Below are 71,672 nucleotides of genomic sequence, written 5' to 3'. Positions count from 1 at the left end.
TAACTATCTAGGTGGCAACCAACTTGTTAAATATATTGAACTGGATTATGTGTAATGAATGAACATGTTTCAACATGAATTCAAACATTATTTGACTCCTTTCTTCCCTCCCATCAGAAACTGCAGGACACCATCGTCAGCGTGGAGACCCAGCTGAAGGATCTCATGCAGGTATGTTGCACTAGTGTCCCGTGTGTCCTCGCGTTGCTAATGTTGTCACTGAGCTCTGGTGGTGTTCTCAGCAAGACTCCCAGCTGCCGCAGTTCAACGAGACCTTCCTGGCCAACCTGAAGAGCCTGAAGCAGCACGTGAATGAGACCGAGTGGAAGGTAACAACATCACACACACACTTACACTAAGACAAAGATTGCCCTGAATACATTGATGTGCATGAATTTATACATGTTGCACTCTGCAGAGCTTTGAGTCCTGGATGCGTTACTGGCTGATCTTTCAGATGGCCCAGCAGAAACCTGCAACCCCAACACCTGAGTCAGGTTACTGCAACTTTCTCTCTTTACGTTTGATTGTTTAGTTGATGTTCCTATCCAGACACATGCTGTGACAGTGGATGATGGGGTTTTCCCCATTCAAGGCCTGTGGCTGTAATCTATCAGTGTGGCAATATTAATGTATGTTTGTGTAAGGGACAAGTACAGAAAAAACGTTGCCGATGTACTCTACATGTGTATGTAGCTGAAGCTAATTTCCAACACCAGTCCCTTGATGGGCATTGGAAGTTTAAGTAATCATTCAAATTCTATGTTATAGTTTAAAATCTTAAAATCTGTTAATATAATCAATAACACAAACAGCCATCCATGAGAACATTCAAACAAACATTAATAACAAACACGCAGAACATTTCATTGACACAAGTATACATAATGACTAGTTTCGACATAATGATATCAGTGGCTTGCTTAAGATCAAATGTACTGTAATGTTAATTATTTGGGTGCAAAAAGGTTACAATTGCATGCCTGATATTCATTTTGCTACTGTCACTGATTTTCTAGGTGGAGAGGTTGTTACATTGTGCAATAGGAAGTCATAATAATAATGTTATTTCCTGCACTGCTCATGGTGAAACTTGAAGCAAAGATTTAGCCTTGCCTTCAAGGAATAGTTTGATAAAATGCTTATTTTCTCTCGGAAAGAGAGTAACATGAGAAGGTCAATCCCACTCTCGCGTGCGTCTGTTGCAACCAGTTAGCATAAAACACTGGAAACAGCTAGCCTGGCTGAGTCCAAAAAAAGCAAGATCCTCGTACCAGCACAACTACTACTCGCTTTATTAACACACGTTTGTCCGGATTAAACTTCCGTATTTTGTTACCTTTGGAAACAGCCAGTCTAGTCGTATCAACTATTTAGTGTCCTCTACTAATTCCATCACTCAGCCGCTGTGATCAAGACCAAATGCCAGACGGAGGCAGACCATGGAGTCACCAAGGTCGGTTTCTACAAGCCCCAGTGTGACGAGCAGGGCCGCTACAAGCCCATGCAGTGCTGGTCTCCCACCGGCTACTGCTGGTGTGTGGACCAGACTGGCGCACCCATCGAGGGCACCAGCATGCGCGGTCGCCCCGACTGTCATAGAGGTAGAAAACACAGATGAAATAGACTTTTGATTTCATCCGAGGCTGTTGTGAATGATGAACTTAATTACCCCGTTTGCTTTGCCTCAGCTCCTAGGCACAGGATGCGTGCACCCATGCTGATGCAGAAGACCATCAGCGCTGATGGTGAGTGCCTCATATTAGTTTTCTTTTGTGGATTACAGTTGTTATTTGCAATTGCAAAGACGTAAAAACTGGTACAATTATTGACACCACTAACTCAATGACTCTATTGACCTGGTATGCGAGCCAATTGTCTGCTTTACACTAAGTCTTCAAATTATACTTTTTTGATATAACTACAGACCGCTATCTACATCAGGCACATCATTTTCAAACTAAAAGTTTGTGTGTGCAAAATACAACCATTGAAATACCGCACTTTATCATCAATTACCTGCACCCAGAATACACCTGAAACCAATTAGATCACTTAGGAACCAGAGCTTGAACTCTTTAAATAGGACTCTGGGGGGCAATTTTGGAGAGAGTTGGAGGACTGTAACTGCAATATACTGTATTTGGTTTACAGTACCAGACATATCTTCAGTTAAACTTTTCAATTAAACACATTGTATTTGTTTTGCATGACATATTTTGGGTTAATGTTTTGGGGTTTAATATATTGACAAATGGGGACCAGTTAGAGAAATTATTTTAGCAATTGCAAAAAGCTGTGTAGATGTTCACTCACAAGCTTTTGTTACTACACCTCATCACATATTGTTCTCTTTTTCCCCAGATTAGTGAAACAAATGAAGCAGAAGATTTGCAGTTTCTTTTCATCAAGCTCCAAGGACATAAGAAAAAGTATGTTTAAGCGGGATGCAGACCTGCCTACAGTTATTATCAGCTAATCAGTTAGTGCACTTGCATGTCATTTTTAATTTGAACTATTTTGCTAACTGCTTGAAATCAAATCAATATAGGCCTGTTACAGTGTATTGCTTTTAAGGTTTAATGTTTTTGTCTTTTATAACAGACACATTTTGGAATTGTCCTTGGCATTTTAATCTTGATATTCATATAATCACATATTTCTCCCTGACCTCTACCATGTAGACATCGAGGTAGTTCAGTTTGGAAGATGTCTGCCTGCACCTGACAACAATGGAGTCAAATCACAGTTTGTTTATGGAGCATACAGCATTGAAATTGTAAAAAAAATTTGAACAGCCCGAATCTTTGTTCCATTGCTACTTTGATAATCTACAAACCATACTAAACAGTCCTTTCATTCATACCATTTCTTTGATAGAAAGTAGTTTCAATAAAAACAGTTCACAGTGAAGTCTGTATCTAATGGTAATGGGGACCCCAATTCTCAACATAAATGTTTTTCAATGCTGTGAGCACCACTAATTAAGCCCAAATAAATATAACCAAAACTATCTGCATGGCTATGAGTTTAGTGAGAATATGTTCTTTGTAATTTGGGTGAGCCTTTATCAAAATTGTGAACGTATACGATGGCGACTTATAAGCATGTGTGTCATGAGAAGTTTCAATAAAGTTGTCCTGACCACAATATTTGCATTGTTATCTTTTACCTGATAAGATTCACTCACACTGTTCACTTACTTCTTCCACTTTTCACTTTATTTTTTATTTTTTATACTTGATATTTTATTTAGGCATTTTTACAGTTTAACAAACAAACAACCTTCAAAAGTAAGAAGGAATATAAGGAATTAACTATGGATCTGGCCAAGTGGGCCATAAAGAAGAAAAAAAATAAAGCAGGTAAATGAGTAAAAATAAGAAAACAAAGCAATCAAACACTTCAAAAGCATCGTCAGTCAATCATGAAAACTATAAATTCAATCCAACATACAGATATATTACACAAATGTATATTCAAAGAGTTATATTCACAGGGTTTCATTAACTTATATATATGGGTTGCATCATGATGAAACATAGTTCTTGTCTTTTTAAGAGATACTGAGCTTCTCGAGCCAACAAAATCCAGAAACCTGTGAGGTTAGGGAGGGCGAGTCATTGCCCATTTCCTTCTTTTGACATATTTGGTCCATTTTGTCCATCTGGCCATGTACTGTATATGTCCCTTCTCAGTCTCAGAAGGAAGGTCATTCTTTCCATCTCGTGGATTTCTTTAATTATTTCAGTCCAGTTTTCTATTGAGGGTGGGTCGGTTTGTAACCAGTTGCGAGTGATTGCTTTTTTTGCTGCTACTGTTAATATTTTTAGGAGGTACCTGTCATTTCCTGTTATTTATTCTGGTAGATCACCCAAATGAAGTGATTAGCATGTCAATTGTATCTGTTGCCCCAGAATATGTTACATCATTGTCCAAGTGCTCTCCCAGAATATTTGTATTTTAGGGCTCCAGAAGATATGATGGTGGTTCACTGTTCCTTCCCCACAATTTCTCCAGCATGTATGGTTTGTTGTAGTTAAGTAACATTTCATTTTGGGGGTAATAAAGAAATGAACAAGGTTCTTCCAGCTGAATTCACGCCAATACATAGAACAGGAAGTCGAGAATACGGTTTCACACATATTCTCCCATTGCTGACTGTTTTTTTCATTTTCTAGTTCTTTCTCCCATCTCTCCTTGATATATGTTGTGGTAGCTCCTCTGCTCTTTGTAATTCCCTGGTAAACTTTTGAAATTACTGATTTAGAGCTACTCGTGTATGCCTGTACTGCTAATTGTATTATTTCATTATGTTCTGTAGTTACTTCATGTTTCCGAATTTCTTCTCTAAATTCTGTATCATATTCAAGCCATCTGAGTTTCCTTAAATGGTTCCACAATTTGAATTGCTTTATAACTTCAAACCAGGTATGGAGGGTAAATGAGACAATGGGGTTCAGTTGGTCACAATACGTTAGCATAAGTTTGCGGTCTGCGATCATTGCTTGTACTGGGATACCTTTGCATTCATATTCCAGCTCCTTCCACTTCGCCTCGTAGTCATTATCACACCAAAGAACTATTGTTTTTAGTTGGACAGAATAGAAATAGTCTTTAAGGTTAGGAAGGGACATACCACCTTTCTCCTTACTGATAATTAACGTGCTATAGTTAACCCGTGGCTTCCTTCCGTTCCAAATAAATCTTGAGATCTGTCCGACCCAATCCTGGAATTGTCTGGCTGGGATTTTAATTGGTAGAGACATAAATAAATACAGTAATCTAGGTAAAATGGACATAATCTTAATAATATCAATTCTTGCACTTAAATTCAATAGGAATGTTGACCAGTTACATAGATCTTCTTTAATTTTTGTGTTTAAAATGTCATAGTTTTTTTTATACAAGTCACAAGTACTGTGGGTTAACCAAATGCCAAGGTATTTGATTGCCTTCTGAGACCAGTTAATGGGTATCATTTGCTTTATAAGGGGTAGTGGATTGTAATTAAATGGTAATGTTTGAGTTTTTTGCACATTTAGCTTGTATCCTGAATATGTACCGGATATGTCTAGGAGATCTAAGAGGTTAGGGAGGCAGTCATCTGGATCACGGATATGTAAAAGCACGTCATCGGCATATTAAAGTTTCACTTTTCATTGACAGCTCAGGTTTATCGGTCACAACACAAACTTTTCATGGCATACATCAACAGTAAAATACATTTGTGTATATAGTCATCAAATATAGTGTCACATTGGCAGCCTAACCTTATAGCATGAAGCCATTACCGCAGGCACTATGAATGAACACAATTGTATATTTGAGTGGGGAGGGCTGTGTTGAATCAGCTTTCCTATGAAAAGAACAGATATGTGAATGTCCTAGCTGACTTCACAAATGGCCCTTAAAAATCACAGCATGTCTCAACTCAATGTGTTCCTCAAACAATAAGAGGTGAAAGACAAAGGGGCCTACCACACTTCGAACAAGGCCTATTCTTTCCTAAGCACCTCCCACTGACACACCTGTTCCTACTTCCTCATCTGTCCTTCCTATAATTAACTGGATCCCCTACATTCTCCGTACTGTACAAAATAAACAAGCTGGCCAGTTTAAGTGACGCAGTGCTTATCAGCAAATCAATGCAATTAAATTAACAGGATCTGCTGGGCAAAGAACCATTGTTTTGTTGACGTGCAAAAATCACAATGGTATGTTTCATTTGGGGGCATTTATTCCTGCTCTGAGGAAGTGCTGTATGTCCTAGAACACAAGTCTTCCTTCTTCTTTTTCTTTTTTATAAAGGCACTGAACGCAGTCACCATTTACATATCAATACCTACAGATAACAGACCAGAGGGTAAGTGCTTGACTTGTTGAGTTTATGTTCTTTCAATGCATTTTGAGGTCCAGTTGTAGATTATTGGAGACATTTTTAGCAGCTTTTAACACTGCTTGAGATGGACGGCATCACTGTAACTATATAAAATAATCTCCACTCTGGATCTTTGCATTTTTAGGTGTCGCTGACAGTGATCCTGCCTACAATGACACTGAATCTGAGACTGATTCTGATCCTGCTGTTGGGACTCACTGTCTCCTCAGAAGCGACCACTTCTCTTTGTGTATTGGATATGACTCGCTGCGTGTGCAAAGTTATGGCTATCCACAACCCACAAGGTCTGAGGTGTTTCGAGGCAATGGAGCTGGAGCTGAGAGATGGCAAACTGAATGTCAGCTCTGAGATAGATACAGGAATGTATCTAACTGCTATTTCATTAATCAGGATGGATAAACTAATTTTTAATAACGTCATTATCTCCTCTTCATTCATCAGTGCAGTGATCCCTTTTCTGCCTTTCTCAAGTTTTAGCAAAATTAATATAATTTCATCTACTCTGAAAGGTGTCCAGCCTTTAAAGGATCCAGTGTCACCATCTAACATAAAAACCCTTCTACTAGAAGACATTAGAGTGGACCCCGTTCTCCTACAGCCCTCGTTCCAGCAGTGGCTGTTTGGCTCTTTGAGATCTCTTGCCTTTGTCCGTTGTGGCCTAGTTGAGATTGACTGCAGCTGGGCTCAAACAGTAGAAAACCTGGCGCAGCTCGATCTGTCAGAGAACCCCATCTCTTTCACCAGCCTGCAGAATATCTCACATTGCCCCTCTCTTCTATTCAAATATCTGCAATCTCTTCATCTGAGACGCAGCAACCTCACCTCCCTCCAGTCCCTCTGCACGCTCCTGAGTCTCACCCCGGCCCTCACCTTACTTGATGTCAGCAGGAACAATTTCTCAATCATCCACTATCCGCAATGCCTCCAGTTGAAGCTGCTCAGGATGCTCAATCTGTCCCACTCCGGGATCACAGAGATTCACTTGCTAAACTCTACTTCTCTGGAAGAACTAGATCTAAGTTATAATTCTCTGGAGGTATTCAACAACCCTCCACTGACCTTGAAAAAGCTAAATTTGTCTCATAACCGCCTCATACGTCACCCCTCTCTGGATCACCTGTCTCAGCTCCAGGACCTAAATGTGGACAGTAACCAATTTACCATCTTGATGAATGAGACGAGCGGGTCTCTGGTGGTTTTCCCTGAAGGGCTTCTCTGTGCCTCACCAGTGGACCAGCAGGGGACTCCGATAATGAATTTGTCTCTTGAAACATGTGTGAAGCCGACCAGTGGGACACAACGCAACGACTCTCCTCTCTGCCTTACACTCTTTGTGGGTTTTGTGTCATACCTCGTTTATTTGTGTTGATTGTTTGCAGACAGCATCTTTGTTTGTGGACCACTTTCTAATAAGGCATTACATGATTTAACAATAGCTTTGATATTGGCTAACAGACTATTTACTATAAACGTATTTGTCAATTATATGTCATTAATGGCAACAGCTTTTTGGTTGCCAGGTTTTGAAAATCCATTTTGCTGATTGGATAATTACCCTCCCATAGGATCTGGAGCTAAATCAATTAGTTGATAATTTATTACACGTGCAAGATATACGATTGGGTTGCAATTACATTGCCTCTCAGCGCAATAGCTTGTAGCCAACAAAGCTAATAGTGTTCACCTGAGCGGGAACCGGCGCTACGCTTCTGTGATGACGCTGCAAAACAAAGGGCCGCGAGCTAACCAGGGCTGTGCTCATGTGCGGCCGACCCGGCTGTGTCAATAAAGCAAGGACATGCATGGATAACGAACATAAAAAAGGGAGCGCGACGTCATTCTCTGCTCAGGGAGACACTGAGCAAATAGTTGTTTGCTGCTGCTCTGAATGTTATATATTGCTATTTCCAAAATGCATAACTGCATTGATTCAACAGGCAAAGGGGTTTTCACAACCTGGCAACTCAAAATGAGCTTGTATTAATAGTTCATAACTGATATTAAGCATTAAAAATGATTAAACCATTAAACACATACCATTATTAGTCAATTTCAACCGACCACATTTTAAGGGTGCCAAAGAAAGTGATAACCTTGTGAGTGATAAAATGTCAAATGAATACAGGATAAATCTTTTTTTTCAATATCATATTATTGATCATCTCATCATTGTTTGCAATATTGTGTATATTTTAAATGATTAAAAACAGATCAAGTAAATCTGATGAATTCATACCTGTCACTAATATATGAGTCTAATCTCATTCAAAAATTGCCTAAAAGAAAGTCTAATTGCTGTTTCGTAAGAGTTTGTTATGTATTGGTGTTTTTTTTTAAATTTATTTTTTCTTTCTTGTTTAGCTGTTATATCTACATTTTTAGTTACCATTGCTTAGAAATTGCCACAGAGGTTCAATCCAATATCCCTGAACAAACACAAGCCATGCTGACTTTCACGCTCACACATGCACACACAGACTTGACATGATTACATTATTTTTCTTTCTATTCTTTCTTTCTTTTGTTGTCTTTCTTATGCATATTTCAATTTATGTTTGTAATTTTGTAATTTTTTTAATATTATATAGGTGGATGCTTCAAATAAGCCCAGTTGGCTTTTTGTCTCTTCCTGCACTGTGATATTCATTTTCTTTTATATTTTTTTTGTTTCATTGTTTGAATTGTGCAAAATAAATAAATAAAGTGTTTTACGGTAATTATTTCCTAATTTTTACTTCTCATTGTTGCCGTCAGTTGTGCCGTTTGTCTGTCTGGTGACTACACCCTGGGCCCTATTTCTCGTACCTGGCTTACTGAGTTAGCGGGCTAATTGTCAGGATAAGATGACGTAGGTCTGGCGTTCTCGGTTTCTCGAAGCAAGCTTAGATTAATCACCATAGCAACACATCCAAAAATTTAAACCTGCTACCGGGCAGGCTTACTGAACTTCACTGGATATGCTGGACACTCCCACCGGACAAAAAAGGCAGCTCCCTTCCTCATTGATGAAGGAGCGATATTAGTTATATTAGTTTTATAGGGAGAGAGTTCTTTCAGATCGCCAGGATCCATCCTTTACCTCATCATGACTTCCTGTAAGCGGCGATATAGATTTTGCCGGCAAGAAATAATTTATTTACTAGAGCTTCTCGAGCCGCGGACATTGATCACCACAGGCGCAGCTGATCGCCCGTCTCAGACACAGACTATCAGCCGCTGCATGCCGCTGTTCTTAAGTTTATTTAGCTCTTAAGAAACTGATGGATGTGTTGAAAGCACTCATAATTGTATGATAGTGTTATTAGTACACCATACATATCATTATTGTAGAACATGATTAAGGTGGTCGTGATGAGAATACAGAGAATCACACATAATTTATTTTCACTGCTTCAATTGATTGAATTTCTGATTATGAATAATACATACATACTGATCCGCCCATACACATATTCAAACTCATATACACATATATAGTACATGATTCATACGTGCATACAGTACATACATCCTCATAAGTATATATTTATTCGTAAATATAATCTGATTGATTTGGGTGATGAAGCACTTCAAATTAGCCGATACATTTTCTCAACACTGACGCATTTAACTTGTCTGATATATTTGCGATGCTTATGTCTCGCAGCGGGGGCGATGTTAAAGTTGCGTTCACGGCAACAATGTTGCAAAAACGCTGGAATATTTGCAACGCGTTTTCTGTGAATGATTACGGTATTGACTTCCTCATATGCCTTGATGATCATCTCCTACTTCTCATTAGAGAAATAAAAAGAGGTTCCTCTGAGTTTATTTGCCAGTGTACTGTTAGAACATCGTGGTGTCAGTGCTCCATTATTATCCCTTCTGAAGAGGAGCGGGCGCGCGCATTTATCCAGATGACTGACGTCTGGCTAGAATTAACGAGACGTTTCAGCGCGGATCAGCCGTGAAGAAACCCAGATAGCCTGATGTCAATCATCTCGCTAATTTAAGCTGGAGATTAGGACATTTGCTTGACTTTGTTTAGCCAGGTACGAAGAATACCCCCCTGATCACCCAGACCAATGAAAGTAGATTATGGCTCCTAAATATTTCAGTGCAGTGTAATGAAATCCAGGTGACCCAGTGGCTGTACGCATACGCATGGGATGGCCACTGTGAACATGAACGCACCTGTAAGTACCTTCTTTTAGCAACAACATGTGTAAAGATGGTAAAGACAACAAAGGAATTACGACTTGTTTGTTTGATTTGATCAGTTTTGACCAATTTCCATGTTTCTCCAGTTGTGTGAGGGAGGAGAACCCGTGAAAGTAGGAGTCATTTTAAACGCACTCCCAGGTAAAGCAAAGGCAAAACATATAAAATCTGTAAATTTGCAACACTGTCGTTGGAAATGTGTGTTTACATGTTTGTTTGTTTTGTGTTTGGGTAAAGACTATGTAGTTATAGGTGAGGAAGGACGTGGTTTGTACTACAAGTCGGGAAAGAATAAGGTAAAACCTTTGGATTTGCTTGAATCAACATAGCTATTTAGCTTTCTGAAACGGCTGTGATGTCTCACTGTTGTAATGTGTGTTTCAATCAGGAAGCTAAATCCTTCCCTTTTGACAAAGTTGTGACTGTTGACAACATACAGGTACAAAAGGGCTTATGACCTCTGATTTAAGTCAAAGTGACTGTTTGAGCTTTACAGCTTTTTATTACCAAACTATTTGGAATGTCTGGAAAATAAAAGCCTGAATACATCTGCAGATTTTCCACCCTGAGTTCCTGCAGCCTCTCACTGAGTCCATATCAGGTGGTTCCAATGGAGCGCTGCTGATATGTGGAGCCTCCACAGAGAAGATTAGCGCTTTGATTGACCAAACTATCATCAAACAGGTGGAGCTCAAAACAGAACTACTCTTAATATTGGCAGATTTGATCTGCAACAATTCATCTTACCCCTGATTATGTCATAGGTCTTAGCAGATCTGTTTCGTCGTATGTTGTCACAAGGGGAAGAGGAGTTGTTCACCTCTGTGTCGTTCATTCAGGTTTGTCCTTCTATTTAGTAGCATCACCGTGAATCACCTTTGACACAATATGATGCAGGATAACTGATGTTTGTCAATATCAGTTTTACCCAGATGACAATGCTGTGGATCTCCTGAGCCCCAGTAGACAGAGTCTAAAACTGGTGGCTCACCCCGTCCTTGGGAAGTGAGTGCAGCTGATGGCCATTGATATATCAAACTACAACAAACACATACGTACACCCCACTTGTACATTTTCCTAGTATGAAGTGTAAACCAAAGGCTTAGTCTTTGTTTATTTTCTCAGTCTTGTAGGAGGTCTATGTGAGGTGTGTGTGTGCTCAGCGGAAGAAGCCTATACTCTGTATGAAACATGCAGGGAGACCCTGAAGGCCGATGGAGGATCCATCTCAAGCAGGTAAAGCACAGGTCAAATAAACTCTGGCCATGTAATCCATTAACTAAATTACAGTGCTTTGAATGGCTTAATTACTATGGGCGGTCTCAGTAGGACTAAGTGTCTTAAGCCTAGTTTATGGTTCTCCGTCACGTCGACGGCGTGACGCCGTCGTTGAGCATTCGAAGTTCTGCGTCGAGGGACCGCGTTGCTCTGCAATTAACCGCCATGCCGCCAGGGGGTGTGCCTGTGTGGCTGTGTGGTTTCAGGGGTTATAGCCGAATTCCGGTCACAGTAAACAATGGCGACCAAGTTGGAGCGGCTGCATTAAAGTTGGAGCTCATCAATATTGAAGAGCAAATGCTTATATTGCAAATGATGAAGCGCAGGCGACAGAGAAGACGTTTTCGCAGGTGGTCTGTACGACCACTAAACCGGTCGAGGCTGGGAAAAAGCAACAGCCGGAAATTACGTTCCGGCGTAGCTACGCCGTCGACCTGACGGAGAACCATAAACTAGGCTTCACTGTCGCATTAGTGATTGGATTGTCAGAGAGCAAATTTGTCTGTGTTTTGTCATTAGGACGTTCGAGTCCAGGGGGGTATTCTTCGTACCTGGCTAAACAAAGTCAAGCAAATGTCCTAAACTCCAGCTTAAATTAGCGAGATGATTGACATCAGGCTATCTGGGTTTCTTCACGGCTGATCCGCGCTGAAACGTCTCGTTAATTCTAGCCAGACGTCAGTCATCTGGATAAATGCGCGCGCCCGCTCCTCTTCAGAAGGGATAATAATGGAGCACTGACACCACGATGTTCTAACAGTACAATGGCAAATAAACTCAGAGGAACCTCTTTTTATTTCTCTAATGAGAAGCAGGAGATGATCATCAAGGCATATGAGGAAGTCAATACCTAGTAATCATTCACAGCAAACGCGTTGCGAATATTCCAACGTTTTTGCAACATTATAGCCGTGAACGCAACTTTAACATCGCCCCCGCTGCGAGACATAAGCATCGCAAATATATCAGACAAGTTAAATGCGTCAGTGTTGAGAAAATGTATCGGCTACTTTGAAGTACTTCATCACCCAAATCAATCAGATTATATTTACGAATAAATATATACTTATGAGGATGTATGTACTGTATGCACGTATGAATCATGTACTATATATGTGTATATGAGTTTGAATATGTGTATGGGCGGATCAGTATGTATGTATTATTCATAATCAGAAATTCAATCAATTGAAGCAGTGAAAATAAATTATGTGTGATTCTCTGTATTCTCATCACGATCACCTTAATCATGTTCTACAATAATGATATGTATGGTGTACTAATAACACTATCATACAATTATGAGTGCTTTCAACACATCCATAAGTTTCTGAAGCGCTAAATAAACTTAAGAACAGCGGCATGCAGCGGCTGATAGTCTGTGTCTGAGACGGGCGATCAGCTGCGCCTGTGGTGATCAATGTCCGCGGCTGGAGAAGCTCTCGTAAATAAATTATTTCTTGCCGGCAAAATCTATATCGCCGCGTACAGGAAGTCATGATGAGGTAAAGGATGGATCCTAGCGATCTGAAAGAACTCTCTCCCTATAAAACTAATATAACTAATATCGCTCCTTCATCAATGAGGACGGGAGCTGCCTTTTTTGTCCGGTGGGAGTGTCCAGCTTATCCAGTGAAGTTCAGTAAGCCTGCCCGGGAGCAGGTTTACATTTTTGGATGTGTTGCTATGGTGATTAATCTAAACTTGCTTCGAGAAACCGAGAACGCCAGACCTACGTCATATTATCCTGACAATTAGCCCGCTAACTCATTAAGCCAGGTACGAGAAATAGGGCCCTGAGCTTCATGAATGAATTGACTTGTTATTGTCTCTACATGTTCATCGTGGTGCCTCCCTCAGATGCAGTTCCCTGTTCTCAGTGGCTGTTGAGTGGAAACTTCATCCAGAGGAGGTGGAGTCGGAGGTCTGCCGCAGCAGACTGCAGCTGTTCAGACTGGCAGGAGGAGCCAGCAGGACCGACCTCAGAGGGTCAGTCATGTACTCAATTACAGCCAGCTATCTATTACATGGGCCAGAGGAACTGAAAATGATATGCTGATGTTCAGCTAAATGTTTAAGCACTATTCTGACTGACTGGAGATTTTCCTGGTGAATTAAAGATGGTTTTAAATGGAACCGAAGCATTGCTTTAAACCTATTAACCCTTTTTTTTCAATATACCCTTTAAAATGTATCTTAAAGAACAACAGACCTTTTTGAAATGTCACAGTACATACGTTTTAGGGTCCTGGTACTGTGCATGCTGCCTCACTGTCACATATGAATAGAGCCAACGTTAATTTACGACAAGTCAAAATGTCGACAGTGAAAAAGAAGTATTAATCAAGTCAAATCAACAATGAACACAGTTGTTCCCCATGTAAACAACGTTATCAAAATTGTGCAAGATCATCTGCCATGTAGACTTTATTTCAACCAGATTTCATATTCATTTTATCACATTCATATCCAGTTTACCTGTCACTTAAATGAGCCTTGCAGCTTGATGGGTGATGATGGTGGTGAAAAAAATAAGCTCAAATAACACCTCAGAAAACTAAAACGTTTGAGGTTACGGAAAAACTATTTGCTGACTGTTTTGTGAAGTTTCATTGGCAGTGGCCTTTGCACTGTGCACATATTGCAACTTTTCCTGTTTGTATAAAACGTAGACTAAAAAGTTTAGTATACTTTCTATACGTATAAATAATGATAGAACAAACTTCATGAGCCTCAGATGTTCTGACTTTAATATATGTTTATTCCAACACAAACCTGATTAAAATCTTGGTACACCTCTGTCAAACATGATCACGTTAAATCGAGACTATTTATCATGGGAATCTTAACATCTACAAGGTCTTCCTCTTTATCTCAACGCCCAGAGCCTCCTCGCATTAAGCATGCCAAGTGTGAAGTAGGCCTCTAAAAATACAAAACCATGACAACACATCTCGTAATTTTCTACCACAAACACTTTCCAGAGTCAGCCCACTGGTGAAGGTTGTGGACCAAACCCAATATGAGGCCACAACAGACAAGATCCTCCCTTTCCTCCTAAATGATGCCTTAACAGGAAACAGCAGGACGGCCCTCATTTACTGTATTAACCCTCAAGGTAAGCGTTCCTCTGATTCCGTCCACACCAATTTACCCATAATCCCTTGAGCATAAAAATGACTCGTCTTTATCCAGCAGGTCTTCTAGATGACGAGACCCCCTCCGCTTTAGCTTTGGCCCAGAAAGTGAGAGGTTTGGTCACCAAGGCCACTGTTTATCGCTGGTGTCCAAGAGCAACCGAGCAAAAGATCAGAGATAGCATTGTGGACCAAAGAAACATGATGATGTCGCAGGGGGGAAGCGAAGTTCACAGCACCTTCAGGCTAGCAGAGCTGACCCAAGACCTGCAGGCAATTCATTAAATAAACCTATAAACAAAATGGGGCTTTCTCACCGTAATTTGTAGACACTAAATGAGATCATAGTTGAAATGCATTCTGCCATCTTTCAAACAGATTGTGAAAAATCAGTCTTGGGAGAAGAGGAGGGAAGAGTCAAAGAAGATAAAAGGAAAAACACAGGTTCCTACCATCTACCCCATTTCCACAAAGTGTAAACGATAACAGACTATGCATGTTCCCAACATTATGAAAGAAATACCATGTTTTGCATTGATTTGGCAGAGTTGTCGGACTCCGAACAGCAATTTGCACATCAGTGATCACAGAGAGGATACAGACCCAATGGCATACTTACAAGCCCAACTGAAACAAGAAATGGAAGAACATATCAGAGGTAATTTGCAGTGATATAAAATAAGTTTATATAGGGACATCCATGATATTGAGTGTGTTTCTCATATATCCACAGAGGGTAAAGGGGATGTAGAGAAAGTGCAGGAGAGAGTAGCAAGAATCCAGCAGTTGAGGGATGCTCTCAGAGAGGAGACACTCAAGAGTGGCGCTGTTACTGAGCAATCTGACCTCTGCCAACAAGTAATGCTCTCTATCAATTAAATATGATGTTGTATGCCTGTATATCTGATTGGATACTGTGTTTACAAGGCTTTCTGGATACCCCATTAAACATGTTAACAAGATGTATGTGTGCGATAGTGGGTTACCCACACTCAGGCATTTATTTTGCCAATTTAAGTCTCAGTTGGAATACAGCAAAGCACAAGAACAGAGGAGGCAACATAAGGAGGACCACTGGAGATTAATTCAGGAGGAGGTGGAGAAGATGGAAGGAGACTTGGCACAGGAACAGCTACTGGTGAGATAATGAGATACAGTGTTGTTTAACATTATTCAGTTTGTGATCTATCTTAGCGGAGGATGCTGAGTCAGTTTGAATTAATTCAAGGCTGGATTTATGGTGGGCAGTGGAAACTACTGCATTTGCAATAGTTATTCCCTTGCATTTTTTATGGTTTCATCCATTCCCCTGCTAGACAGAAGGCCCCCAGAGAGAGCTGCTGGTGCTGACCGGAGAGAGGCGGGTCCTGGTGCTGCAGATAGAGGCCCTGCGCGCTGAGGCCCAGCAGGCTGAGAGAGACCTGCAGAATCAATATCATCAACACCAAAAAGAGCTGCATTGTCTGAGAGAGGAGAGCCTGCAGGTTGTGAGAGTACACAGTTTGAGAGAACATTGATTCAAATGTCACCTTTTCCATTTAGTTTGTTTATTACTAGTTTTCTAGTCTCCTTCACCAATGGGTGTATGGATACTTCATTTTCTGTTTTACTGCAGGTGTTCAGAGTGTTTCGTCAGGTAAGTGAGGAGCAGAGGAGGTTGTCAGAGAGCAGATACAGAAGTGTGTTGCTGGAAGCTGTACAGGATGCAGTCTACCTCTCTGCCCAGAACCAGGAGCTGCAGGCTGACAACAAACAACTCCGTAAAGGTCCGTGTGTGTTCCTTAACCTCAACCCGACTGGTTATGTTGGAGATAGAACTTCCCCTGACCTCTGAAGTAAAATATTGCCCAGACATGATTCTTCCTCCCAGCGTTCAAACATACTGCCTTTTTCTTTTACAGCATTGGGAGAGTTAAAGGATACTCTTGCTGTGCGGGGTGATCCTATGGCTGAACTGTTATCCCAACAACATTGAATGTATGACTGAAATATGTTTATCATACTGTGTGCTTAATGTAAATCAATAGAAATAAACTAGTTTTGACAGTTTATTGGTTATCATTAACACACTTTGACATTGTTCTCGGCAGAGAATGAAATACAAAAACAAAATTACACTAGCAGCACTCTTCAGAAATGTTTAACTGAAGATATAATAATCCTGATTTATTTTACTTGCGTCAGAGTGAATTCAATAAAAAAAAACTTTATTTGTCAAAGTAGGGTTCAGCTGACAAATGTTCACACGATATGGTTCGTTACAAATAAAATGATGCATTGGATTCTGGATTTCAGAAGGCAGATAACAAATCATATCTGAAAAACTAGAAAACAAATGCACAGACTGTAATGAGTTCAACAGGCCTCGTGGTTCAGTTATTAACTATCTGTAGTATATGAAAGCTGCCAGTCCAATCATAGAAACGGGGAGGAGGAAAAAAGGTGTGAGCTGCAGCCCCAAGATGGCCCAAGACAACAGAGCGTTAACCAACATTGAGCAGGAAATGATAAACAGTCTGGTGATCCCGCTGCCGTGCTTGAGCACCACAGACATCAGAAGTCCGTTAGCTGCCTGTCCTGCTATGATGGCCCAAACCACCCCCGAATATCCCTCCAGAAAGCTCTTTTCACCCGCTATAAAAGATAAGGAGGAGATCCCATTTATAGCCACACCAAATACATAGAGGTAGAGATTCTGCAAGCTGAGGGGCAGCTTCTGGCTCTTCAGCACCCTCTCTGTGTAAACTGCTGCAAGCCCTGAAACACAGCAGTACACCAGCACAAGGAAAAGCCCCCATGCTGTGATATGAAGCATGGAACCTTCCTCAGCCCTCTCACGGTCCCCTAGATCCAGGCTGCTGTAGCTGTGACACACCCCTGCACCCATGAGGATCCCCAGGGCCAACCACTGAGAAGGCCGGAGCCTCTTGCCCAGGCAGAGGGAGTACAACAGGGCCGTGGAGGCAATTTTCAGGTTAGAGAGGACTTGGTATGAGCTTGGGTCCATGTAGGCTTGCATGAGAACTACCAGGTTGTTGTTGAGGGCGTAGAGTATCGCAGGGACCGCATAGGGGGCCACACTGACTAGAGGTGGAGCAGCATGCAAGGCGGACGTACCCCCGGTTGACACGAGAGTCGCCAGAGAAATCAGGAGTTTGGATAACTCAATCATTAGAACACACGAGGAGGGGTTGAAAGGGACTTGGCCGTCTACCTTGGTGAGAGCGATGAGTGGTGCATGAGAGCCGTAGATAAGGACCATCAGCCCAAACAGGACACCCCACAGAATCCTTTTCCTCCACTGTCTCCTAATCCTTGCTGGGGAACTGGGCCCCACATTCTGGATCATAATCATCCTCAATGATTCAAAATAAACAATTTCTCACAATCTTAATACTAGTTATAGTGCAAAAAAAACAAGAACTCACTTTTGTAAAATAAATGAATCTCAACCATTTAAATATCTACTTAAAAATACTTATGCATTATTATCTGTATAACTTTGACTATGTATTTTGAACGGAACAATAAAAGGTATAGGAGACATTTGCATGAATTACTGCCCGTTTTACACACGACCAATTCATAATCTAACACACTGAGTTAACTGCTCCAGGCAGCAAGCACGTTATGAAATTTGATGGATCAAACATTAAAACACTGTCGGCACAAAATCTTCCACTTTGTTAACGTCACACAGACAAAAGCGGAAATTAAACAGTATTTAACTGAACCCAGAAAAAAATATGCAAATAAAAAACATCAGGCTTTTACTTTGACTTCTCAAACTTCAGTAGTATCATTATATCCATAGTCCAGTCTTGAAGGCTGATCCGTCAACAAGCCACTGACAAGACAGCAGCAACAGTATTTATTTCTCCTTTGCTTTCAGTCACTGACCAGACGAGCAGTCGGCCCGAATCATTTTGGTCCTTTTTTAACGCTGTTAATATATTCTTTCACAGTCCTTTCAATGTTGGGCACTTGGTAGTTCTGTGCCGCATAAATACCAGTGATCGTTCCCAGCAGCACTCCCAGGAAGGCAGAGGAGCGTAGCTTGGCCACCACATAGCCGGCCAGAAAGCCCTTCAGAAATGGAGATCCCAACACTGAGCTTCCCTTCAAGATTGAGAGACGGGCAGAATAATTTTAAGCACAGTCCCGTCACAGAAAAAGGACAAACAGATGGGTGAATAATACCTAACATATGTACAGCACACATAGGAGAGCATAGGTATCACAATCGAAACATATTGTCAACAATGTAACAACACAAAAACAATCATAAGGGGACAAAACTAAACAAATAAACTCCATCACCTTCAGTGTGGGGGAAATGTATTTTAATTGCAAAAGTACAAAAAGGTAACTAAAGGGCAAACGTGTTTCTGCTTATTTACATTTCTGTTTATTTACCACGAGAATGACATTCTCCATCCCAAATATATTTAAAACAATCCATGCTTTTCACAACAGCGGACAACAATGTATACCTATTTCACCACTGATTATCAGGGGCACCTTTAACAACTTACCTGAGGGATTCCCACAGAAACCTCGTTCTCCACGCGCCTCTGGATCTCCTCCAACTGTTTTTTGAGCTTCGTGAGGTCTTTTAACTGTTTCAGAGGATCCTATAATGAAAGCAATGACTCACATTTGAAATTAGCCTAAAGTTAGTCACTGAAGAGCTTCTGCAACAAAACAGTCTCTCTCGAAGTTTGCTGGTTTGCTAATTGCAGCATAACTTAACCGGCTCAGTGATCGATTCATATAGAAACGATCATCGCCGCGGTGACTTCATGTTACAGCCAATTGCTTGCAAGAGGACCCGTTGTTCGTCCTCCTCCAACAGTTGCTGCCATCTGACGAAACATGAAGTTAAAACATTTGAAAACCACAACAAAACTCACTCACCTTGTCATCCGCCATCTTTGCTCAGTGTGATGATCGACGTTCGACTCATAAGCCTGGGAGATCTATTGTTGCTTGAGATCGATTAATTCGGCCTGGGTTAAAGTGTCATGTATTCATCCCGAGGAAGGCGCTCCCTCACCTGTGACTTGTTGCCTTCATTTAGTAGTTTGAAAGACCATATAATTTAGCACCCTGACACCAATACATACGATAATATACCCCGGACATGTTGAAGTAACTTTATGGAAGAGGCTTTTGGATAAAAGCGTCAGCAAATGTAACGTTAACGTAAAACCGGTGGGGGTGAATAAACGCCTACTGGACGCACGGGACGCGTTACTTTCACGTGTCAAAAACGTCCTCCGTGATTGGCCCGTACTTGTTTATTCCGACATTTGATTGGTTGAAGGCCATGGCAACAAACCGCCATCTTTTTTTACAAATCGTCGAGAAAGGAGGCTACTTTACAGACATTTATGCATCGTAACGCATTGATTTAATATGAAGCTCAGGCGGATTCCAGCATTACTTTCCGTCGGCACGAGGCCTGACTTTGTCGGCGACTCGTAAAGGTCGTTCAGAGCAGTTTGTAGCGCGTCGGGTCATCGTAGGTAAGGCTTCAATAAGAAGGCATTTCATTGGATAACTCTGACTGTGCAGGCAGTATAAGCACACGCTATTAAACCTACGTTTGAAGCAGAGAAGGAGGTGCATTTAACATGTTTGCGCTTTATTAGTCTCCCAAGAGCAGTATGCATGCCACGTTGTAATGGTATTTTATTTTGATTAAGACACTTGAAGTTGTTGCTGTGCATGAAGTTACAGCCCGTAGTCAAAATGCCCTTCTGTGGCTTTTACTTGACATTGTATCTCTGTTTGACTCTTATCGGCTGAAATATAGCTATGATACACTTCAGAAATCCAGTTCTGTCATTAGTACAGATGATTAATGCTGCTAAAGTATGTGCCTGCTGTGCCGTCTACAAATTAGGAGGTTAAAAGCGTAGTATTCCGCAAATACTTATATATTTATATTTAATAAACCTATATTACAATAGTTAGCTAAAATGTATGCAGTCTGATACAACATCCCTGCAATGAACTCTACTTGTATTAAGAGGATGTGTTTAAGGTTGTGAAAGTAACCGACTAATCTCGTTATATTTTTCTAGTTGGCCCGAGCTCTTTGGAGGTCATCTCTTTGGAGATCATGGAGAAAGTGGAGGTGTTTGAGGTTGTGAAAGTGACTGAGGAGGTGGAAAGCTACTACAGCCAAATGGAGGTGTCTATTCCAAAAAAGAGGAAGAGCAAAGCTCAAGAAGACAGTGTTGAGAAACCTAAAAAGCCTAGGTAACATACATAGTCCAAAGGACCTTCACTCACAGCTCTTACAATATCATAATGCAAATAATAGCCCTGTTTTAAACAGGGATCAGACTTCTAGAAATAAAATGTCTCCCCCATTGTCATGTACTGATTGAAGATGTGGAATGTGTTTGTCTGTTTTAGGTCTGCCTACCTGCTATACTACTTTGATGTTCATCAGATTATGCTAAAGGAAATTCCCAATCTACCACAGTCAGAGATCAACAAGAGAATCAGTGAGAGCTGGAAAAGGCTCAGCGTAGCTGAGAAAGGCTACTATCTGGAGAAGGCCAAGTCTGAGAAAGAGGGCATAGACACTGTAAGATGCATCCTCAACTTTTTTTTTACAGAAAGAAAACCTCCTGTTAATAACATCAGAATAAACATATCTGTTTTGAAGGGAATTCAAATGTATATTGTATATTTTTCCATGGTCCGACTATCTTGTGTTGATGTGTATGATGGTTCATAGTTTCCAAGAGTGGTGTTGCCAAGTAAAGCACAACACATTCTAAACAGTTTATGGGTCATTAATAACCTAAATGATCAGAAAGTGCAAAACGATTAGCAGAAAACTCTATGATAAACTAAGCATACTATGATAAACATGTCAGAAATGAAACTACTTTTTCCTGTTTAATACTTTCTGAGACCAGCAGGGATAATAATGGGTATTCTGTTGCATCAGTACAACCTGCAGCAGTAAATTAATAATAGTGCCAAGCAAACAACCCAAGCTAATCTTTTGAAAGTGTTTTTCCCACAATGGAGTGCTTGATTTTGTATTTGCTGCTGAGGATATCAGAGTCCTTCTGTATTATTAGGCACTGCAGAGCAGTCATGGAGTCAATTGGCTTGATTTATGAGGTAATGAATACATTTGGCTCATGGAACTGCAGATGACGTCAGGAAGAAGTAACCCATTACTATCAAGAACCACAGCACAGATAAAGCAGCTTCTTCCTGCTTTGTCTTAACAATGGCCTAACTCGATGGTGTCTAGTATAATGTCAAAGGGATGGATCTATGGATAGCTATGAACAATATTCTCAATTGTGCTTTTTCCTCAGTCGTCTGTCAGCCCCTCCAAAGACCTGCCAGGCTTCCGCAAAATCCTCCCCAGAGCCAGTTACTTTCTCTTGTCCAAAGGATGCTCCTCAAATCAGCAGCTGGCAGGCGCTCCGTCAGAGGTGAGCTTGGAGGCTCTGGAGGCTCCAGTGGAGGGAGGCCTGCCTTCCATCCCTCTCCCCCAAGAGCCTCAGTTCACACCTCTTGAGTTGGACAGTGAGGTGGAGCTTTCTGAGCAGTCCATTGTTGTCGACGACATAGCAGAGGAAACGGAAGTGGCGTCTAATCCCACAGACCCCCAAGGCATCCCTCGTTGCTCATCCTCCTCTGTTTCATGCAAAGCCCAGTCCTCTATAGACGCCCACGTCTCACAGGGCTCTGGTGGCCTTACAGCAAATGGGGTCACTCTGAAAGGAAATGAGACAAGAGTGGCTGCTTGTGGTTATGGTGGGGCGATAGTGCAGCAGATACAGGGGGAAATGACACATGTGGTTTCCATCGTACCCACACAGGTGAGTCTCAAATGTCGTTCTACTACCACTTAGCAGAATGAGCTTAATTTACTCAAGAGTTATTGATCATTTTAATCACAGAAAGTGTTTTAACTAATGCAGTGAAATGATTTGTCCATCACTTTAGAACCTGCTAGAGCCCAAGTCTTTGCCAGGTGTCAGCTCTGTGGGCCCAGTAATGATGGTCTCCGTCGGAGCCAGCACGCAACAAAGTGCCAAACCTTCCTATAAAATGGTAAGCACCCACATTATTCATCCACCTTACAAATGTCAATACTGAAATTGGCAAGCATAGAGTCTAATGATGTAATTATTTAGATTTAAGACAATCATGGTGGCAATAGCAGCTAGGAGACCTGAACCCTTCATGATTTGCTCTTTTTTGCAGTCTGTTAAGACATACACCCGAAGAGGTCGAGGGAGGTGTCTAAATCCTGGATGTTCATTTGTTTACGTCACCCGCCACAAGCCACCAAAGTGTCCTGAATGTGGGAGCCACTTGGGTGGAAAATGGATCCCTACTGTAAGAATCAAACAACATCTGCACATACAGTTTGGGATGCTCAATATTATACGAAGATCTAGGAGTTGTACAAAGAGTCAGCCTCCAGTTTTTACCTGCAGCTCAAGTCAGTTCACTTTGTCTGCATGTATATGTTAGGCGAAGAAGACACAAGAGAAAGAACCGGCCTCCAAGCAATTGCCACAGAACGCTGAAAGCAAGTCTAATGAAAGCTGCCAAGCCACATCTCCCCCGGCTCAGGAGGGGAATGCAGATGTCAGTGAAACAAACATCACTGGGAGCAAAAAAGTAGGACAAGTTCAACGGCGCTCCAAAAAGCAGTGTGCAGTTCCAGCTGAAAAGCCACCTGAGGGCAGCAGCACCAAGGAGCAGGAAAAAAACAAGCAAGCAACCATGAAATTGTAATGCCAGTTTTTAAATTGTGTTCTGTTTGCCACATGGATCCCGATAGCATGTTGGCCATGTATTTGCAGATTAGTGCTAATATATACATTACTTGCTATATGTGTGATACATAGTTTTTAATTATTTTTTAACTGTATAGAACTGTGGGACTGAAACCTTCAGGTAACCCGAAAATATGGATGAAATACGATTATGAGACCTGTGTGTGTTGTTATTGCAGCTGTTTTTTTCACTCATAGTTTTTATTGAGAGTATTTCAACAAAGCCTTTTGTTTTACACCATAGATCTCTCCTTCATATATTGTTGTTGTATGACCGAAATTTGCTTTGCTGCAGCGTTAAAGAAAAGGTTAATTTCTCCATTACATAGGTTTCCTTTATAATTTAAATTAAGTCTTGTTATCGACAGTTCAGAAACATTATTTTGTGATAGTTTTCTTACTTGCAGCCAAAAGTATTTTAAACAAACATTTGTGTCTTTCTAAAGTCTCTTGCAGCTGTTTGGATGATTGTGTGTATCTCTCTTGATGTACTTTCATTCTGTCATTGAGTAGACGGATAAAAGGCAGTCTTCAGAGCATGACTGTCCAAGGGCAAGACAGAAGCAATGCTGCTGTTCAGAAGAGGCCTGTGAGACCCATACTTCCTGCCTACTACAACACAGGTACGATAAAACGTATACGGTACACAGGCAATATTGTTAAGCTGTTATATCGATTTACATATTGGCTTGTGTTTGTGTTACTAGGTCGGGCTTTGTTCCAGATCATAACTGTCCCACCTGACAAAGGAAAGTTTCAGAGTGTAAACGACAATACATCATCAACAGGTACAGTGCATCATTTTATTTATATTATACTTGATTAAATGTAATCTTTTAGTTCGTAGTTTGGATACAGTATAATTGTATGTTCAGTCAGTGCTTGTTATTGGTATAATATGCCGTATTATATAGAGAGGAAGTGATATAGGTGACTGCACTTTCTGAGGTCACAGCTCTCAGCTGATGTGGTCATTGTCTAACCGCAGTGCCTCGAGAGAGTTTCTCAGGTCTCAAACCCAGCACTTTAAAGCAGCTTGGCCAGACGGTCCCAACAACCGTAGCAAAGCAGGTTAGCTCGCACACACACTGACACTAGAAACACACAAATACAGACAGCAAACGTTCAGATTTGGTCCAAAATGGTCTTTTTCTGTACGTCTTTCATAGGACTCTTCTGTCCCGGCCGGTGAAAGCCAGCCGATGTGTTCAATGGTTGACAAGGGAGTGAATATCGTGTCATTCGTGCCTTTCAAACAACACACTGTTTCCAGCTTTGTCAGTATACCACTATTCTCGTTTCTCTATCTTTTATTAAATTACACTAAATGTTCCTCTCTAATGTATATTTGTTTCTGGATATCTCCTTTTTTCCTTTATTTGTGGGTAATTCTTGCGCTTCTTTTTTCCTTTAGGATTTGGGACTGTCTACAGCTCGAGGAAGGGGTCGATGTAAGAACACGTCCTGTGACTATATGTACAAGAACAGACACAAACCTGCAGTGTGCCCTAAATGTGGCTGTGAGCTGACCCAGAGGAACGCCAAGGGAACAAAGGTGAAAGCTTACTTCCTTCAGATTGTCCAGAAGTATAGGATTAGCGTTTAGCTGTTCCTCTTGCCCTTGAACCCCTTTATGAGTCTGAGAATAACCGTGGAGCCTTTAGCATCAATACATCTCCATTTAAGACCTTTCATGTTAAGTCGTTAATCATCACAGTAGTAGCAGGTCCCATAGACGTGGTGTACATCAACTAAAAGCTGGGAACCTGAAGATTAATTTGAGATGCATCTCAGCAGTGTGTCAAGTCGTTCTAGTCATGAATCAGAAATACAATTTGATTAATGATTTAAAATATATTGTGATTTGCAAAAGGGCTTAGAACATGATGATATGTATATGATGGTCATTGCCATGCTCACTCATGTTTCAGAAAATGTTGCAGCAAATGTGGGGTTGATACCATTTGTTATACAGATTTGGTGCACCATTTTAAAAGTGTTCACCATTTGAGAATTCATAAAAATTATAGAAATAAAATGCAAATCCCTCCAAAATACCAGATGAAGAAACCAAGACCTTGAGGAATACCATAGAAAAAATCCATGCTGTGATTTGGTCTCTAAAAGATTTGACATTTGGAGATTCCTGCAGGAATTGCATTTAGCAATTGGACAGCAGCAGTTCTGCTCTGGTCACAGCTCGGAAATGCCCTACATCTTCCAAATGCCCTAGTTTTCTTGTTTGTGGTTGTAAAGTTCCATGAAGCTGTGATCCTAGAGGTCACAACAGGTCATTTCACACAGAGACATCAAGTATCAAAAAAATGTCACACTATGTGAACTGGCTACTATGTGGACAGACATCATCGTACATGAATACAATAAAGTCCCCAGTATGTAGAAATATTCAAATACACTATTTTTAGAACAGGTGAAGTTGCTTGGTTTTTTTACTAAAACATGGGATTATCATAAAGTGAGAATCAATTTTCATTCACATGTTTCAAGATGAGAGTTCAAGGGTCCCCTGTGTTAATTTCAAGGACATTTCCCCCTTGTCAACATTTTGCCTAACTTTGGAGCGTTATTCAGTCCCCGTTCACGCAACCCAAGGAACCCAAGGAATCCATCAGTACTGTACTGATGGATTCCTTGGGTTGTCTATTTTCATATGATACCAGAATCTTATCTCTAGCTTTAAGACTGAGCCCACTACAGCCTCTTAAAGACAGTAATGTTGGCCTTCCTGCGGGTGTCAGGGTTAATGACTATTCATTTTTTCCTTTTCTCAGTCTGAGACTCTGCTCGATCCGTACCAGGCCCTTAGTCCTGCTCAGAAGGACATCCAGCGCCAAAACACCCTGCAGTTACTGCACCGTTCCCTGCAGATTCCTGAGAGCGAAACTGAGCTTCAGGAAACGTTGAGCCTCATCCAGGAACTCAACAGTCTCCAGATCGTCTTGGTTCAACCATGTGGACAGGAGCACGGGGAAAGCTTGGAGACGGAGACGCTGGTGGAGTCTGGGTGGCCTCAGTTCTATGAGTCGGCAGCAACTCACTGTGGCTTGTGTAACTATCCTCTCTTCAAAGGAGGTCAGAGGTGAGAAGATGGGTCTCTGTATTCTAACCATCATGTTGTGTTGATGTGCTCCTCCCTAATGTATCCTCATATGTGTGCTTGTGCATCCTAGTACCGTCGCAGGACAAGAGGACTGCTGGCTGCTGACTGAGACTCTGATCCAAACAGCCAATATTCAGCTCAAGGTGTGTCTCAACGTTCAGTGTCTGGCTCTGCACAGCTTCACTGACCTACATCCAGGTAAACAGCCCCACTTGCAACAACTCTTTTTCATCAAGTGGAGAGGACTGAAGCCTCATAGTTTAAACTTACTCTTGGTTCGTTGTCCTCCATCGTGTTTGAAAGCAATTTGTTTAGAATTTCTCAAATCAAAATATGCTTGTACTTCTGTGAATTATGATTATTATTATATGACTTCTGTTTCATACATTTCAGAAGTACACTGATTGTTTCATGGTTGAAGCTTCTGCATATACAAAAGTGTTGCTGAGACTTTTAATCATTTACTCTCAGTATTTTGCTGATTGGCCAAAAGGGGGCACCACAACTATAAACTATGTGTATAAAGTAAGATTTCACTACAAAAAGTACTTGACCCCTTTTTCTTTCATCACACATGTCCACTATTTTGCTCTCATTTATTAGGAACATGTTTTTGTGAGAGTGGTGATTAAAAAAAATAGCCAAATGATAATAATTTTAAGATTCAGATGCCAACATACTGTAATATTTAGCTGCTTCATGTGGCAAGTACATATTTCAGAACCAGCATTACGGCACATTTTGAGATCAAAATGCAAACATAAATGCAAAACTGCTATTAGTATCATCATTTGTCATGAGTGTTTTAACAGAAACCTTCTGTTGCTAGACTCTGTAAGTATTGGCTAAAGCTTTCCACACTGTTTTCTTTTATTTGTGCGCAAGACCACAGTATATGTTTTGCTCATGTATTAATGGTAATAGCAATGCAAGTGTCAGTGTATCAACACTGTATCAACACTTAACTGTGGTATGGCCGGATGTCATCTTTCTCTGTTGATTCTTCTTGTGACAGGTTTGTTCAACATCGGGAACAGACTGCTCGTAAGTATTGACCTGTTTCTGAAGATCAGGACCAGGATCAAACAGGGCCACGCCCCCCCTCAGGCAGCCAGGACCATACTAGACCACACCCCTAATCACCCTGGTAAACACTGGATTCAACTCTACATCAGGAATTCTGCAACTGTGTTAGTTTAATGTCTGTCTTGATTTGAAAGTGTTGCCATCTTGTACATTCTGTGTCTTCCTTTTCTCACTTAGTCCACTCTCTGAGTCCAGAGGAGATGTCTCAAATTCAGGAGCTTCTCCTGAGTGGCTACTGGGCCTTTGAGTGTCTGACGGTGCGGGATTACAACGACATGATCTGCGGCATTTGTGGGGTTGCCCCAAAACTGGAGATTGCACAGCGATACACAAGCAACGTACTGGAGCTAAAGAATGTGGAGGTGAGGGATTAATGTATGAAAATGAGGTGGAAATAAGATATTTAGAGTAACGGTATCATACAGTATGTTTTCCACAGAAAGAAAGTAAGATAGTACAGATGTTAGCTGTGTGCCTACATGCTCCATACTGTAGTGACCTCTTCTCTAGTTTACACACATGTTTTTCTGTGCACAGTTTACTTGGCCTGAGTTTTCAGTCTCAGATGAGGTACACATGGACGACTTCTGGCTGACCATGGAAAGTGAGGCTATCGAGCAAGCAACTTTCCCCACGGACATCCCCATCACGCGAGTGGATGCTTCCATCATCGCGCCCTTCATTCCCCCACTGATGAGGAGCCCCACTGTCATCAACACAGAGAAGGACAAAGTCCTGTCACAAACACAGCCGCCCTCAGGTACAGGATCCTTTAAGCCACCGCTGAATGTGTATGTTTAGTGTTACTTATTGAGTTATTCTCCCATGTTTAATGATTTCTGTGAGTAATACAAGTTGCTTATATGGACTATAACCAAAAAAAACTATTTTAAGAAAGTGGTTCCTCATCTGTTTTAGGAGATCCATCAATGTTGGTGCGTCTCATTCATGATGGTCAGCTAAGACTCGACAAGCTTGAAGAGCACAGTGAGAACGAGCTGAGAACAATACTGGATCGCTGTGAGGCGAGTATCACCCCAGATTCCACTAAGGTGAGTGAGAGGGAAAGAGGGAGAGAGGTTGTATGTTACCCAGTGCAGTGCAATCAGCCCTGTCGTACCTTTTGCATAATTCAGTGAACCCATGGTGGGAAAAGTCTTCTGGTAAAACAATACTTCGCACTCAGGCTTAGTAGAGTTATTTGGCCAGCACCAACGTTATGGGCGATAGTATCGCCGATTGGTGCTCTACCTGTAGGCTATCCGCTCGTGCTTGTTGACTCCAGGGTTAGTAAAGGAAAGTGAATCCCAAGTAAAGAAAAGTTGGCACGCTATATCCAGCAGTCAAAGTGAACTGCAGTCAATGAGCTGCGGCCTTCCTGCTGCGGACAACTTGCTGGACTCAGACAGCAGAGTCTTGAAGCCCGGCTCCCGCTGCTACACAGGTCCCTTTTTTGCTTTGAGTTTATTCATATTGAACATATCACGTGTCCAAATTGCACCACACTTGACAAATCACTACCATGGGTCCCTGGACAGAGAAACAGATATTCCTTGCTTGAGATGACTGGAAGTCAACATGTTAAATGTAAAATACTAGCTAGAATACAAGTAGAAATACACTAGTCATGTGATGCGTTCTTGGCCTACTAAAGGAACAGCAACCTTAATGAAAAGCCTCCTTTCTTTCTCCTTCCGAGTTAGAATGAGCTGCTGGGGTCCCTGATCTCCTTGTACACACTTGTCCATGGTGGCCTCTCCACGGCCACACAACCCCCTCCACACCTCACCGCTGGCAAGCTGTCCAAGGTCTGCCCCCACAAGGTAAAAACAGCAGCTAGATCATATGCGAAAGACAAATATATAGCCCTGTTCAGATCTGCCATTGACATGCGTCTGGGTGATCCGATCACAAGTGGACAGCTCCACCTCCAAATGTGGTCAGTGTGATCGGACCTCCGTGCATCCTCAATGTATCTTGGTTGCATTCTCACCTGTACTTTGAGCTATCCACTTGTGATCTGACCACCCACACATACTGCCATACTGTCTGAACAGGGCCAACAACAGATCAGCAGAGATGAAATTGAAACTCAAATGTACCCTGTGTGATTTCAAGTGTCTCGTGTTGCTCATCTTTTCCCCTCCCATACCTGTCTCCAGGTGGTGTGCGGCTCTAAGTACTTGGTGAGAGGAGAGACGGCTCGAGACCACGTAGACCTGCTACTATCCTCCCGCTACTGGCCTCCAGTCTATGTTAGTGACTGTGCCCGTCAGGTGGCGCTCTGTGCTGACATGCAGTACCCAGAACAGGCAACCCAGATGTGGGGCCGGAACCAAGGTTGCTTCTCTGACCCTTTTGAAAAGCCAGAGGTGAGTGATTGAAATTAAATCCAATTATCTATTTAGGAAGTCCCATGTGTGCTGGTTAGAATTGCAAACTAAAATAATCACGGCTTGATCGGTTTTATTTTAACGTAAAAAAAAAAAGGTATATTTACATATACATGTATTTCTTCTTCTTTTAAACAAATTCATATCTGAATTTTCTTTTACATACAGTATAAGAAATCACTGGTGAGGCCTGTAATACAGTCCATCTATTTATCAGGAAAACTGTCTCATACAGTGTGCACATAATTGTTTCTTTGATAAAGGCCAATACTGTGTTTCTGTCTTTAGTTTGTGTCATGTGCTGAGCTCCAAGAGCAGCCGTACAGCGCTGACCTTTCGTCAGTAGCAGAGAACCAGCAGGTCAACCCCATCACCAAATCATCTAGTTGCTGGCTGGTTCATCCTCCTGACGCCACCCAGGAGCCTCCTGCTCCGTCAGAGCACCACTCAATGGCCCTCTGCAGAGATCTGGAGCCCTACGTCCACCTGATGGCTGAGCTGGAGAAAGAAGAGGATGACGAAGGTGAAGAACCGAAAGCGGAGGATGACTCCGCCTTGAACTCAGAGGACTGTTACTCGGTCAGCCGTGCGCGGCGGCAACCTGTAGTTTTTAACAACACAGCGTATTACTACCTTTACAACCGTCTAGTAGATTTCCTCACCAGCAGAGACATTGTGAGCCAGCAGATCAACCAAGTGGTGAAGGCCTGCCAACCGGAAGAGGTTGTGATCAGGGATGCTCTGTACCGACTGGGAGTGGCACAGATCGACACAGAGAAAGAGGAAAATGTAGGAAGTGGAGTGGAGGGACAGACACAAGAGGTAGGGACAGAGACATATGAGGTTGAGCTTGCTGAATAGAAATGTTCAGGCTGGACAATCAACATGGATGGCCTGAATGTAAAGATGGCTGCATGAAAAAATGCATGCTACCAGAAGGAGCCAAGAATTTGGAGGCGACACGGTGCTACCCGCAATTCAGTGTTGGAGAGGACGTTCTCTTAAAGTAGCCTGTACAACAGCCCAGTTAATTAGCTTTACAGTGTGTTTCTGATGTGACGAAATATGCTGAGAGGAATAATCAGTCGTGTTTACTGTGGTAGGTCGTATACTTAACCATCTCAAACTACAGTAACCGTGAGGATGAGAGTTAATATAAGTCAAGATGATGGAGACTGAATGTCAAAATGATTATTCCAAATGATTAAAGAAACATAACAATAGCTTGTGTTTTTTTTACCATTAGGGTGCCAAGCAGTGAACGTGTGAGTCAAATAATGTAAACAGGATTTTAATAACTCTTACAATTCAAACCTGAATGTATTTATTATTTAACCATGACTATAGTATGTTGTATTTATTTCCGCTTTTTTGTCCAGAAACATTTCATCTTTTAACTTTCCCCTGCTACTGGTTGTCTTTTGGACTGACGTTTGCTTTTGAGAAGTGATGATCAATGTGTATCTGTCGATTGTACTCAATCATAATGTGGTGATGGACCTTTTTATATTATGTTTTCATCTCAATGGAGATCCATTCAAGGATGCATACAGTTGATTGTCTTCCTTTCTGTCAACCAATCGGCAGTCAGCCTTTGACAATGGACTGAAGATGTTTAGTAGATCTGCCTGCATGAGGTGCTTTAAAGAACGTACTATTTGTCACCGATGCTTTGCTTAACAATGAATTCAAATGAGTGAATCTGTCTTAACGTGTTCAATAGGTCACACCTGAAGCAATATTTCTGTGAATTAACAGGGATAAAACTTCTCTGAACTAGGTGTTGACCACAAATACTCTTTTATAACTCGTCAGAGGTGGTCAACCTCATGTCGGCTACCACAAACACTACATGAGAGAGGGTTTGCATCCATGTGTCTTCATCAAAACTACCTGCTAGAATAACTATCGTTCTCATTCCAGTCATGTGGTATGAAAAGAGTCTTCAGACGTCATCCAAGTCAAAGCCCCAAATTGTGCTAAGAGAGATTTCATGAATTACTTTTTTTTTCTTGGACTTCCTAAATGGACTTTTTTTTTTAACATCACACGCTTTTCATTTTTTTTTTTTTGATGTTCTCCTCACGCAGCCTTGTCAGGATTGTAGATACACTGGACTTCTGTATAAAGTGCTTTTGGGGACTTTGACTCCTAAGGTTAAAAAATAAATAGTGTGTCTTTTTTATTCAATAACATGACTGTTCTTTGCTGAATAATGTTTTGCATACAAAATCTGCTTTAAATATGATTCAATGCTATAGTTTACCACCACCGTAGCTGAACTGTCCATTTTCATACTCATATGCTAACTTTAAGTTTTTTTCAATACTCAAGTACAATTTTCTTTTGCCAATAAATCTTTATATTTACTCAAAGTATGAAGAACTACTTGAATTCAACAGGTTGGCTTATTTTAATTCACATCATTCTAATTAAAGTGAACAACCAACAAAACACATACATTTTACAGTAGTGATGGCGAGATGAAGCTTCCTGAAGCATTGAAGCTTTCCATCCAATTGGTTCGCTAATGGGCCGAAGCTTCACGGAGCTTCATTTGCTCTACTGCGCCACCAAGTGGACAATACATGTAAAACAAGCAGAGTGATCATAACGACACCATGGCTTTGGTGTGTGAAGCTTTAAATTTAATAAATGATGTTTGTGACGCCAATACATATTGTGTCTATCTTTATGATATAATGGCGGGGTCAAAATCAAAAGTCGAAACAAATTGGGAGAGGGTTGTGATGTGACTGTGGGTCAGTGGTTAGATATATCCGACTTTCAGTCAGAGGATCGGTGTTTCGATCCTCGGCTCCGTTAGTCCATGTTGATGTGTCCAATTTTTTAAGTAAAAATAAGAACTTTTCCACAGTGCTGGGCTTTTTGAGACTATTTCGCCTGCTTTATAAAACACCCTTTCACAGGCACACATGAAGCTGGGTACAGAGAGGAGGGGGGAATCCATTGAGTTTCGCTGCCCCTTATATTTCAAATCGCACGGCAAACCCACGAACCATTTTCTGAATCAGTCACGTGGTACGGCCGGCTCGCGAGGCTTCGAACGTCACCACATACGTCATCGACACAAGCCTCGATACGCGCTTCACCAAAATCTACCTGGATTACTCGACACGTCCATCGAAGCCTCGACACGAAAGGACACATCACTATTTTACAGTTTAAATCTTCACTTATTGTATCGCAGTACAATTGAGTTCATGATTTGTGCTTTACATTCCTGACAGAATTTTGAGAAGAAACGTCAACATAAAGCCCAGGAATATTTGTTTGTGCTGTTGCTGATAAGATCATTGAAATGATGCTGACAAAATGCCACAGTTATTAGAAATAATGAATTCAGAGGCAATTGAAGGAAATAATAGATGAAGACACTGGCAGAGCAACAAAGGCACTGTGGAGATTATTATGCTTTACTCAAACATTGTTACATCTTAGTCTCTTGATGGAGAACTGAACAAAGGCTGTTGTTCAAAATGTACCATAGAATGTCTGTGATATGGAGCCAAATCAGGCCAATAGTTTTGATCATTTGAAAGATGAAAAGATTTGAACCTGAAGAACTAAGTTTTGGTATTGAACTTTGAAAAATTCAACAAAGTATTCAATATAAAAATAAGTGTATGAAAACCTTTTTGGGGTTAAATATTTTGATTCACTTGTTTTTTGGGGGAATAAAATATATATTTTTCATTTTTCAATAGCAGATTTTATATTTTCAACTTTCAATCTTTTTTTTTACAGTTTCAAATCATATTTTTTGGGGTTCAAATCTTTTATTCAGGTGCAAATCTTTTTTCAAATGATCAACACTATTGACCTGGATTTGGCTCCATACTGGCACCCCATGAAGTGTCAGAAATATGATTTTAGCTGAAAGCACACAACGGAGAAAAAGCATTAGACTTTCCGTAGTCTCAGCAGTGGGATGAATACTTCCCTACAAAGATGTCAAAGTTGCAATGTTGACAGATACTGTGGGAAAAGGTCCAGAAGAAATGCAGATTGGACGTTATCCAACACAAAAAGGGAAGTGAGGAGAGGGCAACATAAAAGCAGCACAGCTCAGTGAGGTACAACAAAGAAAAACTCAAAATATCTGGCACCACATCATAATCTCGTAGTATATGAAAACCTTACATTCTGAAGTTTTAATGGTAAAGCTTCATTCAGAGCCTCTGCAGTTTTCAGTGATTTAATTTGCAGCTTTTGCATGGATTGTCTCATTTGCACACAAAAAACACACAACACATATATGACATACTGATGAACTACCATCTACTCTACAACATTCCAGCGAATATAAAGATAATTCTTGATTTACATATTGAGATATATACATTATCTGACATCTCACTCGTGATTCACTCAGATTGAAGCCTGGAGTCACCCAGATCTGCAGTGTGTATCTCTCACATAGCTTATATCTTATTCTAAAGTCTTCAAACAGTTGGCAGTGTAGGCTGACTGCTACATATAGACATCAATGAGGTTTACATCCTAACACTCATTCTCATTCTACAGCAAATTAAGATTACGTTGTGCTACTCAAAAAAAGAAAAAGGTAACATTGTTCGTCTGATCCATAAGAGATTCACAGATTTCCCTGCTCAGTTCAGTTGTTGTCCCTGCTCCTAAATTACACCGATCCCTGCATAATGAATTAGATTGAAGTGGAACAATCACATGTTTCCACCAACTGACAGCTGCTGTAGTGTGTCATAAGAAATACAGCTATGACCAAAGCACAGAGAGGAAAACAACATGGTCATTCTTTGCCTTCTCCATGGTGGATTTACCATGTCAAATCAGGGAAAAACACTAGCTGTGTTTATAAGTTTAATAAGTGTAAGGTGATCAGAGAATAAAACCTAACTTGTCTGGAGCACATACAATTGAGTGGTCACATAGTGTTTGTGATTGTTATGAGAAACCATACATGAACTTGCTGACAAATGTGACTGAAATCTGTACAAAGCCAATCAGCGTCATGGGGAAGTAGTATAAAATAGGAATAAACGCAGTGCACAATATATAATTAAGGACACACACATTCTCCTTCGGATAACAGATTATACCTCAAATACATATCAGAAGGAGCGATGTTTAGGATAAGGTACAGCTTTGGATGCTTGTGCAGTTTGTTGACATGTTTTCTCCTCTTCCTCCGAGACGTGGTAATTACTAGTCATGGTTTGCAAAAAAGCAAGTCACATGCTTGCTGCAGCTGCTTGTCTGGCTGGCGAGCAGACACAGCAGGCAAAAAATAGCTGTGGAGGCGACTCTCTGCGACTGCCTGGCGGCTAGAAAAAAATGTGGTTCTCCAGCCACGAATTACAGCTGATCCCACTTTCCTGATGCTTGTCGATGCTCGGGCCTTCAACAGAACTGATAGTTGTTGGTCTTCATCAGAGGCTGCTCCTCTTCCTGGTGGTCACAAGACTGGTCACAGGGGCCGTCGCAGCACTTGGGCTCCTCACTCACTTCACTCACTTCACCTTCTGTGACCTGCTGCTGCAAATTCTGGTAGATTAGCTGTGGGAAGGCAGCATCAGGAAGGTGAGACTGGATTCAATAAAGCAAAATCTCAGCTTCATCTGAATATTATGGTGTGATAAGGGAACACATTCTTCCAAGTTATATGACCAAAAATAGAAATGGTTTAATTGGTTTCACAGTTCAGCTAAATTAGTTTCTGAGGGAGGATTGAATTTGAAATAAGAAGGGTGACATTTTGACTGTAGCTGCAAATGCATAGTTTTGCCAAAGCTTAACTCTGCGCCACACTAACTCACTTGTCCCGGCTCAGGCTGTTCCCCGAGTAGTCTTTCGATCATCTGACTGATCTTGCTAAACGTCGGACGCTCTGTGGGCACCAGATTCCAGCACATCTTCATGATCATGTAGCTGAAACAAAGTGAACCATTCTTACCAAACAGATTTCAGAGGAGCTCCCTGGACAAAAAAAAACATTGATGGTACACATTTTAAAGGGGTTTTTTGACCCAAACTGTCCTCTGTTCAAATCAAGAAATTGTGTAAAACACAATTAGTCGAAAAAAGAGAGGCTTAGGGAGGTTGTGACGCAGTTTGATAAGAGACTCCTTCATAAGAACCCCTGCCCCTCCAGTCTCATTTTGCTGCCATGAAATAGCAGTTACATGGCTTCCTAGTTTGAGATCATGTGGCTAACAGGCAGAACTGAGGCCTGACACACAGCATAACAACAGATGATTAGGCCCTGACTCAGATTCAGTCCCCTCTGTTTTCACAATTATTCCGGCTCGGTGTGACATCCACGCCAAATCAGCACGCAGACGTTTAGGCCCTCTGAGGTACTGGGATAAACAATCTTTTTATTTTCATTTTTGCTTGTTAAATTGGGGGTTTAGGAGATAACGATGCAAGTAAATTAAAATTAGTAATAATGAAAGTACTTCATGAGGTTACCTCATGTGTCAGTTATTTCAAATGTTAGAGCAGAAGACTGGCAAAGAAATAAGGGCTCTTTGTTCTTGAGACTGTACTTGAACTGTTCAATGTTGAAGTCAACTTTGGATCACCTATTTATTATAAATCAGTCATAGTTAAAGCTTATATCAACTTAATTGTTACTAGTTGCCCCCGTGTTCGTCAGAGTGTGATAAGCAACGTGATAACGTTTTACCAGTGGATAAAAAGGCTACTATTACTGAAACAAAGTAAAGTGTTAAAAGGGAGATCTGAGGGAAAAAGAAGCAGTCATTCATCTTTTTATGAACCAGGCTTTATGTTGCTGAGGGATCGAGCTTACATCTCAGCCGGGGCAAAGTTTGGTTGGCACATCTGGTAGCCGTGCTTCACCATCTTGTAGAACCTGGAGTCCACAGCCACGCTGGGGTAAGGGCTCTTGCCTGATAGAGAATCATATACAGTAAGTTTAGCATGCAAATCATGACAGACATTTGTGTAAATGTAGGATAGATATGCACATGGTCTGACCTAAAGAGAAGATCTCCCACAGGAGAATGCCGTAGGACCAGACGTCACTTTGGATGGTGTAGACACAGTCAAAGATGCTCTCTGGAGCCATCCACTTCACCGGCAGACGGGCCTTCATGAACAACGTAGAAGTACAAAATGTGTTTATTTTACTACAACGTGGCTAATGTGAAGTAAACTTTAGCACTATTGTACTCAGGGGCTTACATTGCCCTTCACCACATAGTTGGAGTCATTCATGATGTCACGTGCCAGGCCAAAGTCACATATCTTGGCCACTCTGTGATCGGTCAAGAGGACATTCCTCGCAGCCACGTCTCTATGAATACACTGCAAACATATGCACACACACACACACAGTTGGTCTCGGGTTGCAGTCTCACACATCAAAAGACAAAAAGATCACTGAACATTGTATCTCAAGACAGCATGAAGAATTACAATCTATACATTGTCACTATGACGATGAGTAAAGAAGAATGTAATGGGAAATACCCCTTATAGGCTCCTCACAAATGAACTCACAACTCATTCCTCATATTCTATAAAAGGAGATACTGTTTCATGCAAATTATATTTTTCCTGAAGATTTTGCTTGTTGTGTGAGTGACATCAGCTTTCGAGGGCCAACACAGCAGTTGCCGCTGTAAATGTTCACGTAATGTTTTCTGCCGTCGATGCTTTTCACTGGACAAATCACTTACGTTTTTGGCAGCCAAAAAGTCAAGGCCCTGAGCCACTTGAAAGGAAAACCTCAGCAAGTCGTCAATGTCCAGCAGCCAGTCGCCCGTCTCCTCACACACACAGTCTTGGCAATAATCAGACAGGAATACTGTTAGTAACACACAGGGTCAGGAAGTAAAGCGGCGGATGCTTTTCATTTGCATGATGCTGCATAATGGTTGCATTTGTGTTTTGTTTGATGGGGGGAGGGTCTTTTTACCTGGAGATGATTCCATATTGGGCAATTGGCTGGGTCTCATTTCTAAGTAACTGCTTGAAAATGTACTGGAAATCCCACTGTCACTGTTGGAAAAGAGAGACAGACAGAGACAGAGTGGTGTCAGAAATGTTAATGTTTTTCACAAATCCTCCGCCATCAAACTGCACATGTCTGGTGATGTACCTTCTAATAAACTGTCTCTCTCTGCTGACGTTCTTGTAGTCATTAGAGCCCTCCATAACGTCGGGGACGTTCATATCAAAGTTCTCAAACGTCTCTGCATTCTGGCGAAGGAAGTTCAGGAGGTCGCCGAGGCTGCAGTACTCTGTGATCACAAGCACTGGTCCTGATGAAGAGACACACCATGGCATGACCCTCTCAACAAGGGAGAACGTGGATGCATGCATACTTGAACATACTGGAATTTTTGTAACTATGATGACTTTCATATACAGTACATGTTTTTACTGTATTCTGATGTCATCCAACATGATACAGAATACAGGCTGCTGTCTGACCTCCATAAGTGCAGGCTCCCAGTAGATTGACGATGTTCTTGTGGTGTCCCAGGTGACTCAGGATCTTCAGCTCAGACATCAGAGCTTCCCTTTCATCTGAATGGGCACTGGCTGCAGAAATACAGTTTTATCATTGTGATCATATCTGATCATGCGTACCAAAGGATTTCACAGTGATATTTACTCTGGAGCATATTCGCTCATGTACATCAATAACAATCTTTCTGTTTAATCTTAAATGTCTTTAGATCGGCTCACCTTTTAACATTTTCACAGCTACGCGCAATGCATTGTCTTCTATTCCCAGACCATAGGCTGTGGCCTCAACGACCTTTCCAAAAGCTCCTGCACCCAGGATCTTCCCTGGTCGGACAGAAAATAAAACGAGAAAGCATTATGAGTATAACCCACCCATATCAAGTCGGTTATTCACAATCAAATTTCAGATATGTTTTTTTTTATAATCTTATTATGTTTATATTCACTATTCTACTCTATTTTTCTGAATCTGAATACTGAATAATTTTTTCAAAAGTGGTTCAAAATTAGTACATTTGAGTCAATGTATGATTACATGGTGCAGACCTAGCTTCAGCTTGTCTCTTGGGAACTCCCACTTCTCATTATAAGGCAGCTGAGTGGGGTCAATGAAGGTGTAGTTGTTTCCATCTCTTGCCTCTATGATCTGCCAGCGGATCTCATACCTGGGTTTCTGAAGATGAAAACAGGAGCAAATGGAAGTAAACCACAGCAACAAAATCACAGCAACGTAGTAGCTCTGTCCTATGAGAATAGTGGAATGTCTACTCAATAGTTTACAACTTAGACTGCTGTATGTTTTAATGGATGTAAGTGCACCTTACCTGCTTATATTTGTACAACAGAAAAACCAGTAGCACAAGGAGGATGGCCAGAATGCCTGCTGCTCCAGTCAAGGTGGAAGTGAAGAGTTTGTCTGCACAATCAGAGAACGTACATGAGTTTACTTCCATGAACTGACTTGTGAACTTGAGAACTGACTTGTGAACGCAAACCTCAGTAGATGTTGTGTACTGTTTGCATATGTATTGTTTTATAAAATGTTGAGCGACACAAATTGAAACAATAGAACTATGCAGTTTCATAACAACTAATAAGGAATCTGGAGACCATGTCGAAACAGTTTCACAAACAAAGACATTAGCTTTAGTTTGAGCACAAAGTGACTCCACAATAGCAAATTGAGAAGTACAGCACTTCCTGAAGAAGAACAAATGATACTCTAATGATCCGAAACTCACCAGAAACCTCCATGGCAAAAGTGTCACTGCTGGCGCCGACAAGGTTGAATGCCACACACTCGACCGTCATCCTCCGGCTGGATGGCCACACGGTGAGGACGCTCTCCACCTCCACGGTCCCGTACTCCTCCCTCTGGACCTCCACGGTGGGAGCCTGGATGGGGATCGCCAGCTGCAGACCTGAGTTGTTTTCATTGCACCTGCCTCATAGAAAAACACATACAGTCAGGCAAAGAAAGGACCAACTGTTGAGGTTGAAATGTAATGGTTGTAACTTAATGACATTTTCTCTGAGTATTGCTCCCTGTGCAGTGATACTTACGTCGGCCGTATCCCAAAACACTTGTACCAGAAGATTATGGGGGCGGGATAGCCAAATGAGGTGCAAGTGAGCGTGGTTATGTTCTCCCATCTAACCACAGCAACAGGTCTCTCTGCCAGTGAGAAGAAAATAGATGTAAAGGAGACCAACAGCAATCAGCAGATTTGACCAGAGAACTTAACAGCATGAATGTGTTGACTTATTTGATTTGTGTTTACAGCGTCACTTACGATACATTTGGACTTGGAATGTGATGGATGCATTGGCCAAGTCACTCTTGGCATAGAAGGTGTAGATCCCCTGCTCCTTTGCATTCATTCTCTTAAGCTGTAGCGTAGCATGGTATCTAAAAAAAAAAGAAAGAAAAAAGGATATTTTAAGTCCGAAAAAGAGGAATCTGAAGTGACTAATTCTGCATCGGGAATTCAGACAGTTCCAATGTATCACTGCTGAGTGGTTCAACACCACTCTTCCCTAGCATGAACCGAGGAAATATAATGACCTTGGTTTTCCCTGTTAAATTCACCCTAAAATGCACCGACAGCATATTTTGAAACCAAAGTAGCTTGCGACGGTACTCTTTACTATTATTATTATTTTTTTTACATTTAAACAGTGCTAACATATTAGAGCTTTTGGAGACCACTTTTTTGACGTAGGGGGTACGCTCTCCATTGTCTCCCGTTGTACCTGTTGTTGTATCTGATGAACTTGTGCTCCTGTGTGGACGAGTTGGGAGATGTCGGGGTGTGCCATCTGTGCGCTGTAATTTGTGGGTATGCTTCAATGAGCACAGTCAGCTCCAGGTCTTCTCCCTCATTCACTTCCACAGAAAGACCCTGATGGGCGAGTGTAGGGGACAGCTGGGGCAACAGCCTGATGTAGGCTTTGTCTGTTTAGAATAACCCAAATAGTGTATTTTTAGTGGTCGATAAATACTCCAGGCTTTTTGATATGAGGCGTAGTAGGAGCGATTGTTTCTGTAGCTTACCTACAACCAGCAGGTATGTCGTTGAACTGTTCACCCCTGCTTCATTAGTGCCAATGCAGGAAATGTTTCCTGTGTCTGTAAGGTCCACAGCAGGGATGGTCAGTATGCTCTGTATGTCCAGGCGATTTTCTCCACTAGAGCGAACCCTCTCCTCTATTGTTGGTTTCTGAAATATAAGATATATATATATATATATAATATAAGAGTTAAAATCATGATTACCACAACAATAAAGAAGGCCCTCCGAATGCATAATACAGACCAACTTGGTGGTATATTTCCAGGTGACATTGTAGTTGAAGTTGGGGTTGTGTGTTGTGCAGCGAATCTTGAGTTCCTCCCCAACAATGCGCACATATTCATCTGTCTCCAAGAGTACGTATGGAGGGAAACGAAGCTCTAGAGCAAGAGGAAATTATAAATGAGTATCAAACTTGATGCATGTATCACTTAAAATTATTCTGTGACCATTTTGGGGGATCATACACAACAACAAGGTCGCCTCACTCTGAATGACGTAGATGGAAAAGGCTTTGGAGATCATTTCCACTCCGCTGACCCTGGCTGTGCAGACATAGTCGGCATTGAAGCCTGGGTGGAGCCTGTGGATGAGAATCCCATGGTGCCGGTAAACTGTATAGTTCATGTCTGGTGGCACGGAGGTGCCGTTGTCCATGCGGAGGCCCAGGTCTGTGGCTGCCGGATTGGTCAGCAGGCAGGGCAGCAGGTAGTCCTCACCCTCCTTCTTCACCACCCGTAGGGATGTGCTGCTGGTCCAGAACGCACGGTTGGGTTCTGGTAAAGAAAGGCACGGGGACGATCCATTAGACCAATGGAATAATGTGAGATTCACACAGAGAGAATCAAATAAACAATCACAGAAGCATATATCTAGTGAGGACAATGTTCCATCCAAGCACTTACAAGTCAACATTCGGAAGCTTGTCTCACTGTTATGTTCTCATTAATTCATCCTCACCTTTTACGTACACATGCACTGAGGAGGTGAGTTTCTGCGACCCAGCCGTGTAAACACACTTGTATGTTCCAGTAAACTCTGCAGAGGGTCGTTCCACCTTCAGGGTGCGGACTTTCCCATTGCCCCTGGACACGAAGCGTCTGTGTTTGGCGAGCCTCGTTTGCCAGTTTACAGGCCCTTCGCCCTCACACCTCAGATTCAGAGGGGTCCCAGGTCCGACCACCAACTCAGAACTCTGCACCACCCTAGAGTTGAACTTGATCACCGGACGCCTCCATTCCACTGAGAAGGAACATTAATGAAATTAATTAATTGACTTTTCATGCATTGGAAACACAGTGTGAACAAATTAATTAAAACACACTCAGTATTTTTTAAATAAGTACAGCTTTTGTTTCTGTTTTGGTCATTTAAAAAAATGTTTACCGCAGAGCTGTCTCGCCTGTGCCATGATTCAGATCTATTTTGGAAGTAATCGCATGAATACAGGAAACACTCTGTCCATCTCACTTCCTTTTTACATTTGTTTTATTTTGGTCATCACTCTCCTGGACCATTTAATGATGCAGATGCGTTTACTTTGTAGTCTGATATAGACACTAGCGCGCCTTGTGCGTTGGTGTCAGGCGCCGAGCAGTGTCACAAATTGTCGGTATTTGACGCACTGGGAATGCGAATGGACTGAAAAACTGTATTAGTGTTACTATTACCGCTAAACATTTGTTCCAGTGCTCCCTCCAGTCCTTGCACTCCATCTCAAGGTCCCCGGCTGAATTTCAGTCCCAGTTCGCCCCTCCTGTGTCAGTTACATTTCTTTGGAGTGGAGTCATATTTTTCCGTCATATTTGAGGGAGCTCAAAAAGACCCAAACCCTCAGGGGGTGTTAAAGTTTTAGAGATACCAAAAAACAATGCTCTCTTTGATGACTTTGAAACTAAGTTGGAGAATTCATCAACTGTTGAGGGTGTTAGACTACTTTTGTTCAAACACGGGAGAGACGGACATGTCTTTCCTGTTAACCTGAAGCCTCCTCTCATTAAAAGTTCAGCCGACACCCTCGGTAAAGGTTAAACAAGGTTTAGAGGTTTGGACAGTGTGTTTTCAACCTTGAAGCAGAACTGAGATTCTATGTTCAGCATTTTTCCTATTCACAACAAGATAATATGGAGAACTAGGAATTACACAAATCAGCATTTTAGTTCTGAACCTCCTGGCTGTCAGTGCAAATAGTTGCCTTTCCTTCAATGTCTCTGTTCAATACTCTAAATTAACTATTCATCCAACGTCAACATGACCCAAATGGCACCTCATACAATAATGCGCCAGAAGGCAAAATTAATTCATTGTGCCATAATTAAACCAAACAACAGATGCTTTTGTGTGCACAAATGCAAATACATGAAATTGCAATTTGATGCTTGCCGGGTGATATTTACACATGTCGTGTTCAGAGCTGAACCAAAATGGGAAAAAAGAGAAAGAAAGTGTGTGTTAGATCTCAGATGGAGAAGCATGCAGTGTTTCTTAGCTCCTCTGCATTGAACACGAGTTTATGCCATGAAATGTACCATAAAATTATTAGAGCGTAATACAAGTGAAGTTTCTGTGTTACAGAATATGTGTTTTTATAAGTAGTTGGTCAGTTGTGGTGCAGAGGAATATGTCCTTTAAAGAATACATTTAAAATGTATCCAAACCTTTTGGACCATTTTTACACATCAAACCCTTAACATCTTTCAAATTAACATGAAAATGATAAAAAAAAAAAAAATCCCTTTTGTGTGCTTTGAGTATGCCTGTTTCAATCACATTGTTTTATTCGAGATTGTTTAAATCTATAGTGTCTGTCAAAAAACAACCAAAATGAGAAGAAAAGACACAAAACCCACTGCAGCTGTAGATGTGGCGGTCAGTGTTTGTGTGGCCTTACCTGAAGCAGCAGAGGCCACAATCCCCAGCAGCAGAGCGAGGTAGGACTGCATCCTGGATCAACTCCAAACCTGCAGTTTGAATGTTTAAGTGTGTGTGCTACCAAATACTCTTCCTTTAATCTGTGGCATTAGGGAGAAAAATGAGAAAAACTCCTCTGAAGTTGTGCCATCACTTCATCCCTCTCAACACCGTCTCTTTTCTGACTTTTCCCGTAAACACAATTATCTGCTGAACAGCAATCTATTCTTCTGATGTTTATCTTCTTAAGTCTACATTAAAATCAGGGAACAGACTAACGTACGGAAAACTTTGAGGAAGCATTCCACGATCACAATTAGGGAATTGATGAGTCACTTCATCTCAAAATAAAGGGGACAAATTATGCATCAGTCATTTATTTCCAAAGAACTCACCTGCAGATGTCTTCAGTTGAACAAAGAGGCAGGGCTATGATCGCTCCCCAGCACGGTTGGATGTTTCCAGCATCCAGAGCTGACACAAGAGTCCCCTCTTCTCTTTCTGTTTGCCTCTGTACTTCCTCTCCCTTCTGCTTGTTTACAGTCTCTTCAACACTGAAGTCTCACAGCAAACATGATTTTTTTTTTTCAGACAGCAAGTGGTGGAGGGTGGAGGGAACTGTGTGTGTGTGGGTGTGGGTGTGGGCGTGGGCCGGATCAGTACATCACGCTCAACAAATTAATGAACCAGTTTCAATTTGCCTCAGAAAGGCACAATTCTTCCGAGACATCCGTTGAGGTGAGACTAATCACCTCCACCACTGCTGGACCATGGCTGCCAGGCTTTTCAAGCATGGATTTGTAGGAGAGGACAGGAAAGTCAAAGCTCTTAGAAATCTGGAGTCAGAGAAAAGAGATATCAAAAAGCCTATATTTAACTTTACTATAATGACATAAGTCATCTTTTAGCTGTTGTGATATGAGATGAAGACAGAGTACAGCAGCTAAAAGAGAGCCGTTAAATTCTTACGATTGATAAAAGACTCACACTTTCGGTGCTACTATGATAATACACATTTATTGTCATATTTACAACATACAAAATGGCACATATAAAAAATAAATTTGTAAACGTTACGAAGAGCTTTGGTACCATAGCTTGTGATACAGTGATCTTGTGCATTTTAAAAGGCAAAGGAGTTTGTTTTAAATGGTGGACTACTGTCAATACTACAGTACTGACAGTTGAAACATTGTGTGAGTGAATGCTAAACAATGCAGTAGAAGACTAAAAGCATCAGTTTTACATGTATACATATGGTTAACTAGGTTTCTTTTGCACAGTGACCTCTCATATCTGCTAAACCCTCCATACAAAAACCTTCATAATCGGTGAGCAACAATAGCTGGAAGGCAAAAATCTGTCAGTCTGTACAAAGGCACTCATGTGTGCCATCTTGTGCTAAGGCAGTGATAAGCTGTATTTAGTCTTTTCCCCTTGAGAGTCACCTGTCACCACAGGAACTGATTTACTGTAACAGCCACATGTTGAAGTCAAAAGTTGATTTTAAGCTTAACTTTTGAATCTATACTTTAGTATATTTATTTATTTATATCTTCATTATGAATATCCACATATTTCTAAATAAAGTGCAAATATGGCACAGAGCTATGAATTAAATCTATGCAAAACAAGTATTCAAAATTCACAAATTACATAGATTTTTCATATAATTCTCGCAAAAAAAGAAAGATAACTGAATATGTCTGGCACTATGGCATATGTAAATACAAAAAAAGTATTTGTCATAGTAAAACAGTGCATGTCTGTAATTCACGTCCTAGAAATAACATGTTGCAAAATATTACAATACAGTGAGTACAGCTGTAGGTCGTACTTAAGAAAAGAAATGCAACATAAAGTTTAAATCCTTGTTCATACTTTCCATGGCTGATTGTGGTCTAGATAATGTTAATGATTCCCACTAATATGGGAATTACATATTGTTCTTGATTGGACAGTATTTAAACTATAACTAAACTGTGTATAATTAGTTAGAAGAGCACATATTTCATAAGGCCTCATACGTCTCTGGCTACAATAGAAAATACAGTAAACACATTACTGGAAACTGATTCTCTACAGAGGGTGAGGAGAGTACTGTATTTATATTATGACAAATGTCTAATAAATGACTGATTGATAACATCAGGGTCAGTATTTGTAACCATTTTAGTTTCAGAGGTACTAAGTTTGATACAAAACTTAAAAGAAGGACAACCCGTTTCGAGTCCTTCATGGAAAGACAAAGATTTTCTTCTGAGTCTCAATTTTGCTACATTCTAGTTCCCTTTTTCAGGCAGGTTAAAAAGTAGGGGATGTTTTCTCAGAGTGTGGCTACAAGAAGCTATCTTCTACCTCAGGTGTCCCAGAAAAACCCAGCAAAGCGTCTCTCTCACTAGTCTCCTCAAGCCTGTCCTCTTCCGGGAGCGTGTCAGCTGTGTCCTGCGACATGGAGTCGGCCTCCTCCTCCAGAGCCAAAGAGCTGAGGGTGGCAAGACAAAACACAACTTCACATTGTGCACTCAGTCACATAGGAGTCATAGAAATACACAACACTGTCTGTACTTATTAATGTTTATAATAAATCCGGATATCTTCATTAATTTCTTCATTTTCCTTCCAGCAACCACAAGTCACACCTAAAAAATGAAAATACGAACTCATTTTGAGAACATTTAAATGCTTTGTTCTTTCATGTTTTCACTCGTTGTATAAGTTTTTCCCCAATGCAGCTCTTTGTAAAGAGAAATGATGAGTACTTCCTGTGTTTTGAACATGCACTAAAGTTAACGACTGGTTTGAACCAATTTGCAGCCAAATAGTTCTTAGTAATCAATAATACAAGTGAGAGCACTTCTTCATTCTTTAGGATGTCAAGCAGTATAGATTTAACATCCTAAATACATTTAAGAAGAAAGTATACCATTTTGCCGATTATAAGTGATGTAATTTAAACTCAAATGTGTTAAAAGTGCGAGATACGAGATTAGGAGCGTTTCTATTGCCTCGCAAACATTTCGCTGGTGAGCCGGCTGCTCGTTGCTAATGGTGCGGGAGGCACTAAAGCTTTGTTATGCGTAGTAAAGTGCAGTAACGTGCAGTAACGTGCAGTAACTTGCAGTAATGTGCAGTAACGCTTAGTAAAGTGCAGTAGCGTGCATTAACGCGTAGTAACGCGCAGTGACGCGTAGTAAAGTGCAGTAACGTGGAGTAACGCGAAGTAAAGTGCAGTAACGTGCAATAACGCGCAGTAATGCACAGTAATGTGCAGTAACGCGCAATAGCGTGCCGTAACATGCAGTAACATGTCTGCATCTGGCTCATCACCAAAACTGCTTCACGCAATGCTTACGGTACAATCACTTTCAAAATCCAAAAGACAGGGTTGGAATACTCCCAAACTCATTGAACACACGTATTAAACAACTATTAAAGTTGGTTTAAAATTATGGGGGAAAAAACTGTGATTCTATGTGTAAATATATCTGGATTTCTTACAGTCAGAAGTTTATTTGGCTTTTATTAAAATGTATGTTTAAATGTCTGCCACCATAATGCAGCTATTGTGTCAACTCAACATCTGGATGGATGGGCGTGTGGTGTAAAAAAAACACTGCTCTTGTTAAGCATCCTCATCTTTCTTGCTACTCCAGCATACATCTGCAGCATATATTCTAGCGGCTCCGTACCTTTCAGGGCTTTCTGACGGCACATCAGTGAAAATGTCCTCTGGCTTAGGGTCGGGGATGGGAATGATGTATTCGTTGTATGAAGTTATGACTTCCTGTGTGTCTGCCTCTTGTCGGTATTCTCCGGGGCTTAGGCTCTGGTTGTAAGGGTCCGGTGGGAGGTAATGAGGGGATGGGCTGTCGAAGGATGGGTTGGCGCTCGGAATGGGGGAGGAGAGTCTGGGTTTGGTGCGGGTGACTGCCGGGTGGTCACTCTTCAGGAAGTTGTCATTGACTTGACTGTATTTCTGTTGCCAGGGAACAATAGTTTTATTATTTCAGCAACGCTGAATCTATTAGTCAACAGTTTATGAGCTTGAGGTTGCAGATTGCAGATATGAGATGTTGAGCACAAAGGATTTGACATCACAGCTGACAACACTATTCACTTTCTATCTACTTTAAGAATCAGTAAGGAATCAAACTGGTGCACAGTGTCCTCCCAACCAGCCAGATAGGCTAACTGAGTAGATTAACATTTGAAGATTAGGAGTATGTGGTGTTAAAAGTCCAACCTCACTGTTCAGAAGCTGTATATGTACCTTTTTATAGCTGTCTGCCAGCATGTTCCCAACGCTGTGGACCAGAAAGGAGAAATCAGGCCTTTTCTCAAATTTCTCGTCCCAGCACTTCTTCATGATGTCATAACTGCAAAAGAGATAACATGCAGTTAATTTTTTATTCTACATTTCCATGTCTGAGTTACTGGAGAGGTGACAAATGTGGCAGGTTTACAATAAGACTCACACTTCATCAGAGGCGTGTGCAGGTTTGGCCATTCGGTAGCCTCGCTTCAGAGCGCTGTAGAACAACTCATTCATCGGCAAATCCGGGTAAGGGGTTCCTCCTGCAGAAAGCATCCCATAAGTAAGAATGTAAGTAAATGTAGGGAAAGCTTTATTTATACAGCACTTTGTAAAACACACACAAAAAATATTGCAATACAAAAAGAGACAGACCAAACTGGAACCGAAAAAAAGTATGCCAGGGGTGAGATCTATGAAAAGGCTTGTCAATGTTTTTTTTTCTCTAAACTTTTAGCGACGCTGACAGACGATCCCTAAGGGAATCAGCAAATCAGCAAAACAGCAAAACAGCAACGGTGTGATCACCTTTTGTTTTGCATTTAAAGCAGGAGAAAAGATAAACAGATGAGATATGAGGATCTGAGTGGTCGAGAATCTGGAACAAGAAGATAAGAAATGGAACTCTGGGCAAGGTCATGCAGGGCCTTATCTGTAATTAACAAGAAAACATTTTTTCATAAATTGTTACAGGAAGCCGATGAAGGGAAACAAAGGTCTATTTCTAGTTAATAACCTGGCAGCTGCATTTTGAACCAGCTGTCATCATTTAGAGCAGCTTGATGCAGGTGTAGAGGGAATTACATGGATGGACGGGAGAAAATAAAAGTTTGGATTACTAGTTCGAGATCCGTCGAGTGCAAGATGCATCTGATTTTTTGCGATATATCTTAGCTGGAGAAAACAGGAGGCGTTCAGTTACGTGATGATCAATAAAGTCATGCACCGGCTGGAAAAGTAAAATCATAAATCTGAAGTCATGCACATTTATTTTCTGAGAAGAAGAATTGGGCCATTTGATTCTAGTTGTTATTCTGACGCATGTCTGTAAGGAAAAAGGATCTAAAAGGTCCAATTCAGATTCAGATGAGGAACCATTTTTTTTTTTTTTACAGAGGTTGGATTGTGAGTTTGTTTTCCATCATTTTAATACTTTTATAAACTGTCTCCTTTGTTTTCATGGTAGTTTACAAAATCGTGGGAAGAGGGTTTTATTTTTCCTTTCCTTTTTTTTTTAGAGGAAATGGTGATTTCAAAGCTTGACTGTGCTTAATAGGGTTTAGACCTCATAAGAGTCTTCAAACTAAATGCCATGTACTTTCCATCAGACATGGCATTTGAAATTTGCTTTGCATGCATTCAATGTCATTTTAGACACTGAATGCAGTCTGTTGTTTGTTTTGGCTTCAATAATTAACGAGGAGTCAAGCAGGTGAAAATTGTGAAATGTGACCTACATAAGCAATTAAAAAAGATGAATCCCTCTTGTGTGTATACCAGTTCTGATTTGGAATTGGGTTAATGGCTCTTTTGTGTATTAAATATGTGTGTATTTGGACTGACCCAGAGTGAAAATCTCCCAAAGAAGAATGCCGTATGACCACACGTCGCTCAAGGTGGTGTACAAATTATGGAAAATGCTTTCTGGTGCCATCCACTTCAGGGGCAAGAAGGTCTGAATGAAAAAATGTAGACATTAGACGGTCGAACAGGTAAAACATGTTTTTATATGCATTTATCTGATGTTTTATACGTGCATTCAAACTAGATAGCAACAAAAGCTAGGTGGCATAATGTGTATTTTGTTTATTAAACTTCATGATTTTATCACTTACGCTGCCCTTAGAGATGTAGTTGGAATCATGCATGATGTCTCTAGCCAGGCCAAAGTCACAAATCTTCACCAGTTTGCCCTCGCAGATCAACACATTCCTGGCAGCGAGGTCACGATGGACACACTATGGTGGAATACAATTAAATTGAATTAAAGATGTAATTAGTGAGTTGTAGAGGTTTCCCTCTGTTTCCAATCTCTATGCTAAACTAAGCTAATCGGCTGCTCGCCATAGCTTCATATTTGGAGTGCAGGCATGGTATCAATATGGCAGAGTGATATCGATTTCCTCTTGTATATCTCAGGTGGTAAACATGTGGAACTATCCCATTAAATGGAAACAAAGCCACATAATCCAGAGGAATATATCAGTAAAATATCACCAATTACATATTAAGCATAATTATCTCTCAAATCCTACATTCTTGGAGGCGAGAAACTCCATCCCCTTTGCCACTTGATAGCTGAAGCCCAACAGATCGTCATAGGTGAGAATGGAAGAGTCACTGATGGCCAGGTCCAGTCTGCCGCCACCTGAACATGATGACAAGGTGAGAGGACAAACAATGAGAAGAAGAGAAGGTGAGGAGCATCTACTGAATGAAGACATTGTCTTGTTGTTCGGGGAACTCCGGCTGTCCTGTGACTGCATGGCCTGAAATTAAGCGCATGCCCTTCACATGCTCTAACATTTGTTAGTACTTTTTGATCAAAGACCGGAAAAAATTCAAGCTGTATTCATTGATTTATGAGGAGAAAACAATGCATGTGTTCATGAAATGCACTATTTCAAGCTCACTGTTTAAGAATTCACACACAATGGTGATGATGGTTACTGTGTATCATTCTTCCTTGTATCCTGGGTTCAGCTGGTTTTCATTTACAACTGAATTTCAAATAATTTACAATTAATTAGTGTCAATACTCATCACTGACATCAACATAGAAACACAAATCAAACCTTGTTCCTGATAGATGTCCTGCTGGTAAGGCGACTCGTATGGAGAAGGCTGGATGTCCACGTACTTGATGGTGTCCATATGCTCCTGCATTGGCACGTAGATGGTGGGCTCATCTTTACTCATGTCCATATATCCTCCATCACTCTCGCTTCCAAAGGACACGTAGCTGGATGCACAAAGTGTGAAAATGCAATGTGATGAAATGACTTAAACCCATTTCATGGCATCATTTATTTCATTTAATATATGTGACAGCAGATGCACACACACACGCACATGCACACTCACACGCTCACACATTATACAAGATGGTATCTGTTCTTCTCACCCTTTCCTCTGGCTGAGTGGAGTGCTTCCTCCAGAGATGAGGTAGCCGTCGTCTTGGTTCTTCTCTGCTTGGTTCTGCAGGAGGCTGTGTTTGTTCCTGTGCAGGTAGTCCACCAGGTCGCCATAGCGACAGTACTCAGTAATCAGATACAGAGGGCCTGATTGGTGGAAAAAGAAAAGTCAAAATGTGGGTTTAACAAACTTTAATTTCCTTATAGGCAGGGTATATTTACTTTCTATCCAACAAACATATACATTAAAAGCGAATGTTATGCTGGATGAAGCTTAAATATCAACAAAAAATGAAATAATTAAATAAGTATACATGAATGCGTGAAATGGTCCAAATTAGTCAATAGTAAATACTATTCAATTATTTTTCTGACATGTTCATATATAAATTATAACGTATGTGATTTGTGTGTGTGTGTTAATACTGTGTGTTGCTATTAGTTCTATAACTCACATTTACATAACTGCGGTGAATAAATAATGGTTAAAATCATGCAGTGGTGTGCATTATAGGGGCAACAGTTGATCTTTTGATGAACTAATAAGTGTTTCCAGAACATAGACAGCAGCATTTCTACAACATGTTTACATCTGTTTATATTTTTCCTTCTTTCTTCAACAACCTCTGAAGCCATATGAATGTTTGAACTCTTGGCATGAAATTGTAACTGTCTTGCTTTATTCTCTGATGTGCTCACAGTGCAAATAGAATGTCTGTAACGTAATCATATCGAGAAAAACAAGCAAAAAAGCACTGCATGTTTTATTATTATTTGATCTTATATGGAAATTGATTTTTATCTGATAACATCTTGTTAATTAGTTGATATCAATTGTCTTCCTTGACTCATCTCATACAATGCTAAACCTTATATTTGTAATTATTAGATTGTACAGAGCTCAAACTCAGTGAGATATTCCCTTTAGAGAACATTTTATTGAAAGAAATGAATTTAATGAATTAACAGACAAATAAAAGAGACCACGGAACCACCAGGAAGGTTTTGCATGAAGAAAATGCTACCAGCTGATCTAAGGTACCATTAATGCGTAAACAGACTATAAAATAAATGACCTCATTATCATGGGTGCTTGTTTGCACAGCATGGTGCCGGTGCTCACCCTGTTTGGTGCAAGCTCCCAGCAAGTTGACGATGTTGAGGTGAGGACCCAGGTGACTCATGATCTTCAACTCTGACATCAGCGCCTGAGTCTCACTCCTCCTGGCTGTAGCTGGATGGAGAGAAAGATGTATCAAAGTAGGGCATTATGAGGCAGGTATGAGAACAGGAGAACTTAACATAGTGAGGCCAGGACACTGATGCCAAACTGCTCAATGACCCTTTGGTTGAAACTTCAACGCAGCTGGCAACCAAACTAAAGCTCAGCAGGCTTCTGCTCTCTCTGTGCTTGCAGGAATAATGCACTGGTTTCACAGTAACTGACAGCTACTGTATGCAGGGTGCTCAACTGGGATCTCCACATTGTTCACACAAGTACGCACATGGCTTTAGACTGTGTTTGTACATTGTATGTCTTACATTTCAACATTTTCACGGCCACTTTTGTGCTTGACTGGGAATGAGTGAGACCATGTGCAGTTGCCTCAACCACCCTGCCAAAGGCTCCTGATCCAAGAGTGCGACCTGAAACACAAAGAAAGGCTCAGTAGGATAGAATGGGAATGGGGCACATGGTAGACCTGAAACAGAAGTGACATTCTTCTCTGTTCATTTAAATATTAATGTAAATACAATTCTGCAGATCATAACAGATGGTCCAGATTTTTGAGCAGAAGTCTAACCATCAAAGTGTCCTGTTTGTACGGAGCAGCTGACTACCAACAACACGTCATAAAAAAATGAGGAAGAATTAGAGCCAAGAAGACGTTTAACAAACCTCACTTAGTATTCTAGCCTCAACTACGCCCAGACGACCCAAACCACCCACAGCACTATAGTCACCCGGCGATAGCTACACTCTTGTTTCTTTGCTCTTTAAGTCTGTTTAGTCTGAGATTAACAAGTGAAATGGACCAATTTTTTGTTAAAACTAACAACCACTACAAGACTACTACTACTACTACTACTACGACTACTACTACTACTACTACTACAAGACTACTACTACTACTACTACTACTACTACTACTACTACTACTTAAAAGAGAGCTATGAAAAACAAAGATATGATTTAATCAAATATATTTCAAATAAAACCCTATTGAGCCAAACATAATTGTGAAATTATGAATTGTATTGTCAGTATTTCAAATGTTTGTTTGCACAAATACATTTTGTATTTAAATCTACCAATTATTAAACTGACTATTTTTGACTCGGCTTCAAGAAATGTTAAATGCATAAAGTGACGGCACATTCAGCTTATGTAACATAAAGTGTCTCAATGGGCTTCACATCATGAGGACTCACCAAGCATCAGGTTGTCTCTTGGCATTTCCCAGGCCAGGTCGTAGGGCAGATGGATGGGGTCCACATAGATGTACTCATGACCGTCCTGGCTCACTGACTCTATCACCTTCCATCTGATCTCATAGCGAGGTTTCTGAGAACACACGCAACGACAAACACTAGAGCAAAACTGAAACACCAAAATAAAAGGCTTCTACTTTTTAATCACAAATGATTTATGAAGAAAATATGGATGGTTGAGTTTGTAACTTTGTGTCTCACTTTTCTCCACACAGCAACGAGGATGATGATAGATATGATAATGATAACCACTAAGGCTAAAACAGCAGCCAATACTGCCACCTGGGAGTACAGTGCTGCAACAGGAAAAAGGACACACAGCATTAAAGGAAGAAAAGGTTGTATACAAGAAACATTTAGTTAACCAAGTTGTCTCAAATATATACACATAAAACTTCCCTTTATAAACATGTTGGCAATAATTCTGTAAATAAAGCTAGAGTTAGACATATACTAAAAGCCCGAAGTACAAATACACATTGTTTTCTGTTTCTTAAAACCTTGTACCTTGTGTCTCTAAAATGTAACTTTTTCTTGTTCACCATGTTTGTTTAGATAAACCAACTGTGATACAAGTGTATGTTTTATTATTATCATGTTTTAATTGTCTTGTCTAGATAACTTGTATTCAGCACATTTACATAGTGAAACTGATAAACATGCATACAATACAATGTTCACTTCCTTTGGTCCTTTGGTACTGAACTATAAAACACTGGTCGCACTTTATAATAAGTACACACTATTTAGCATTAATAAAACATGAATAAACACTGAATTCATTTATAAAGCATTGTTCATTACACTCATTAGTATGCAATTCATAAACACAGTTATAAATGTTTCATTCTTGATTAATAAGCTTGGGTTCATACTTTGTAAATTATGGATTCAGTGTTTATTCATGCTTTACTAATGCTAAATAGTTTGTACGTATTACAAAGTGCTACAAACACACTAAACCGTGACATTCTTGCGGTGACACCTACTGCTGGACACCAGTTTGACGTCTCTCCTGTCGATGAGTCCTGCTTGGTTGCTTGTCTCACAGCGCACTGTGACCTGCTGGGGCTTGTGGAAGGTCACCTGGCTCCGCGCCTGGCTGGTTTTACGGGTATCGCTGTAGCTCACATTGGTCCGGATGCTCAGCACCTCCAGCTCTGGTATCAGCGGCTGCCACACCGCTGTTTGGTTGCTACACCTGCAACACGGCACGAGATCAGCGGACAGAGTCAAAAGAAGTCAAAGCAGACGCACAGAATTTGAAAGTCAAATACATTTCTGTGACTGATCCGCCCTCCGATGTTTGTTATGTGACAGTTCAGTGATGAATGGGTGACTTACTGGTGCATGCTGTCACAGCTGTACCACTGGATGGTCGGGGTTGGGACCCCCTCAGCGACACAGGTCACCAAGTGTCTTTTCCCAGGAAGGTGGTGGTCAGTCAGGTCTTTAATCTGAGCGGGGACTACACACAGGGGTGCAACGGACATTAATCATTTCTGATGTGCATAAAAAACATTTCTGTCCTTGACTTTTCGTGTGCACTTTCAAATCGTCGGTCTAGGAATTTATGATGTACAAGAACACACTGTGTACACTGTGAGGATTCTTAAAACAGCCTCTCACCTTGGACCTCCAGGTCAAAGGTCACTTCCTTTGTGTCATCTCCGTTTGTGACAAGGACAGAGTAGCGGCCTTTCTGCTCCTTCCTCACCCTCACCAAGGTGAGCAGAGTGACATACCTGAGGTAGAAGGTGAGACAATAAAAGATATATATGAGTATACACAGTATACGCTCTTTTCCCACAACATGTATGAGCTGCCAACCTTTTGTTACAAAGGGATGAACATTTTATCCATGAATATGTCAAAGATGATTGCCAAGAGGCCAAAGATTTAATTTAATTTACTTTTACATGCAACAAACAGCTGCTTATCACCCTGTTTATCTTGAGCAAACAGACCCATGTTCTCTCTGTTAATAAAGTACCAATCAGATATGTGGTCATGTTTCCACTCCTTCTGGGAGGGCATACTAATTTATAGATGTATTTCAAAGGAACTCAGTGGGACGAATTGGAAATTTGTGTTTGAAGAAATAGAGTAACATGTTTGTTAAAAGAAGGCTTATCCATGTGAGTCGAGCACGTGGCTGATGTTTCACTGTTGATGTGTGTTGCACAGAAATGTGAAAACATGGTCCTGCAATTACAACATTATTTGGCATTTTACTGAAAGACATTTGTGAGTTGTGACAGGTATCTTGTGTTTATGGTTCCCGTGTGATGAATGATTGGAGTCCTGCCCTCTAGAGAGTATAGTGTTTCTCTCTGCGGAGGCCTTATCTAGTGGTGACTGACAAGAGCGGGATGCCTCCGGAGGCTGCCCCCCGAACAGAGGATCAGAGCTAATTATCTAAATGTATAAACTTGTATGAGACAATTGCTCCAAGGTGTGTAGGTGACTTCACTGGGTTTGGCTGAATGTTTCACCTGATCCCATGCTCTCGTCTGGTTGTGATGGTTTTATCTCCCTTGATTGAGGCGCCGTCTTTGCTCCAGCGGACCTGCGGGTAAGGGTAGGCCTCAACCTCCACTCTCAACTCCACATTCTCTTGCAGCTTGGCTGAAATATTTGTTTGCGGAGCAGTCTTCACATCCACGAAGCCTCGCTCTGAAGAAAGAAAATAGTATCATCAGTAACTTAATGTAAATGTCTTCTGCTCACGATCTTTATTATATAATTCTGTGCAGGTTAAGCACTATGATCGATCTCTCTCCTATACAAATATTCATGTGCTCCATTGTTGATCTAAAATCATTGATTATAGCCTAGTTATATTATTTATTAAATTCAAGTTACTTCCCTGGACAGCAGCGACAGTACTGCTGCTGTTCACTACTGACCTTCTGCAGACAATAGCTGTCTTTTCCACTGAGATGTCCAGCGAGCACTACTAAACTGCCTTAGTCTCCATGGAGCATGGCGGTTCAAGTAATTCAAGGATTTCATAAACATAGCACACCTCGCTGCAGATAGAATAAGCATTAACAGACCCAAACGGGTTCAGTAACTGTCAAGAGAGAAAAGGAGGAGAAGTTCTGCATGATGAATCCTTGATTATTTGGTGTTTATTCTCAAAAGTCTAAATATAGAGTTGCTGTACCCCCCTGGTTTGAAGCTCGGTTTTTCAAGGTGTCCCTCAGGGCATCCACACCATGTGAGCGGTTTATTTCACACGTTGAACAGAAATAAATAGCAGTCATCTTCATTTCCTTTAAAAGAAGCACCTCTTTCACCTTGACTTGTAAAGGTTTACATAATGAGCAGTCTTCTCTGTGTCAGCGAAACACAATAATAATCTGTCCAGCATCCGTTTGTTTTAGTTTTGTGTGCATGTTTGGGTATGGTCTAACCGAGCACAGTGATGTTGATGCTGGCAGAGGCCCTCTGGTCTTGGATGCTGTCGTGGACATGGCAGACGTACTGTCCGCTGTGGGCCACCGTGGCTCGAGGGAAGATCAGGTAGGAGCGCATTTTCATGACAGGCAGGATGTCTGTCAGTGGCTCGACATCAACGACCTTGAAGAGAGAGGAATGACATCTGCATAACGAGGCTTCCTGAAATTATGTAGTTACGTAGGCAACATTATTTTCAGTAAAGATCTGAAAAAAAGCTCAAAAGCTGAAACTTCCATCGTCAACATGATCCAAAGATTAACCCAAAAGGAAATGTTTAACAGATTATTACAATACCAACACCACATGTTATCAGTGGCATTTCTCTGGGGGATAGACATTAAGGTGTGTCTCTACATCTTGATGCAATTTGGGCTCGGTCATGAGGCCCTGAGAGAGGATCATGAAGGGAAAGCTGAACAAAAGCGCTTGTTCACTCCACTCCTACTCACCTCTCTGTTGGGGATATCCCAGGAAAAAGACACAAGCTCCACTCCGTACACTGTGCAGTTCACTGTCAGCGGTTCGCCCTGTTTCAGGATGGTCTTTGAGGCATTGATGTAGGCGTCGATGGCCTCGGGGACTGAGACGGGAAGAGAGAGTGTGGGGAGAGGAGGAGGAAGAGGTGTTGGTGATGATGGTTTATTGTGGAGAAAAATTTCCTTTACTACTAATCAATAACAGAATTGTTGAAAAATTGACACAGAACTTAATATTCTTTTTCTCTTCATCTCATCAGAACAAAACATGTTAAAGCTCCACAAAAGTAAAAGAAAACAAAACAGCTCTACATTTTTTTCTATGCACATTATTGCACTTTGAGACCAAAAGTCCAGTATGTACTTAATTATCCCCTCACAAAAAAAAAAAACGACACACCCTCAAGTAGAAAGTCTTCCACCAGAGAGTTGCAATGTGACCAGAGCGTATGTGATAATAAGGGAATGATTGATACTTTTGGACTGACAATACTTTGGCTACGAAACTTACAGATTTTGCTGCATAAGGGTTTGAAGAAATGTGATTGACATGTTCTGGTTGTTTTTCTGGTGCTTTAAAAAGATAGACTCATAAACTTAAATAGTTTGGGTGTAGGCTGAGATTAAATTGAAGGGGTCAACTCTGTGTGTGTTTGTGAACTCTCTGGACTTTCAGCACATTCAGGGGGGTGATATCGATAATGACCACATTTTTATTTTGGGAAAAGTTGTTTCTCCAACCAAACTCTTTCATCTGAACACCTACCGACAATGCTGAAGACGTAGAAGGCCTGAGACTCTTTCACCTCGTTGTTCAGCTCTCCCCGACACACATAGGTCCTGTCCTCCAGCGGCGCCGTGTACCCCTCAGTAGGAACATAAAGCCCGCTGATGGGCAGATCAGTGTCCTTCTCATACAGGGTGACGGTGATGTTCGGATTGGTGACCACGCAGGGGATGGTGCTCTCCTCACTGGTCTTTGTAACCATGCCATGTGAGCGCTCTATGAACCACACATCAGGGTCTACGGGCAGAAACACCACTCGTTTGATTATCTAAATTGCGAATCAAACAATTATTGTGTGTTCAGTTCTATAACTCATCTGTACAGTATCCTGTTTTTACAGTTAGATTACATGACATCTGTGTCTTCTACAAACAGATAATTATATAAATTGGCTCAGTTGAATTGTGAGCAAAATGTTTTTTCAAATCGTTGCATTTTTTTGTGTGCTTTTTTAGCATGCTTTGTGACTTCTCTAAGTGTACATTATTCTGTCACTTTTTGTGAGTCAGCCTAATTGTGTCTTTGATATCAGGCAGCTTTTACAATAAACTGGTTAAATGAGGCCTCACCTGGGACAAAAATAGCAACCTCCTTTGTTTCTCCAGTGTATCGATCGGTGCACTGATACACCCCTGTGTGCTTCCAGCTCATGTTCCACAAGGTCAACATACTGGATGTGACGTTGCTTTGCACAATCTGGTAGCTTTGACCATCGTTTTGAACTTGTTCTGCTTGGAAGTACGGCACATCGTCCGTCTTGAACTCCCACTTAGTGTCTTCTGAGCCAGAGCAGGTGAGGGTGAGAGAGGAGCCCTCAGCCAGGACGAGCTCTTTGTCATCGGGTGTGATCTCCAGACAACACAGCTCGGTGCAGAAACAGAGGAGAGCTGTGGTTGGCACAACAAGAAAGAAGATCAGGTTGGAGGCCAAAGAGGCAGCAGCGTGAGGTCAAAGGTTAAGTCAACAATACATGCCAGATCCTGTTCTATCTCTGAATGATGAAGGATACGAGTTGTGTGGAGTGGCTATGTGGGAGGATAATGATGCCTTGTCAGTGACAGATGTATTTTAAATGGTCGAGGTCAGTTTGAATGCATCCGTTGTACTTTACATCAAAGTATTGTGTTTTTGTGTTCTCTCACCGGCTGGACGGCTAATAAATAATCTAAAAAGATACATTCTTATTAAGATATTTCAAATATTGACTGTATTACTGTCAATATAAAAAACAACTTTTGAAATCGTCTACCTCCTCAGTAAGCAGAACTTTTTCATGACTGCAAATCTGATTTTTTTCTTTTAATCGTATAAAGTTTCATTTGGATATGTTGTAAAAAGAAAAAGTGTAAAATACTCCCCCTAAGCTTGGCATCATGCTCCTCGCTTCACTGAAAAACAACCTACGTTACAGATTTTAATTTTTAGTTTGCTTATTGAAATTGAGTCCTCACCTGTAACTGTGACAGTCAGATGGAGCGTGGATGCCGTCACCCTCCGCATGGTGGAAGTCTTCAATGCACTTTATTCTGCTGAAAGAACAGAAGTTATAACAACGCTGGTTAATCTTCATGTACCCTTTTTGGAAATACCATGCCTTGCACATTGCCTCGGTCAATTTTTCAAGAAACACAGATCATCCTGTCCACAGAAAAAAAACAGCAGTAAAAGCTGCTTTGTCTTCACTCCAAGAAACACATAACACCACCACAGTTAGCACAAGGCTTTATCTATCATGATGGATTGATTCCTGCCCTCATAAGCTCCACCGCGTCAGATGGAAGCTGACATTGCACATCAGGACGATCTGCTTCCAATCAAAGAAAATGTTCTGCTTGTACTAAAGGAAACACATATTATTTAGTGGGCTGTCAATCTGCTTTCTTTAATGGTTTCTGGCCGGCACACGGAGGTGCAGATACAGCTTACTCTGGAGGTATTTGATGCCTCGCTGCATCAGGACAGAGCAACAATGTCTGGCTCTTTTTGTTCCTGGTCCACCAGCATTCAGCCCACTAACAAACGGGTTACTGTGTGCAGCTTTGCAACACGCTCACTGGCAACAATGCTGCGTCCAAGCTATTCTAGAGCCGTGCTGAGCCATTAATTGGTTTTGGTGTAAACAAAAGTGAAAATGAGGGCATTCACATCAGCTGCTAACACAGGAGTGTACTCAGGATTTTGAAAGGATGCTTTGGTTTTGTAACACTAATATCAAGTTTTACACCAACGTGATATTTCCATTATTTAAGAGCTATTGGGGTCAAAGGTGACAAATACTTACTGTACCTTCCTCCTATACTGAACATTACCCACAGTTAGTCAATGCAAGTAAGAAGGCAGAAGGAGAGCTTGAGGAGGGGAGGAATGGTTTGTTATTATGTTTGGGATGGGGGATAAGCCTGGCAGAAAACAGACGTCTGGAAACAGTTAAGGACGGATCACAGGCCTGTACGCAAGAGGGTGGGAAAGAGAGAGGGCGGAAGAGCGAGGCTTGGGAAGAGCGAGGGTGGAGGATGAAATGAGAGAGGGAAGTAGTGGAAAAATTGTGAAATGTATCTTGAGAAATCTTACCCCCATTAACGTTTTTCCTTGATAATGCAATAACCTTTTACAATCTCTATTTTAAGAAATTGGACTATAGTTATGCATTATGTAATAAGTGTTTTACAGATTACATTTCTCCATCTTATCGACAACACTTAGGAATTCTGTCAGTTTCCGCTAATCAATTAATAATAGCAACGTGTCTGGCAACACCACCTGAAGAGCGTATCTATAAAAGTGTATTAGGGTTACAGATTTTTCTTATTTCGAGACATAATAACAGAGAAGAAAGATCCCTGAGGTACAAGAAGTTCCATGACTAACCCAAAGCCAGTTACTCAAACCAGAGATACACGTTGTCTCACTAAATTATTAAGTGCCTTTGGCACTTCCGCTCCCAAAACGAAAAACTCTTGAGTTGCTCCAAAAACATGACTGGTCCATTTCCTCCCTGCCTCCTGGTTCTAATAAAAAGTGGTGAGAGAGAGAGAGAGAGAGAGAGAGAGAGAGAGAGAGAGAGAGAGAGAGAGAGAGAGAGAGAGAGAGAGAGAGAGAGAGAGAGAGAGAGACTTTTTTCTTTCTGCCGTTGTTCACAGACATGCGCACATAGACACATCCTTACTGGCATGCGCTAAAGCACACTCACTGTTCACTCAGGCGGACGCTGTATTACACTTCAACCCCACCATCTTCTTCACCCATTAAATCCACGCACACACAGATCTCTCCCCCTCTTCCTCTTTTTGTCACTGGTGTCTGCACAGTTCACGTTCCCACAGTACTTCTCTGGAACTTTCCCAGGACCGCTGATACACTTGGGACCCTGCTGGTGATGACGGCAGTGGAGGGGGTCACCTCATCCCTATGGGCCCGAGCAACCAGCACGGAGGGAACGTTCTCTGAGGAAGCCACACATCAGTGCTTATGAGAACCAGTAACCTCAGTGTCAGGGATGTGACTTTGAGCGACAACAGCCAAATGCGTTGACGGCAAAGGCATGTGTCACTTGGCAGCATGAGGACTAACAAATCGTATCGTAGTTGGCTGCTCGTGCTATTTATGCACAAACCAGCCAAAGAGCTACATTAAAGGAGGTACAGCAGGAAATCCGTTTACATCAGCAGAAAACTGAACAAGAATCTCAGTGTGCTCAAATCTTATTTGGAAGTCTTTGAAAAGGACGGAAAAATAATGTTTGGCTACTGCAACACGATGAGGTTTTATGTTGACCGATGGGTGTGGGGGGGCTTTGAACGGAGAAGGAATCTGACCCTTAAAATAGGATGTGCTGACTCGGATCAGAGGGCCAAAGGGAGCCAGGGTTTGGAGAGTGAACATAATCGCAGGATTTTCGCCAAGATTTAGAAACATGCAAATCACAGCACATCATAGTCTTGATGCAAGGAGACACCTAAGGGCAGCTCAACACATTTGAAAACATGGCTGTTTTGTGCTCTGCCATTGTGACGCCTTTGTGCAAGAAAGTGAATAAACACACATTGAAGTGTTAAAAAGGGCCAGGACACTCGTGAAGGTTTGGCAGCATTACTTTTTTCCCAATTATTAAAAGCAGTATGAGACAACAGAGTGGTGTTTGAGAAAATGTACAGTAAGAAACATCAATGATATCCATAAATCAAGTGAAGTGGCTCTAATTCTGAGGATTTTGTGGAGGGTCTTAAAGATGATTTATCTGAAAACATTTTTCGAACCCAGATGTTTATTGTTGTCTTTGTTATCTTTGAAATACAATCCTGCAATGATCGTGGAGGTCAAAAACAAACAGTGTTTATGTAAGTGATGGTGCAGTAATCACCATGAAAGATAAACTGTTATCCCACTGTATACGTATTCCCACAGATGCTGGGAATTTGGTGGCTGGTTGACCCTTGCTGGTTTTCATAAACAACGCTGCTACACTCCAAGTGTCACCGGCTAATGAGGAAGAATGCCAAAATTGACCTCAGCGGGACGCACACAGCCCACGCACAACCCCACAGCAGCCTGTAATCCCACTTCTGGGATTATCTATATATACTGTAGCTGCATGTTTTATGTAAACATCTGGCAGTGATGAAGGACTCCTCGACGAGGTGGGAACTGCTTTGTGAACCACATTTGTAGCCAACTGTTTTCTTGAGTATGTCCCAAGGGGGTTGAATTTAGACAAGGGGGGAAAGTGTAATCTATAACAAAAGAGAGAAAAATGTCCAGCTGGAAAGCTCTGACTTCCTGTATGAGAAAATTTCTTGGCCTTGTGTGGGTGTAAGGCTGTGATGCATCAGTGACACAGCAGACCACCACAAGCACTAACCAAATACTGATGAAGACAACAAGAGATGCCACAATGACAAGAGAACAATCTGCACATAATGACACTTCTACAAAGAGAAAAACTGCTTTAAATAACAAGCTGCACGGAAAAGATGTATACTCACAATCAGGAATGAGGAAAAACAAGAACAAAGGAAGAGAAAAAACTATCAACATGCAAAAACACACCAATTAGACCAATGACAAAGCATGACAAACCATCACCACACCACAAGAAGACTGCACACGGCACCAGACAGTGGAAAAGACAACAAGAAGCATGCAGACATACAGAATGCAATTCAGAGGGAAAGCCACATCAAAGCACAGAGTGAGGCAGCAGAGGGAGTCTTGCATCACAGACAGTGATGTTTACTCTGCTGAAGTGTACAGGAAGCTGTGATCTGCAAAACAAAAATCTTAAATTTAGCGGTCGCTTCTTTCCAATGCAAACAATTATAGCTCAGATAAGACTATCACTGACACTGAACGCTATTAGGAGATGTACTAAATCACGTCACTAGAATAGCTACAGGACAGAATAAATGTACTCTTCTTTTTTAGTTTTAAGAGGGATGTCAGGTTTTCTTGACATATCTCTGAACAGCCAGATTTTGGCAAGCTCTGTGGGAAAAAAATGACCCAGGGTGTCTTTGTTAAAACAAACCTCCATTTTTATCACTCCAAACCCCCTTTCCCCAGCTCCCTGAGGAAAACCTTCTGGTCCCTCAGAAGAAGACCCACAATGCACTGTACCGACCCCAGACGACCTGGCTGTCCCCCAACACGGTTGTGGAAATGTATCATATTGCTCTTTTTAGATGTCACTCGTATTGCATAACCCTGAACATACATGAGAGACGGCTGATCCTGACCTCACCAACTCGGCGCCATCAGCAGGGCCAAATAACAAGTGTATCTTATTATTGTTTTATGTCTGATGTGCTGTACTGTCTTCTAGTTCTCGCCCTGTCTCCCAGAGCCTTGTAGACAAAACCACCTTCCAGCCATGCATCAAGGCCGAGATCTTGATGCATGGGGGGTACGAACTAATGTGTATAAAGACTCTGTTAAACCTTTTCTTGGGGTTCGACCTCTGAACCATCTGAGGTGAAAGAGCTCTATCCATTCAATTGAATTATTCCAAGTATCTGTTCAATACAAGCTTAAAGACATTTGAGTGAGTCACGTCACGTTTGTTTCTCTAAAGGAAATTAAAAGGGTTGTCTTCCACCACACATCATTACCAGTGCATAACCAGAGATGTAATAATGACGGATAAACTACAGGCTCATGCAACAAAGGCACTTTCAGCTGGGAGAGCACACGTGTCATCAACATGCTGTCAGAATATGTGAATAACTGTAAACAGGAAGTGTGTGCAGTCTGATTATGGAGTCTGTGTTTGTGTCACAATAATCCATCTTTCATAATGTAAAAGGAGAGATGACGACCGGTGAACTTCTAGATTGTGAGCTCTCAGACAACTTTGTCTAAATATCAGGACCGCATGGATCTGTTGGATTTGATCTGTTTTGGTTAAACACTATCTGCATTATGTGTGACATGTTTAAAGCTGCAATCATATATGTATTTGCCTCTTAAGGGATGGGGACGCTAGCTGTGAACTTTACAAATTGCAAGAAGAAAATAAAATTGAGTGCTTCACGAGTGAATGCTAATTCTCCATTCTTGTGGCATTAAACCATTGCAGAAAAAACTCTAAAACATGATTTTTGTTTATTTCATGTATTAATTTGGGAGATGCCACTGTCTCATCAGTCCACACAGCTTGGCTGTTTATTTGTGTCTTCTTTGACGTTTAAGTCACATGTACATTTCCATGATCAGAGCTGCAGAGTCAGCACATTAAAAATATATATCACCAAAATAGAAACCACACTCCAGAAATGTGTGTCATAATAGTTTTGGTGATATTAAGTAACTGTTTGCAGAACTTATTGAGCTTGAATATAGGTCTTAAATCTTTATTGCAATAGATATTGCAGTGACTGACAGAAAACGTCATAGTTGTGGCTCAGTTATGCTGAAGTTACAAAAGAAGTTGCAGTTACACAGCTGGAAACAGGACTTCTACATCAGCAGGAAAAAACTGCTGTAACTTCAGAGCTTGAAGCTGCACTAAGCCATCTCCAGTTTGCAATATCAGATGCTGGTGCATTTAAAATGAAAAACAAAAGAAAACATTATTCTTGTTCATGAATAACCCCCTTTGGTTTAAATTGGTTCAGCATTGAGACACAGTGACTGTGAGTGGTCTTACCTCAGCAATCAAAGTGAGTCTACTGCTCATACTGAAGCAACACATGTTTGGGAAACTTTGGAGCGCTCTCTTTCAAACAGAGTTGTAAATGCTGTTTGTAGTGGTGGTGGGGGGATGTAAAGGGCTTCTGGGTAAAACTGATTCTGTTGTAGAATGACAGCTTTAGATGTGGCTAGTGTTTGATTTCAGTTTAATGATCTAATGTTCTACTCATTTGGGAATCTAAATGAGGGGAAAATGATTAAGATGTCAAAAAACTAAAACAGTTGTTGTCATTTAAGTAATTTTTCCCATTTCTTGAGCAGTAAACCTTTGATTACCAGTTAGGCTGTAATTATCTGTATACTTTGCCCCAATTCAAACTGCTCACAAGGAATACAGGGGTATCGGATATATTTACTCGCATAAGCAGCGCCACATCCTCCCACATTTTTCTTCAGAGACCTCTGCACCCTCCTTTTTCCTGCACACCGGCCGTCACACTAACACTTGAGGGTATAAGCCCCCCAACCTTCCCCGTGAGAAATGGCAGACGCCTACACACACTTCCAGCCGCCGCTGTGACACACCCACACCCCCTGAAAGAAACAGAAACAGCTGAACACAATTAGGCCAGACCGGCTTTAAATTCTACTTGTTTCCCTAAACTTGATCATGTTGGAAATAAAGTGACAGAGAAGCATCAATCTGGGAGATAATTTATGCAACGTGTGGAGTTAAGTTATGTTGTCTTTGACACTTGCAGCAAAACAATCTCGGAATAGCTCTCTTGGGGATCGTTTTCTATGCATGATTAACACGTTTTTCAAAAACGCCACAAATAAATATCACTTCTCAATGATGTTCAGACCTTCTCTGAAAGCAGCCAAAACCATGAGACAAACTGAGAAATACAAATAAAGTCCCCATTTTCCATTGAATGAAATCTTCATATCTTGTAAAAGCAAAGGCTGTTTTTCTTTCGTCCCCCTGTCTCACTGCACTGTATCGTCAATTCCAGCATGTTTTTGTTGGACTCAGGACAACACAAATGCCAGAGTTAAAGTGCTGAAAAAAATCTGATGGAAGCAAAACTTCCTGCTTAAAATCTGGATTTTTCCTGATGCAGTAAATTCCGAGAGGAGATTGTTGTATCCTTTAATGTTGTATGTATATATACAGAGGTGGAAGAAGTAGTCCAATTCTTAACTAAAAGTTGTAATGCAACAATGTAAAAATAATGTATTACATGCAAAACTTTACTTAAACTTTGCTTCAAATCTTAGGAATAGTTTGACATTTGCTTTCTTGCATGAACATAACTATACTCTCATGTTTGATTGGTAAATATTAAGCTGGAGCCAGTTATCTTAGTTCAACACAAGGACTAGAAACAGGGGGAAACTGCAAGCCTCGGATTATTTGCGAATTGTAATTTTTATAGACATGTAATTCTCAAGCCTTATATATAGACATATAGACATGTAATTCTCTCGGGCATTACATATTTATGATTAAATAAGCAGCACTCAAGTTAAAGGTTGGAAAAACAACATCATTAGTTATCGGTTGTAAAGAGTTTAACACTCAAAAACTCAGCTATGGTTTGATAAGATGTGTTTGACAGTGAACATCAAAGGGCTTTGTTTTTGTAGATTTTGTTTATGAACATTAATAGCAACTATTGTTGTCCCACACAGTACATGCAGTGGAGGACATTATTTCCCTCTGTTTTAATCGAGTGAATTAACTTTCCATCCCTTTGGTACGATAATTCAAAAAGAAAGATTTCCTACAGGAGTTGTCCTGTAGGAGTGTCTGTGCTCTCTGGCTGAAGATGAGATGCAGCTGCCTCACAGCTCTGTGTGAGTGGGAGGGAGGTAGAGAAGGAGGGAACGAGGGGGAGGCCAGATGGACGGGCAGCCGTACAGGATGCTGTATCGCAGCAGCACTTAGTTCTGATCATTAAAGCTATACGATGAGTGTCAAAGTACAATGGTCTATAGGCCAGAACAAGAGACTGATGGACTTCCAAAGAGGCAACAGCTCAGCTCAAAAGTATGAAGGATGAATTATGAGTCACTCAATAAGTGACTGCTAAAAAACAAAGTGCACTCACCAAACTCTATACTTCATCCAGATCTAAACAACGCCTCACTGCAGAGCACGATGGCTGAACAGCTGTGTGTTCAGGTCACGGGGGATAAATCACAAGAGGACAAAATGGGATCAATGTGTTTGAAAACTTGCTGCCGAGCTCAGGCTGTTACATATCGGCACATGTGAGCCAAATCAGACTCCTGGCATGTTTTCCGCATGGTCATAATGTGAAGCACATTTTCTCAGAGCGAATGGCATGCGGAGAGCCCAGAGAGCCAGGAAACAGCTGATGACGAAGGATTAGGTCTGGGCCAGGGGAGTGGAGCCGACTGGGCCGCGCTGCATCAGGGCCGGGGAGAGGAGCTCTGTCGTACATACCAGCAGCCTGACGCACAGAGTGAAACATCCCCACGGGTCAGGAGACAAATTAAACTTCAATATGTTTTACAAATCCTTGTTGTAAAGGTTTGTGGTGCTGTGAAATGTTCAGCAGGAGACATCCAGCTGATGGTGAAACTATGGAATACAGTCTAATATGGTAAAAGTATGACATGCATGCAATTTTCCAACAGCTCATCTGTAACAACATCACTAGAAAATACCTGGACTGAAATATCCACAGAGCCAGTGAAGTTCAAAAACTTCAAAAGGAACTAACTGTAGAGGAGGAGAGCAGCAGTCACAAAACACATGCCAACATTGTTATGATTCCAGCGTTTGCTAATTCAGAAGCCCCCATATCAAAAAGATTATCTGTATAAAGAAGATGGATGTTCAGTTAACCAACCCAACAACAGCACATCGGCCGTTTAAAGCGGGGAATGGGGAGGCTTTCAGGTGCAAAACATATGGCGCATCAGAGTGAAAAGACATGCAGGACACATGTGTCTGCCATGAAATAGCTTGCATTGCTATAATGTAACTCATTCCAGATACTAAAACCTGTGATGGATGAGAGGAGATGATTCAACCGATTGTGTCTGCTCGGCTCCGCGTTCCTCAGATGAGATTGAATCACAGCTTTATGAGAGATTTAAATTTAAAAAAGTGTTATATTGAAGCTGGTAGTGTTATCACTAAAAAGAGATCCAAAGGATGCTGGTGACAGTGACTGATGCCAGGTCCATTATCAATGAGCTTCTCCATGCAGCATTGCAGAGAAGATTGATTCTGTGAGGGACATCACAGGGGAGGAAAGAGACTGATGTTCTAGCAGTGAGGACCGCCGGTTCATTCAGGGTGACTGAAGAGAGCTGTATAAACAAGCTCTTTAGCAGTGAAGCACAAAGTGGAGCGCATACAAACAGCTTGTGCTATGAAGCCCAGTGTGTGTGTGTGTGTGTGTGTGTGTGTGTGTGTGTGTGTGTGTGTGTGTGTGACACCCCGGGATTCCTTGTCAAACGTATTCTCTTAGTGGGAAGATAAACATAGTTAAAGTTGTGCTATGAAAAGAATGAAAAGGTGTCTATGTACAGAGACGCAAGCCATCCCCATGTTGATGTTTGAACAGGTTGCTCACACTCTTTCACATTGTAATTCCTGGTGTGTACAGATTCAGGTATGTGGGTACAAATACCACCAACAAAGACACATTACCTCTAACTAGCAACGTCACACAACAAAACACACTCAAGTGTTAAAACCCAGACATTGTCATGAGGCATTAAATCAGATTATTTTATCTGTTTAAATTACATGAACCAACAGTGCAGTGTTGCAAGGATGAAGTGCATCTTGTCTCTGACAGCTATGAAATTGAATCTGTCACAGAGGGCTTCCCATGCAGGTTAAGTGAATATTCACTGCTTGATATAGTTCATCTTCACTTCTGTCAACAGCTGACAAAGCAGCCATGACTAAAAGTAAAATCCTTGACAGTGACAGAGAAGTAAGACCTCTTACCTTCAGGGTGATCCTAGAAGCATAGACACGTCTTCCCTCTCTGTCCGAGGAGGTTGCTGGACAGCAGTTGGTCCTCCTTCTGAAATCAGAGGAGAGATGTCCAGCTGGTTGTCTACAGGGGCTGCTGCCTCAGATGTATAGATCCCTCAGATGTTCAGAGTCTGAGGTTAATCTCTGCTGTCCCGGGAGTCTGCTGGAGGAGGTACCGCTCTGAGCCCGGCTGTTTGTTTAGTCAAATCACAGCACCACGGGTGTCTCCTCTCCTCTCCCACACTCTGAACAAGCCTGCCCACCGTTCCCAAAGAGTGCTGTAAGTTGAAAAAGAAGTGTTCTCAATGGAGACATGCGCACACACATACACACTGCTTCCCTGACAGATTCACACAGAGGAGCTGCTGAAGCTAGAGGAAGAGTGAGTTGGGGAGAGGAGGGAGGGAGGGAGGGAGGGAATTGTGAGTGGGAGTTGAGCAGAAAGCAATAGAGGGAAGTTTGAATAAAAGAGAGGAGAAGAAAAAGTAAAGGGAGAAAGAGAATAGACAGAGGGAGAAAACTTTGAAATGCAGGGTCGGTTCTGCTTGTTGTTCTTCGATAGCGGCTCAGAGGTCCCGAGCTGGAGTGATTTGTTTATGAATGGAGTGGCGAGCAACTGGAGGTGAAGTGAGACAGTCTCTCTTGGCAGCAGAAATCTGGATCGCATCTAAACCTTTCATAAAGCAACAAACACAAGAAAAAGGAAGAGACAGGGGGAGAGTGAGTGAGAGATCCAAACAGGGAGAAAAAAAAGAGTTTTGGCAAAGCCGAGGGTGGCCTGCTTTGGAAACAAACATGGAAGTCTCAGTTTCTCAGCTAAATACCTTCACTTACATTCACACTGCTAGAATCAGGTGTAAAAGAGCTTGGGATTTTTCTGACATGCCACTATCTCTCTTTTTTTATTTCTTCTCTTTTTTCATTCATCTCACATCACATAATTCAACATCTTCTTCTTTCCTCACCCTTTTCTGACCCTTTACTTTCTCTCTTATATATATATATATAAACCCATATATAAACCCATCAGACACACGCCATGCACAAGTACATCTATATTGGCTCGCAGCCTAATTTCTTCCTTTCACAGGATATGAGCGTATGGCTTAAAATTCATAACGCAGTCCTGCAGCTGACGAAGGCCTTTTCTCTCTTGAAAGGGCCGGGCAGACAGGGGGAGGGAGGAATAGGGGGTAAATTGGACAGTAACCATGTTCTCCTCTAATTGTGAGGGTAAATCTAAAAGCCTTGCTCACAGTAATTAGAGAGCCAGTGAAGCCCTAGTTATTAGATAGGAGGGGAGCAACACCACACAGGACTGTTTCACCTTAAAATCAATCTATTTATAACTATGTAATTAACACCTTCTTGCAATAAATCTGCCCCACGTCCACCGCCCCATGAATCCCCTGTGTACGTTTTAGTGCTTGTAAAGTCAATTAAAATGTTTACAAGAGATAATAGGTAATAATGCAGCAATACAATGTCAACATAAGGCAATGCACACAATCCTTTATCAGCTTGAGATAAGACACATTCTCTGTCTAAACATCCTGCAGCTCTAACAGGACCAAGAAAGACATGTCTAACGTGTCATTTTGCTGTTTTCTATAATTGCAGCATATGTTGTCACAATGGAGTGGTTAGTGTAGAAAGAGAACACACAAGAATATGGCTATGGCTTTATATTTAGCAGCTGTCCTTCTTTATTCATACAGCTTAACAAAGTCGCAAACCATATAATAAACTGGACTACAAGTAATTCTACTCCAACAATACCCAGCCTATTCAGCCTATCAGAGCAGCTAAAGAGGGTTCTCTCTCCACTAATCTGGGTTGTTTACATCGCTGGGGTGCAACTAGTGCAACCTGTCAAGCAAGTGTGAGCAGAGAACATGGGGAAGGGCTATTAT

General features: G+C 41.3%; 6 protein-coding genes across 6 annotated transcripts in view; 2 read left to right on the top strand and 4 right to left on the bottom strand.

Moving 5' to 3' along the window:
* cd74a (CD74 molecule, major histocompatibility complex, class II invariant chain a) overlaps positions 1-3,150 on the top strand; it is a 5,429-nt gene extending 2,279 nt beyond the window's left edge. Inside the window, exons 4-9 of the mRNA XM_079228242.1 lie at positions 118-171; positions 243-329; positions 419-497; positions 1,404-1,604; positions 1,692-1,748; positions 2,365-3,150. Of these exons, the coding sequence (XP_079084368.1) occupies positions 118-171; positions 243-329; positions 419-497; positions 1,404-1,604; positions 1,692-1,748; positions 2,365-2,369 (483 nt within the window). The 3' untranslated portion in view covers positions 2,370-3,150. The remainder of the gene's footprint in view (positions 1-117; positions 172-242; positions 330-418; positions 498-1,403; positions 1,605-1,691; positions 1,749-2,364) is intronic.
* Positions 3,151-16,610: 13,460 nt separating this feature from the next.
* Positions 16,611-17,873, bottom strand: LOC306746228 (putative UDP-sugar transporter protein SLC35A4; the record flags this gene model as incomplete). The annotated part of the gene is made up of 1 exon (XM_079229107.1): positions 16,611-17,873. The coding sequence occupies one exon, from the start codon at positions 17,871-17,873 to the stop codon at positions 16,902-16,904; it is 972 nt and encodes a 323-aa protein (XP_079085233.1). The 3' UTR covers positions 16,611-16,901.
* Positions 17,874-18,439: 566 nt separating this feature from the next.
* On the bottom strand, positions 18,440-19,450 carry LOC306745521 (SLC35A4 upstream microprotein-like; the record flags this gene model as incomplete). The annotated part of the gene is made up of 3 exons (XM_079228326.1): positions 18,440-18,637; positions 19,054-19,152; positions 19,436-19,450. The coding sequence occupies 3 exons, from the start codon at positions 19,448-19,450 to the stop codon at positions 18,440-18,442; spliced, it is 312 nt and encodes a 103-aa protein (XP_079084452.1).
* Positions 19,451-19,960: 510 nt separating this feature from the next.
* hmgxb3 (HMG box domain containing 3) lies at positions 19,961-32,036 on the top strand. The gene is made up of 21 exons (XM_079228748.1): positions 19,961-20,046; positions 20,608-20,785; positions 20,945-21,119; positions 21,871-22,380; positions 22,508-22,615; positions 22,769-22,903; positions 23,042-23,304; positions 23,863-23,972; positions 24,057-24,137; positions 24,338-24,420; positions 24,519-24,626; positions 24,764-24,904; positions 26,142-26,449; positions 26,541-26,668; positions 27,486-27,617; positions 27,734-27,918; positions 28,094-28,316; positions 28,475-28,608; positions 29,260-29,379; positions 29,719-29,928; positions 30,238-32,036. Exons 2-21 carry the CDS (start codon positions 20,646-20,648, stop codon positions 30,808-30,810), a joined length of 3,867 nt encoding a protein of 1,288 aa, XP_079084874.1. The 5' UTR covers positions 19,961-20,046; positions 20,608-20,645; the 3' UTR covers positions 30,811-32,036.
* A 1,341-nt stretch (positions 32,037-33,377) lies between these two features.
* Positions 33,378-43,969, bottom strand: csf1ra (colony stimulating factor 1 receptor, a; the record flags this gene model as incomplete). Its single annotated transcript, XM_079228552.1, has 21 exons — positions 33,378-35,508; positions 35,769-35,880; positions 36,767-36,866; positions 36,955-37,066; positions 37,162-37,284; positions 37,659-37,762; positions 37,898-37,980; positions 38,081-38,243; positions 38,416-38,526; positions 38,674-38,778; positions 39,001-39,127; positions 39,279-39,370; positions 39,696-39,895; positions 40,018-40,129; positions 40,248-40,363; positions 40,708-40,909; positions 41,009-41,174; positions 41,271-41,407; positions 41,516-41,803; positions 41,988-42,269; positions 43,918-43,969. 21 exons carry the CDS (start codon positions 43,967-43,969, stop codon positions 35,353-35,355), a joined length of 2,943 nt encoding a protein of 980 aa, XP_079084678.1. The 3' UTR covers positions 33,378-35,352.
* A 2,305-nt stretch (positions 43,970-46,274) lies between these two features.
* pdgfrb (platelet-derived growth factor receptor, beta polypeptide) lies at positions 46,275-60,107 on the bottom strand (the record flags this gene model as incomplete). Its single annotated transcript, XM_079228436.1, has 22 exons — positions 46,275-46,422; positions 47,630-47,916; positions 48,211-48,316; positions 48,416-48,515; positions 49,816-49,927; positions 50,088-50,210; positions 50,508-50,620; positions 51,048-51,214; positions 51,377-51,533; positions 52,510-52,620; positions 52,929-53,033; positions 53,820-53,952; positions 54,081-54,175; positions 54,869-55,080; positions 55,224-55,347; positions 55,509-55,624; positions 56,375-56,555; positions 57,299-57,464; positions 57,794-57,924; positions 58,587-58,844; positions 59,177-59,494; positions 60,059-60,107. The coding sequence occupies 22 exons, from the start codon at positions 60,105-60,107 to the stop codon at positions 46,275-46,277; spliced, it is 3,312 nt and encodes a 1,103-aa protein (XP_079084562.1).
* Between the last annotated feature and the right edge of the window lie 11,565 nt (positions 60,108-71,672).

Source organism: Taurulus bubalis (assembly GCF_910589615.1).
Source record: "Taurulus bubalis genome assembly, chromosome: 13".
Lineage (NCBI taxonomy): Eukaryota > Metazoa > Chordata > Actinopteri > Perciformes > Cottidae > Taurulus > Taurulus bubalis.
Note: the sequence above shows the minus strand (reverse complement) of the source record. Positions and strands in the feature narration are given on the sequence as shown.

What these genes read in the sequence shown, in the direction of transcription:
- hmgxb3 (XM_079228748.1), top strand. Translation starts at nt 20,646, where the DNA reads ATGGAGAAAGTGGAGGTGTTTGAGGTTGTGAAAGTGACTGAGGAGGTG. An exon ending in TCCTGCCTACTACAACACAG is followed by an intron (nt 23,973 to 24,056) that starts GTACGATAAAAC and finishes TTGTGTTACTAG; the next exon opens with GTCGGGCTTTGTTCCAGATC. An exon ending in GGAACGCCAAGGGAACAAAG is followed by an intron (nt 24,905 to 26,141) that starts GTGAAAGCTTAC and finishes TCCTTTTCTCAG; the next exon opens with TCTGAGACTCTGCTCGATCC.